Source organism: Lepidochelys kempii, chromosome 22, assembly GCF_965140285.1.
Source record: "Lepidochelys kempii isolate rLepKem1 chromosome 22, rLepKem1.hap1, whole genome shotgun sequence".
Classification (NCBI taxonomy): domain Eukaryota; kingdom Metazoa; phylum Chordata; order Testudines; family Cheloniidae; genus Lepidochelys; species Lepidochelys kempii.
Window position 1 is genome coordinate 14,630,232 of NC_136401.1, and position 72,047 is coordinate 14,702,278.

Sequence of the window (72,047 nt, forward strand, 5' to 3'; positions counted from 1 at the left end):
GCCAAAGGCATGTGCATGCGGCCTGGCAGCCACAGAGACAACCCCCTATGCAATGGTCCTTTTGGACCACCTGGGCTTACCAGTCACCCTTACATGCTGCCCTTCCCAGTCACCTAGAGATAGACCTGCCCTTTGGGGAGCTGAAACTGCCCTCTCCAAGTTGCCCCCTTAGACTGCAGAGGTGGGGCCGGAACCAGCTCAGGACCTGCCAAGAGTCCACGAGACAGCCACCCCTGCAGAGCCTCTTTCTTGAGTGGTAACAGGTAATTTAGACCTCCCTCATTTTATATGTATAGTTGGGATTGTTTTCCAATGTGCATTACTTTGCATTTATCAGCATTTAATTTCATCTGCCATTTTGTTGCCCAGTCACCCAGTTTTGAGAGATCCTTTTGTAGCTCTTCACAGTCTGCCTGAGACTTAACTATCTTGAGTAGTTTTGTATCATCTACAAATTTTGTCATCTCACGGTTTACCCCCTTTTCCAGATCATTTATGAATATGTTGATTAGGACTGATCCCAGTACAGACCCCTGGGGGACACCAGTATTAACCTCTCTTCATTCTGAAAACTGACTATTTATTCCTACACTTTGTTTCCTATCTTTTAAGCAGTTACCGATCCATGAGAGGACCTTCCCTCTTATCCCATGACAGCTTACTTTAATTAAGAGCCTTTGGTGAGAGACCTTGTCAAAGGCTTTCTGAAAATCTAAAGAAGTGCATCTGAAGAAGTGGGTTTTTTATCCTTGAAAGCTTATGCCCAAATAAATCTATTAGTCTTTATGATGCCACCAGACTCCTTGTTGTTTTTGAAAATCTAAGTACACTATATCCACTGGATCCCCCTTGTCCACATGCTTGTTGACCCCCCTCAAAGAATTCTAGTAGATTGATGAGGCATGATTTTCTTTTACAAAAACCATGTTGACTCATCCCCAACAAATTATGTTCATCTATGTGTCTGACAATTTTTTTCTATACTATATTTTCAACCAGTTTTCCTGGTACTGAAGTCAGGCTTACAGGCCTGTAATTGCTGGGATCACCTCTGGAGCCCGTTTTAAAAATTGGCATCACATTAGCTATCCTCCAGTCATTTGGTACACAAGCTGATTTAAATGACAGGTTACAGACTACTATTAGTAGTTCTTCAATTTCACATCTGAGTTCCTTCAGAACTCTTGGGTGAATACCATCTGGTCCTGGGGACTTATCACTGTTTGTTTATCAATTTGTTCCAAACCCTGCTCAAATGACACCTCAATCTGGGCCAATTCCTCAGATCTGTCACCTAAAAAAGAATGGCTCAGGTTTGGGAATCTCCCTCACATCCTCAGCCATGAAGACTGATGCAAAGAATTCATTTAGTTTCTCTGCAATGGCCTTATCGTCCTTGAGTGCTCCTTTAGCATTTCCATCGTCCAGTGGCCCCACTGGCTGTTTAGCAGGCTTCCTGTTTCTGATGTACTTAAAAAGTTTTTTTGCAATGACTTTTTGAGTCTTTGGCTCGCTGTTCAAGTTCTTTTTTGGCCTTCCTAATTATATTTTTATACTTAATTTGCCAGCTTTTATGCTGCTTTCTATTTTCCTCACTATGATTTTACTTCCACTTTTCAAAGGATGCCTTTTTGCCTCTCACTGCTTCTTTTACTTGGATGTTTAGCTTTTTTGGTTCTCTTACTATGTTTTTTTTTAATTTGGGGTAAACATTTAGGCTGAGCTCTATTATGGTGTCTTTAAAAAAATTCCATGCAGCTTGCAGGGATTTCACTTGTAGCACTGTACCTTTTAATTTCTGTTTAACTAACCTCCTCATTTTTGTGACCTATGGCAAGCCACTTGAACTCTGTGTTTTATTTTATCTTGCTATCTATCACTAACGCTACTTAAGGGTTGCTTTGCTCCTGCCAAGGGGACTGAATTCTCCATTGCAATGCATTATGCTGGCTTTGCCATAGGTATTGAGGCAAGGCAAATTGATTTAAGTGATCCTCGTGGTACATGGAAAACTAACCATATGGCATTACCTGCAGCTGCCCTCTCTGCACTTACAATCAGTGATTGCACGAGCTGTTGGGTAGTTTTATAGCATCTGCTGTATCCATGTTTTTGGCTCAGTTGTATTTCCATTCAAAACAGCCCTCTTCTGTAAGGCAAGCTTCTTTAACTCATTCTTGCCAGCTGTCATCAGTAGAGCTTCACTCTGTATATACTGTCCCTGTACACCACTCCGTGTTCACTGAAACCTCTTCTGTAGCCAAATCAACCAGCGTATCTCACCCTCTAGTGCACGTACTCATTTATTCTTGTGCCAGGAGTATTTAGGTTGAGTATTAGGAAATACTTCCCTCTGGTGATCCCATCTATTGCAGAATTTGTTTCCAAAGGGAAGTGGTGGAAGATTTTTAAGGCACTGGACCAAGTTTATCACTGGTATAACACCACTGACTAAGCCTGTAGCCACAGACCAATAAAGGCATTACTTTCTACTGGAGTTCACTTATTAAACTCAAGGGATAATGGTTTGCTTTGCTTTCTAAAAACCTCCAATCTGAGTCAAATCCATCCCTGGTGTAATTCCGTTCAAGATGCATGAATTTGTCCCCGTATGTTTCATTATTTCCTTGTGAAATTAATTTTCCTACTCTGCTGAGGTGTTTGTATTTTTGTCTCACCATCATGTGCAACGGTTGTGCAAGGAGGCCGCATTCAATTTGGATCTGTGTGCCAATTTTCAGATCTGACTAAGTATAACCATTAGGCCAAATTATTATTATTTATTATTTGTATTTGCATACAGCCTAGAAGCCCTAGTCATGGGCTTCCTTGCTGTAATTCCACTGAGTTCACTGGCAATCTGACAACTCCATTGAGCATGCCAGGGATGAATGTGGCTTTTAGATGGGAATTTGTAGAAAATAGAACAAACTTATTGTCCCTTTGGTTAAATACGTGATCTCCAGTGGTGAATAATGTCATTAGCATGTGGATTTATTTTTCAGGCACTTTTTCAGCTTCACAGCATAATATTTTTTGCCTACAACAATCAAACCTAACTGGGGGGGACACCCTCCCCCCCCCAAAAAAAGAGAGTTTTTGAGGGGTCTGAAAGACACCAAGAAAGGAAACAGTAGGAAGACTAATTCCATATAAGGGAATCCCAGATATTTATGCCCATATAACATTTGCATAAAACCAATTATATCGTCCAGAAATAAAAATAGATTTAATATATGTTCCTTTTTTGAGGGAAGTGAGATTCTTTAGATATCCTTAATGTAAATATCATTCAGGTATCCCCACCTCAGCAAGGTGACACCTACCACCTGGCCAAGAGTTATAGCTAGACACAAGCTGTTTCATTGCATGCTACTGACTTTACAACAATTAGGTCTGGCTCATGGAGGGAAAGGATCCAGCTCTGTGATGTATTCTAGAATGAAAGTAGCCAGGAGAAAGTTCCAGGGGAGGTATGCTGCTCTAACATTCCCCGCCACTACACTACAGAGCCCGAGGAGGCACAATCTCAGAGGCATGGTGGTTAATTGTCTGAAGGCCTGATTCTACCGCCCATACTCATGTGAGTAACACTTTACTCTATGCATTGCCATGTAGTTCCATTGATTTCGATAGGAGAGTAAGGGCCTGAGTCAACCTTAATGTGGTCCCGAATGCTTAATGCAAAATTCAAGCCAATTTCTTATTAAATTCTTTGTCTTTCTAATTTGAATTACATTAAGTTTTGGCCTTTGCTTTTAAGCAGATGGAGGCTCATCATTTACTTGTGCAGTCCCTTTTGTACCACTGTTATCTGTTTGGTGCAAAAAGAATTTGCATTACTATTAAAGCAGATCAGAAGACTTCCTTTGCGCGCACACTGAAAATAACCTCTTTTCAAATTTCACCTTGGGAAAATACAATCCTTTGCAAATGGTCTGCAAGATGATCGTGTTCATGGGACTATTTATGTATTTGCCATGGGGAAGCATCCTATTAATGACAGGACTTATTGATACAATTTTAATATTGGGGGTAAGGGGATATTGGTGGGTGCCCTTTAATGTTCCTTAAAAGGTCACTATTTAAAAAAAACACCCCCCCCCCGAGTTTACATGAGCTATAAAAGGTACTAGGATGACAAACAGTGAGGAAGGTGATCAATTAAGACATTAAGCATTTTGCAACACACGGACGCATCTGCATTTTAGCCTAATAATAAGGCCATCAGCTCATTTTCAGGGGGCTATTGCCTACTTCAACTCAATCCTGAGATCAAAGGGAAAATGTCTGCTTGCATTTTCTAATCAGAAAAGGGATGCTAATTTCGACTCCTTAATGTGTGGTGGTGAGAGACTCCTTCAATTAACTGAATTCTATAGCGCGGAGGGAAAAAAAGGATACAAAGGGAGACAGGCTAGAAAGGCAGAAGTTCTCATTAAATCAAAAGGTCCAGTATTCATTATCTCTAGCATCTGGGGCTAAGCACTAAACATGGAGATCATCAAAGAGGATTTAATGGGTTAAATTGAGAATATACTCTAATTAAAATATTAGATACACATAAATAGCTCTTTGATATTCATCTAAAAGTTCAATTAAAAATAGGTGCTTCGGGTTTGTATTAAAGGGGGATTATCACTTTAAAGCAGAGGCAACAAGTTTATGGCCTTCTCCAGAAATGCTTCAAAGTGTTACCATTTTATTTAAAAAATATAAGTAGGATAACAATTATAACTGGCCTGGTACGGAACTGTCTGTGTAACGTGAATCCTGAGGCTAAACAGAGCTGAAGGGCCAAGAGGTAAGAGAGAGCAAATCCAAAATCCAAGAAGGGATAATTTTGTCCTGGATCCACTGAAAGCTGCAAAACGGTTGCCCTGCTGCTGTACTTACTGCACGTAAGCTGAACCAAACCTCTATGCAGAGAATTTTCTCGTGCAAGTTTCCAGTGCTTCCATAATATTTATGGTAAATAGACCAAAATGATTGTAAGTCTCCCTGTTTTAAGGTAATCGTTCAGCAAAGCATTTAAGCACATGCTTAAGTACTTCGTTGAATCCAGGCCCAAGTAATCAAGGCCTCGTTTCAAATCGAGGGGAAGCAACCTTTCCAATGACATACGGCACTGATGCTTAACTCCTTGTCAATTCTAGGAGCCATTTGTTTCCTAGTGTTTGAGATCATGGATTGATTTCAATAATTTAGAGTGGGATTCAAAGCCCACAGACATCAACTGGAGTCTTTCAGTGGCCTGTCTTTATAAAGCAAAATGATCTTCCTGCTAACTTGTGACATTACCTTCAACTCCTAGCAGGAGTTTGCATCCAACTATCCAAAAGTCCAGAATTAGCCCATTATAAGACTAAAAATATTTCTTGGAACTCATTTCCATATTTACCTTTTACAGAAAACTCAGTGCAGGCACAGAGACTTAAGCTTTTCACGTTCACTCTCTCCGCTGTATTCCCCAATTAACCCTTCCACTGTACACCTTCTTCAGCAAGACCAAACTTTGCTCAGGCCAGAGGATTCCATGGACCTCGGCTCCCACACATACAGTATAATCATTTTGATTAGATACAGCTATTGTTAATGACTTGCCTTAATTACAACTTGTTTTCTTTTAAAGTGAACTCGCACATTTGTTTTCAAGGAGATTTAACTGCACAGAAAGGTTTGAACGGGTAGTAACTAGGCAGTTTGGGACTAGTAGGATCCAAAGAAACTTTAGATACTGGTCAAAATTTCAAATCCGGATGAATTTTGGATTTTTTTGTTGGTTTTGTTTTTGCTTCTCAAACTTGTCAGGAAAATTCTCCTTTGCCCTGAGAGTAAATCAGGGAATTTTCAGGCCAAATATTCATGGTTAAATATATTGGGGGTGGGGCTTATGATGGAACCTAGATGCAATCATAACTATGGAGCCAGGACCATGATTCTATATCTATTATGCAGACAACGTAGGGTGAGCAGACAAAGTGTGAAAAATTGGAACAGGGGGTGGGGGGTAATAGGAGCCTATATAAGAAAAAGCCCCAAATATCGGGACTGTCCCTATAAAATTGCAAAAAGAAAAGGAGTACTTGTGGCACCTTAGAGACTAACCAATTTATTAATAAACTAATAAATTGGTTAGTCTCTAAGGTGCCACAAGTACTCCTTTTCTTTTTGCGAATACAGACTAACACGGCTGTTACTCTGAAACCTATAAAATTGGGACATCTGGTCACCCTAAGACAACATATGATGAAAACAAACCCAAGAGTCAACAAGAACCTGCAGAAATTGCCTATTTTAAAAAGATTTTTAGTATGTGTTCTCCAAAACTCCTTTTCTGTGCGTTTCCTTATCACATTTCATCTGTGGATTTAATTCTTCATTTACCAAGTTAAAGAAACAGAACCATCATAAGAATCACATCTGTTTATTATCTTACACTTAATCTGTTAAAGGCTGTTTCCTATCAAAAGTGTAGTTCTTGATTATCCTCAGTGTTCTGCTCAGTTTCTCAGTGTATCTTCAACCTACTCCTATCTAATAACAGATTGTCTAGCTGAAGAGCCATTACTTGTCTGCATTTTCTTGCCCTAAATGAGGCTCTAAACTCTTGGGCTTGCTGTGATGTTGTGACAATGAATCACTAACCAATAATGAAGCAACAATTGCATAATTAATTATTGTATCCCTATTGATGGCCTGTGTTTGGTTCATGTTTTACTTTCTTCATTATTGGGAGTATTTTAGTTTGGCTTCGTTCCTGGATAACCTGCCAACAGCTTCCTCTTTGTTTTAAAGAAAGAGAAAATGTTGTAGATGTTAAGGTAATACAATGAGGTTGATGTCTTCCCCCCCCCCTTTTTTTTTAATTTAAGATGTGCCAGATTTAATTTAAAAGTAAACTGGTACAAGTATTTAAATTAAAAACTTGTTAAGGTCCCAAACCTGTAAGATTGTCTGTCTAAAAATGAGAGATTATTACATTATATAAAACATGTAAAAATCAGCTCTGGCTTAACTGCTGGGACTGGTTCAGAATTCTGTCTTTTCCTTACAGGAACTGATAACAGTTTCCTTTTCCATCATTCTGACCACATCTTTCCCTCCTTATATCTCATAACTAGTTTATTTTTATTATGTAGCATATAAGGACTCCAAAGAGATCAGACCCCACTGTACATGTATTTTGGGTATATATACACTGCAGCTGGGACTGTGCTTCCCAGCTCAAACAAGACAGGCACAGTCTAGCTTTGCTTGAGCTAGTGCACTAAAAATAGCAGGATAGCTGGGAACAGGCAGCAGCTTGGGCTAGCTATCTGAATACATACCCAGGGGATTGGGGTGGGGGAAGCAGGGGCTGTACCCATGTATAGAGAGGTGAAGTGACTTGTTCAAGATCACACAGCAGGTCCAGGGCAGAACTGGAAACAGAAATCAAGTAACCAACCCTAGTCCAGTGCCCTGGCCATGGGACGATGCTGAATCTGGCTTCTTTTCTTTTATCGCATGCAGTTCAAGCTCTCTGTCCTCACCTTCAAAAGTCTTCACAATTTTGCCTTGCTCTACATCTCAGCTCTCTTTCCTGCTACTCACTCTGTGCTCCTACAAATCCTCTCAGTTGTTTCCTTTGTCACCTTCTCCCACTCTCAGCTTTATGGCTGTATTCATGCCACTGCTATATTTGGAACGGCTTCCCCTTCCTGGGTCATGACTGAAAGCCCATAGAAGGCAGAGAGAGTGTTTCCATTGAGTTCAGGGGGGCTTTGGATCCAACTGCTGATGTATCAAGGCCAACTGCTCTCTCTTCCTTCTCTGTAAGTGAAGCCTCCTGTGCAGATCTTCCTCTGCCCTCTTGGGTGTCTCTTATTTTACCATTGTATCGTACTTGTCTGTCTACTAAAACCAGCTGGAAGCTGCTTTGGAGCAGGGTCTAAGGCTTATGTGTTTCGACGTACCATATACACATAAGGTACTCTTTAACCAAATACTGCTGTTAACCCTCTAACGCCTGTCGACCCCCAGTCATGGAAACCTGGGCCATAGCTAAAATATTTTATCATTAATTCATGTCTCTTGGGTCAATGGCTCAGTGAGCATTATGGAAATGTTCCTGTTTTCATTTCAGTTCAAGTTATATTAAGAGAAAAGCAATTACGATAGATACACACACACACACACAGAGTCACTGAGACTGTTTTTAGATTTGATGGAAATACTTTTAAAGGTTCATTATGTAAAATATAAAAAATGTTTTTGTAAGTAGCTGTAGGTTTATTTCACAGCATAAAAAGAATGAGCATTTTGGGAAAGACTAATAGGACACACAGATCTAGATTCACACATGTTTAGGCATCAAAGTCCCAGGTTTAGGTTCCACTACAATTCACAAAACTCCTGCTGAACCCTGCAGGCACCTAAATTCACTCCCTACTCTTTCTGGATAAACTGCTCAGAAAGAAGCAGCAGCTTAATCAGGATATTCCAAGGAAGGAAACAATAGAATAAAAAGAAGCACAATTCTAAAATAAAGATTACATTTAAAAAATAATTTGGCTATAATAATATTGGACTAAAATATGGGCAATTGATCTGAAAATATTTCACCTTTTGAAATCAATGTTTTTGATGGTAGAGGCTCTTATTTAAGTAGTGGAGTCCTGAAATACTGTATCTGGGAAACCTAAGTAATTTAATGCACCACATAAACAGTTCAGATATTGTCTACCCTCTACAGCTCCCTAATAATTTCAAATTTATTATAAAATGTGAAGGGTTTTGAAAGCAGCCACAACTTGCTTCTCTATTTCATGTCTGTTTTGCAGACTTTTCAGTGAAGAAATCTGAGGTAAATTCTGTGCTTTTAAACTATGTGCTAGAGTTCTTTCCTCTTTTGGTTCTTCATCTGATTGTTTTGCTGAGAAAGGTTTTGGTTTAGGAATCTTCTTAGCATATTCCAGAGCCTAAAAATATAAAGATTGAAATTGACAATAAAATCAGAACAACAATTTTAAAATGGCAGGAGAACATAAGAATTTTCATACTAGATCAGATTAAGAGTGTAATAATTCCATATATTGTAGTGACTAGTACCAGATGCTTTAGAGGAAGGTGCAAGAAACTCTGCAGTTATCGAATAATCTGCCCCAAGGAAAATTGCTTCCTGACCATCATTAGTTAGAGGTTGTCTTTATGCCCTGAAGCATGCAGGTTTATATCCCTTCCAAAACTTTTTAATAACAAAAATAGTATTATAATTTTGTATATTCTCACATGCCTTATAAATATCAAATCTGTTTTTCATTCCTGTTAAGCTCTTGATCTGAATGATATCTCGTGACAGTGAGTTCCATAGCCCCAGAAAACAGAGATTTGTTCTATAATAGACCCCCCCGTTGTTCCCCAAAAATTACATTACAAAAGACCTAAAATGATAAATAAGACGCTGAGATACTCTTGAAGACTTTCAAATCAAAGCTTAGACTAACTTTAATGGAGTCCCTTGGAAATTTCATTTCTGGTTAGTTTGAAGGCTGATAAATTTCTTGACAAGAGAAGGAATACAATGAGGATTGTACAAAAATAATTAATAGGTAACTGACCTTGAGCAACTTTCTGTATTAGGAGTGTCTGGGATTGTTTTAAAAGACAATAAAAACGGCAGTGGGAGACCCTCTATCTTTTGGCATCTAACCCAAAATTGTTCTAGGAGTTAACTTCCATGGTTCTCTGAGGCCCATGGACAAGCCCTCTCCCTCTCACTCTAATGAGAGTTCTAGCCCCATCTAATGAGATGCTTTCTAGTCTGACCTTATGTCTTGATAATGATGACTTGATCTGAGGTTTTGCTGGCGGTTTCTGCACAGTAGCAACATTCTTCATGTTGTGCTCCTTAACTTGCTTTGCATATTCCTTTTGCTTATTTAACTTTTCTGTCTGGCAAATGAAAAATGTAATGGTTATTTAAAGTTTTGAGGGACCAGTTAATAGACCCCTTTACTGCCGGACCTTCCCATTTACGCCTGTGAGGCTGTTTAAAATAGATATGCCACTAATCATTGCTCAGCAAGGTCGTCTTAAAAATCTAATTTTTCAAGGTTAGATAACTATAATTCTTTATTTTCTTTATTTAACCCATTTTCTGTCTCTGTTTCCAACCATTTGTTACTCTCAGGCTCAGCAAGGTATTTTAGTTTGCCCCAGTCAGGAGCTGGTGTCAACATTCAATTTTTTTCCCCCATTGCAATTTAATAACACTTTATGGGAGTGACAAGCTATATAAGTGTTGCCAAAGTGTTAAAAAGAGACAGAACCCTCTGCTGTATGGAGGAAGGCCATTTTGTAGCAATGCATCTCTCTCTCTATTGATATAGATTTGAGATGACCAATCTATCTCATTTACTGCAAGGCTGAAGAAATCACTGTAGCTTTTAAATTGCTCCAAAGGGCTGATGATTTTATCGTTTTAGCTATGCAATGCTCTGTGAAGGACACTATATAAATATAAAGAGTTATCTTATCAGTGAGGTTCAAGAGTACATGGGATATATTCTACAGCTCTTGAGATGTACAACTGCTTAATCTAACCAGTAAAGTCACTGGCAGTGAAGAGGTCAAATGATATTTTTCATTCAGAACTTTTTTCTGACAATCATCTCCTCTTTGGCACAGTAAGATCAGAGGTTTGCTTAACAGTGAGTGATGTGCATTCAGCTACTTCCCTGTTGCACTTACTCTACTGTATTTGCTTTCATTTTCTCTTCCAAGGTTCAAGGAGACTGTCTTCTGCACATGAATGACAGTGCAGCTCAATCATGTTAAAGTCATTCATGTACACTTCAACTACCACAGGGAGAACAAAGTAGTTTGGACTTGCCTTCAGCTGGATACTCACCTGCTGAAAATTCCTTTAATGGATACCTGCTTCTGGGAACTACAAAACTAGAGGGATGAGTCTATCAAAGATACAATTGTCTCTCCTTCTATTCGCAAAAAGAAAAGGAGTACTTGTGGCACCTTAGAGACTAACCAATTTATTTGAGCATGAGCTTTCGTGAGCTACAGAGTGAGCTGTAGCTCACGAAAGCTCATGCTCAAATAAATTGGTTAGTCTCTAAGGTGCCACAAGTACTCCTTTTCTTTTTGTGAATACAGACTAACACGGCTGTTACTCTGAAACCTCTCCTTCTATTATACACTTCTCCCTTTTTATGTGCATGCATGAGTTTTCTGGACAGATATCCATGATATCAAAGGAAATCTGGACTCTTAATGTTGGTAGTGAACAAGTCTTAGCACACTGGGGAATATCCAGAGGACCGGAAGAACGCTTGTGTTGTGCCAATATTTTTTTAAAAAGGTAAATTAGATGACCTTGGTAATGGTAGGCTGTCAGTCAGATATAGATCCTCGACAATGTAATGGAACGGCTGATATGGGACTCTAATAAAGAGTTTAGATGGATAATATAATTAATGCTACTCAGCACAGGCTTATGGAAAATAGATCATCTCAAACTGACTTGATTTTTTTTTATGAGACTGCAAATTGGGCTGATAAAAGCGTGTGATGGGGTGTAATTCCATCATCTGTAAAGCAAGGGAAAGAACCCCAAATAGAAGACAGGTCTCTCTCATGGAGAGAAGCCCTGGGATATGGTTTAATAGACAGGAAATAGAGAAACAAACTACCTTAGCAGTTCAGGCTCCTGCTGGGGGAGCCCTGAGGTAGAGTCAACAAGAGAACTACAGTGAAGCCCAAGAGGGGTGGAAGGGCTGTTAGTTTGAAGATTTGTCTGGACTTTTATTTGGACTTGCTCTTGCAGCCCTCGAAAGGGTTTAGACATTTTTGTGACTTAGGCTATGTCTACACTACCGCGGTATGTCGACCTACACTATGCAACTCCAGCTACGTAAATAACGTAGCTGGAGTCGATGTACCTTAGGTCAAGTTACTGTGGGGTCTATGCCATGTGGGGGGGGGTCAATGGGAGAAAATCTCCTGTCGACTTACCTTACTCTACCCCTGACGAGAAGAGTACAGGGATTGACTGGAGAGTGATCTGCAGTCGATTTGGCGGGTCTTTACTTGACCCGCTAAATTGACCACCGGTGGCTCAATCTCAGAGCGGCGATGCCAGTTGTAGAGTAGACCTGCCCTTGGTTGGAGGGTCAAGCCACAGAACACCCAGAGGGGAGTCAGAAGAAGACACAGACTGAGAAAGCTGCAGGTCCAAAGGAGAGCCCAGGTGGGGGAGACCGACAAAGACCCCATGCAACTCTGCTACCAGAGACACCGGGGCGCCCACGAGGTAAGGATGTGCTACTACAATACAGTGTTGATGTAATAAATGTAGATGTCTTGGTACCATGAGAAGTTTTGATTAAGAAACTAGAATGATACAAAATCAATGGCACCTACTGAAGTGGGGTTAGGTCTCAACCTACTGAAGTGGGGTTAGCTCTCTGATGATTCTCTATTTTACAATTAATTGGATGATTTCTGATGGGGTCCCTCAGAGATCTGTTCTTGGTTCTATGCTATTTAATATTTTTATAATGACTTGGAAGAAAACAGTCATTACTGATAAAGTTTTGAGATGACACAAAGATTGGGGGAGTGGTAAATAATGGAGGATGGGTCGCTGTTATAGAGTGATCTGGATCACTTGCCAAGCTAGGTGCAATCATATGTATTAATATGGCTGAATGAAAGGTCATATCTGGAAACAAAGAATGCAGGCCATATTTACAGGATGGAGGTCTCTATCTTGGGAAGCTGGGGCTCTGAAAAAAGACTTGGGGTTCATGAAAAGGAGTACTTGTGGCACCTTAGAGACTAACCAATTTATTTGAGCATGAGCTTTCGTGTAAAGAGTTGTCACTTTGGATGGGCTATCACCAGCAGGAGAGTGAATTTGTGTGGGGGGGTGGAGGGTGAGAAAACCTGGATTTGTGCTGGAAATGGCCCAACCTGATGATCACTTTAGATAAGCTATTACCAGCAGGACAGTGGGGTGGGAGGAGGTATTGTTTCATATTCTCTGTGTATATATAAAGTCTGCTGCAGTTTCCACGGTATGCATCCGATGAAGTGAGCTGTAGCTCACGAAAGCTCATGCTCAAATAAATTGGTTAGTCTCTAAGGTGCCACAAGTACTCCTTTTCTTTTTGCGAATACAGACTAACACGGCTGTTACTCTGAAACTTGGGGTTCATGGTGGCTCATCAGCTGAAGATCAGCTCCCAGTGCTACGCTGTGGCTGTAAAGGGCTAATGTGATTCTTGGATGTAAAAACAGGGGAATATTGAGTAGGAATATGGAGGTTACATGACATATGTGTTTGGCACTGGTGTAACAGCTGCTGGAATATAGTGTCCAGGTCTGGTATCCACAATTCAAGAAGGCTGTTGAAAAATTTGAGAGAGTTCAGAGAAGAGCCACAAGAATAATTAAAAGATTGGAAAACATGCCTTATAGTTAAGTTTGATAGTAAAGGGCTCTTTAATCTAGCAGACAAAGATATAACAAGCTCTAATGACTGGAAGTTGATCCAATTGTTGAAAGCTAGACAAATTCAGACTAGAAATAAAAAGTATATATTTAAATGAGGGTAATTAACCACTGAAACAACTTATCAATGGTTGTGATGGGTTTTCTAACAGACATATTCTAGGTCAACCACTTGAAGTAAGAATTAATTCAGGGAAATCCTATGGCCTATATTATGCATGACTTTGGACTAGATAATGACAATGGTCCCTTCTGACCTATGAAAATTAGCTGTGGATTTGTGCAAACCAAGTCTCAAAATCTAGCATATATTTATACCTAGTTTTGCAATGAACTGGCTAGTGTGAATGAGTGCTAATGGATGATCAGCTTTGTTCAACTGTATAACAAACTCTATATTGCTAAGGAGAGTCTCCTTTAGCACAGGTGGCTGGAAGTTTGAGTGTTCTATAAAAAAATTCCAAAGGGCAATGGAGTGCAGCCTAATGACAGGCATGATGTGCTAGGTGGCCATGGACCTGCATCAATATTGTTTATATGGATGAGAGAGGGCATCTGGCAAGAGAGATGCTCATAAAAAAAAAAAGGGGCTACTTCTTAGCCTAACTGGTAGAGGAGATCTTAGTGTTTTATTGTCTTAGTTGGACTCATGAATGGAGTGGTTAACAGATGCCTGACTAGAACATTATCTTTATCATTTATTTGATGGTAATGCCCACCTATGTACTAGTTGCTTTCCTAACACTCAGAAGGATGGTCCCCTTTGCATTTAATATTTAGCTTGAGTTAAGGGTATAACCTACCAGGCAGTTTTTAGTTACTTTATCAACTGTGCTTTCATCTCCATTGCATTCTACATCAGCTTACTTTGCATAACTTTGCAACATAAAAAGCAGACAAAATGCTATCTGTGACACTTACTTTCTCTCTGACTGCTTCATAGTCAGGCCCAAGGCCTCCGAGCTTCACATCCAGATTCATGTAGTTTCTTGGCCTAGAAGACTAAAGACAGAATCAAATACATCTTCCTTTAACTTGGTATGGAAGGCAAAAATCTCCCTCAGTAATGCAAAAGTCTTAAAGGTGTCTTTACCCTGAGCAGGTATGTCCTACTATAAATGAAAGTGAGTAAACGTAATTTGTTTCATGTGATAATATTCCTTTAGAAATTTCCCATATTATGTGGACATTTGAATGACTAACAGGCTAAACTCCATTTGTAATTTGTAATTTACATTTCATGAGCTGGATTCTGTTAAACAGCTTAAAATGACAATGCATTTGGCAGTTATTACATTAACAGAACTTTTGAACAGAGTCTTGTAGCAAAACTACAGAAAACACCCTGCTTTTGGTGATAAAAGAGAAGTTCATATGTATCCTCCTCCTCCTGGTAACTAATTAAAGACCTTGTGCCTGGGATAGCAAATTCAGTGATAGTGGGAGAGAAGGCACAAGGTGGAGTCCTGGACCTACTGAAATCAATGGCAAGAGTCAGTGGAGTCAGGATTTCACCCAGAATGGAAGGAAGGGGAGGAAGACCTGGGGACAAAGACAGAGGCTCTAGAAGATGGTTTGGGTAGACTGAGTGTAATTCTGATCTCAGTTACACAAGTTAAATTATTCCTGATTTACACTCAAGTCATCAGTGTTGCCCCTAATTTACATTGATGTAACTGAGAAAAATCTGGCCAAGTAGCTTTAAATTAACAAACTTCTTGGAAAAAATCCCTACCAAAACAAAACCCACAGCTCATAAATCCAATCAAGAAAGTGCTCTGTTGCCAGAGACTCCCTTAATCTTATGAAAACAATCTGTAATATTTTCTAAAATGACTCCCCTTTACAATATTATATTGTGATGCATGACAATTAGACACTGTTTTCCCATGAGGCTAGTCAAATTCTTCTTGCATCTTTTGAGTGCCCTTATACATTCTCAGAAATGCCATAAGTAACACAAGAACCTTCTAATTAGGTTGACTTTGAACCCAGTTCCCAATAACTAGGGATTGCAAAGTTTACTCTTTCCCAATAATACCGCTATATGGAACCTCATTTGGCAACATGACAGTGTTGTGAGCAGCACCCCTTGACCCTTTTTAGTTGGAAGCAACCATTCACCTAAAAAGGTGAAAAATTAACAGTACTAGCATGGAACAAAACCTTTACAAGTGAATTGGCTGCAGCAGGCAAAAAGGAAGGTCATTGCTAGTGGGATCACGTACTATGTTTTTGTTGCAATGGCCACAACTGAGCCCACACAAATGCACTGCACCCATCCTCCTGCTTGGGTGCTCTTTCACTTCTCTTCTGCCCCTGTGCTGATCCCCTGTGCAAAACCCTTTTCTTGGTTGTTTGTGTGGGGAGCCAGAACTTCATCTTAATCCGTTTCTAACCATCCATTATGTTCGCTCCAGGATAAGGTGCTTTTCTGGCTTGTCTGGGGAGGGCTGGGCATTCCTGGATCTCGTTACATCTGTTCCAAAGAGATTCAATTAATGTTCATAGCTGGGCTAAATTTTAAAAGCTTGCCAATGAAAACGCTTAATAATCCAGACTCTGGCTTGCTTTATTTTCTTTCTGGCCTTCTACTGCAGTAATTCCAATAATGGAGTGGCTACAGAAATGCCAAAAGAATTTCTACTAGCAAAAAAAGTACTTTCTTCAAATGATGAACATGTTTTAAGTCAGACCCAACTGGCAAACAAATAAAATCTATATTACATTAGAAATTATATTAGACTTTTTTTTGAGTCAAGAATCCAAACTCTTTTATGGAAAAATTATATAATCGTTTTTTAAACTGAAGCTAATACAGGGAGTTAACCATTTAGCTGTATGGAATAAAGCCAGGTTTTTCTCAAGCAGCTGAAGTAATTTCCAATATATTTTCAAAGCCAAAATATGTGTGTGAATTAAATTTGACCTTGGTGTGTTTGTATGGACTTCTGTTTAATGTGAGAAGCTGGGTTGTACCGCGCGACATAAACAATCCGATTCTCCACAAAATTCTTCAGATTTGTAAGTGTGAGAGTTATTGGGGAAAAAAGGACAAAAACAATGGCTGGAACACAGGGAATGGAAAAGGAAGGAAATCTGCCCTGTAGTTACTATCTTAATCCAGCTAACCCTTCTTAGAGGCAGTCAAGCAGTAATACACGAACTGCCTCCTAGATGAAGCACATGAGTAATTATTCCAGCTTAGCTGCATTTCTCAGTGCAGACAAGCTAACTTCTTAAACATTTAATTTGTCATGGGTGTACAAGGATATCTTTATACCGTTCCATTGCATCAGTGGTAAATGGTTACAGTATGAAATTCGGACACACAGAAGAGACAAAGAGCTCAGTTTTAATAAGTGATCACAATGGGATTGTCAGTAGACCTGGAATAATGTTTATAACATTAGCTTCACAAATCCTGTAACTTTTAATGTTGTTCAGTTTGAATTCCCTTGGAAACCAAGAGATTTGATCTGACTGGCAAATGGGCATGACAAGGATAATAACTTATTCAGACTTGCGGCCTGGCTACCTGCTGTCCTATACAAATGGCTTCTTTCTCAATCATTTTACCACAGGAATAACTTAAAGGATAAACAGTTCCCCATGTGTTCTAACAGGTGACCTTCTCTGAAAAGTGGAGTGGAAAGATGCAGTGGTGAATTGCTTCAACTCCTTGGAATATAAAGTGTGGGAGTGAGTTGGTCAGATCAGCTACTAGTTATTTTCTTTTTCCAAATCTGCTTCTGCCACTGACTTGTTTGATGTTGGGCAAGTCACTTAACCTCCCAGAGAATCAATTCCCCTTCTGTAAAATGGAAATAATACCCCTTTTAAAGTGCTTTGAGATCTATGGATAATGAGCACAAAGTACTAATTTAATCAGAGGAGGAAACAGGAATATAAAATTGGTTTCTAACTCACCCATATTTTCTTACCTTCCTAGTCCCTTTTTCTTTCAGCTGTTTTTGCTTTTCCATTTGTAGCAGGTACCCTTCTGAGTTGCTGCGACTAATTTTCACTTGGCTTCCTTCACTTCTTTCTGTGTTAATTTCCGAGTCACTTTCTACCCTTGGGATTACAGGTGGAAACAAGCCAGAGAACTGCCTTTCGGCAAGGTGAGTGTCTTCCAGTTGAGAGATTTCTTGATGATGTTGTTCCATTGTCTGTATAAGTTGTGTGGTTGGAGAAGGGCCTGCTAGCGGCTTCTGAGCAGACGACTGGGATGGCCTCAATTTAAAAAAAAACAAAATGCAAGAAGGAAATTGTGTTTACTCATACCTAGATTCAAAGCCCCAATAAGCAATCTGTAAACTGAAATTGTCATTGCTAATCAAACATATTTTAAAAACCGTTAGATATTGTTTGCTGGGTACATTTTCAACTCATTGAACTACTCACTGTGACAAAGTTCCTCCTCTACCTTGGTGGGTCTTGCGCTTATTGGCGGATTTGCTCGCCTTGGAGCTTCACAGCCGCCCTCTGCTTGGCCGTTTTTCTGAACCCACAGTCCAGGTCGATGACTCCTGTGTCTGACCAGGAGTTAGGAGGATTTGGGGGGAACCTGGGCCCGCCCTCTACTCCGGGTTCCAGCCCAGGGCCCTGTGGAATGCAGCTGTCTTGAGTGCCTCCTGGAACAGCTGTGCAACAGCTACAACTCCCTGGGCTACTTCCCCATGGCCTCTTCCCAACACCTTCTTTATCCTCTCCATAGGACCTTCCTCCTGGTGTCTGATAATGCTTGTACACCTCAGTCCTCCAACAGTCCACGTTCTCACTCTCAGCTCCTAGTGCCTCTTGCCCCCAGCTCCTCACACGCACACCACAAACTGAAGTGAGCTCCTTTTAAAAACCAAGGTGCCCTGATCAGCCTGCCTTAATTGATTCTAGCAGCTTCTTGATTGGCTGCAGGTGTTCTAATCAGCCTGTCTTAATTGTCTCCAGAAGGTTCCTGATTGTTCTGGAACCTTCCCTGTTACCTTACCCAGGGAAAAGGGAACTGCTTAGCCTGGGGCTAATATATCTGCCTTCTATTACTCTCCTGTAACTATCTGGCCCGGCCCCGTCACACCACGCAAACTTTCAAAACATCAGAAGTGAACATGACCATTTGTGACTGATTCTGATCTCAGTCACACACTCATGTATACCAGGAATAACTTCATGAAGTCAACTGTGGCAAACGCTGGGCCTGATCCAAAGTTCACTGAAGTCAATGAAGAGATATCCATTGATTTCAGTGGGCTTTGGATCAGTTCTTTTACGTAGGTGAAAATCAGGCCCTTTGTGTTCATTTAAAGTAGAATTTTCATTTATTACCATCAATCCACATACAAGCTCTATACAAATAGTTTTAACCTCTCATGCCTTTTTCATGATAGTGGTGTCATATTTTATTCTTCTAAGAACTTCTGCACACAAAACCGTTGACTTTGATGGGAATTTGATAAACAGAGCAAGTGCAGGATTGGTAAAAATGCGCCCAGCTGCTTGTACCTTATATACACGAGCACCACTTCTGGTGGACCTGCAATTGGGGAAGATTGTTAAGAAGAATACCAGTGAAACAAGTGTTGAAACATGAGTGGCAGCGCACTGAACTGCATTAGAGCAATTTGGGATTTTCATTCTGCATTGCCACAAGCTGGGTTTTGGTGTAACCAAGTTGAGTACAAATAGGCTTCTCTAGACTCAGTTTATGAATGATGCAACTAAACGTTTTTTTGTTTTGCTCTTTAATGCCAGCTTTTCAGTAACCATTCTTAAGCTTGATCTTGCAGTCCTTGCATGTACAAACACACTAAGATCAATGGGAATTTCATGTGTAGGAATGGCTAGGGTATTGAAAGCTTAAAAATAGTGTTAAACTGTTTATTAAATCAAACACTAATGAACAAACTAGAAGTTAAGAATAAATTACTGTGGTTGAATGTATCAGATTTTTCTGAACACTTCCTTGGCCTTCTCTAATATGACTTCCTTGGTATCATGTACCATTATGCTAATAACATTTTGAAACATGGGTCCTTACCACAAGCTATTGGTAGCATAGTTGTTGTGATGGCTCTTGTCTATATAAAATTGCTTTCTATGATTCGGAGTTGAAACTTGGTCTTTTACTGATTCTTGAAAATTAGCATTGTAAGTAGATGCGATGCTTTTCTGGTTTAGGAGCACGTGACCCTTGGCATACCCATCAGGTGGAAGAGGCTCCAAAACATAACTATTCTGCAAATGTTGCTGATTATACGGCGGTCTGTTTCCGGGGTTGTGCTGATATTTCTTGTTTTCTTCACTAGTATATGCTGAAGATAAATTCAACCCAGTAGGGTTTTTATGCATTGTTAGTTCAAGATGGTGCCTAGATAAAGCCAAGTTTGTGGAGATTTGCTTCTGATTCCAATTTACCAAATCTGAATTATTTTGTGAAGTATTTGAGTGTGTCCCCCAATCTGCTGCTGAACTAGTCTTAATGAAAGGAGTCATTGGACCAACAAAAGGATTTGTTTGTAACCAACTATGCAGTGAACTATTGTCATCTTGTTCAAGTTCTAGCACTTCAGAAGAGTTGGAATCCATATGAAAGTTCTCAAATTCTGAAACATTGCGATGTGTGTGATGCTGAGGTCTTGGTTCTGCTAGTCTTCCTGGTGGATGCTGGACATCATTTGCTGGTAAAGATCTCTCTCTTAGCACTCGATTTAATTTTGTTCTGTCTGCCTGTGGCTGTTTATTTCGGTGATCCTAAAAAGAGTATTGTGAAACTCTGAGGTGATCATTTTGCATGCATATTAAATGATATCTTGAAGAGACAAACATACTAAACTTACACATACTTTTTGCTGCTCGAACACCTTTCATTCAGGGATTTCTCTACATCCACAAACCTTAGGCTCCAATTCAGGACATATGCTTAAATTCCATAGAAGTCAGTGGGATTTAAGCATGTACTTAAGATTAACAATATGCAGAAGTACTGTCTTGTTTTTACTTCACTATACTTGTATGTATAATAGGCCAGATCTTCAGCTACTGTAATCTGTGGCAAAGTTGTTAACAGAAAAGGAGTACTTGTGGCACCTTAGAGACTAACCAATTTTGCGAATACAGACTAACACGGCTGTTACTCTGAAAGTTGTTAACGTCACTGAAGCTACATCAATTTATATCAATCGAGGATCTGGTCCAGTGTATAATGGAGAAATTTTGGAGTCAGATTTTCTTCTGGTGTAAATTGACACACTTTCATTGACTTCAATAGAGGAGTGCCAATTTACAACAGCAGAGAATTTGGCTCTGTTTACTGGTTGTTTTGTTGCTAGATTTGGAAATGGGAGGTGGACAGAAGGCATTCACTTCTGATTTGCTATTGCTGTTTATGATTTTAATTGTAGGTCGAAGTGTCGTGGTTTTTAGTAGAAATAAATAAAAATATAGGCAGCCAATTATTTCCCTCTCCCACATGGTAAAAATTAAAATACTGTAGAAGGAGCTAGTGGCAGAGCTTTGCTCTGACAAATTATTGGTCAAAAGCTCTCCAGCCTGATGAAATAAGTATTTTCCCAGTGTGATCTATTTAGTGTAAATATGTCCTTAGATGTCTTTGGAATTGCAAGTTAAAGCTCTCTCTCTATATAGTAAGAGATTTGCCTTGAGTCATTGTCTGCATGTAGTGGTCTCAATTCAAGTTATTCATCCCTTTCCTTATTGCTAATATCCACAGCACTAGTCACAGTCTAGATTACACAAGAGCTTTTCGAAGGGTGCATTTTTTAGACTTGTTTGCAGTGGACAAAGAAACAAGTCAATATGCACAGTTTAAGTTGTTTCAGTCGTTAAACCAAGTATTCATGTGCTTGTAAATCCTGCAACATGTCATCCCAGCAACAAACAAACAAACAATTCCGGAATTTAAATTCAGCAGGACTTCTCTCACTACCCAAAGCAACGTACTTGAAATCTGGGGTTTACTTAAGATTTATCATCTTCCCAATTAAGGCACCAGGTGTTGTTCCTTTTGAGGCAAGATATGGGTTCCCTTAGAGGTAATATACAAAGCCATTCTCAGTCCATTTAATCTTCATCAGAACTGAAATCCTCCATTTCATCCTCCAGTCTCACTAGGGTTCCTTTGTTACCAACACTTGCAATCACTACAGAGCATATGCACTCAGAGTAACTGCTTAATGGTAGGTATTAAGTCCACATGTAGAGCTGAATGTTTTGGTGAAAGCTTTAGCACTGGGGAATCCTGGCTCCTGGTGCCAAGATGATAATTTGTTAGCTAGACCTCTTCCATAATGATTAGTGCTTTTACCGATGGTGCCACCTATGAAAGGGTCCCAGGTCTCAGCATGAACCAGGGACAAACTGTGATTGAGCCATTGCTTTCCCACTTAGATGGATCAAGTAGCATTGTAAAATTCTTCCTCCACTAAGAAATTTGAAATCTACAGAACATCTTTTACCATGAATAATAGCATAAACTGCTGTTTGCTCTCTTAAGGAGCACAGCTTCTTGCCTCAAATGAACAGCAGCAAATTCAAACAATCTGTTTGAGCTACCTCAGAATAAACTTAATATAGAAACTAGGGCACAGATTTTTTGAAAGGAGGCTAGGCAATTTGGATGCCAAATTCCCATTAATTTTATGGGAACTAGGTGTCCAAATCCTTTAGGAGTTGACAAAATATTCTGGGCTTAGCCTGTGATTCATAGCCCCCTGTGTGTGAGGGGAAGTGTCTGAGGAGAAGGAAAACACAAAAACAAGAAGGAGAAGAAAAGCTTGCAAGAAAAATAAGTAGATTTGTTTACACTTCTCCTTTCGTAGTCACATAGACCCAGTTGGCCACTATCCTATGAGCCATCTGCAGAGCAATTTCTGCAATATCAGGATATCTTGTCACAATGTTTGATTTTACCTGTGTAGATGGGACATACCCATGTTATAACTATCTTAAACATACGAAAGATCTGTAAAAGCAGGTGGAAATGGACATGTAAAGACCAGGAGAGCCTGATCTTCCACTCAGTTACATCAGTTTTACACCAGCATAACTCGGTCAGCTTCAAGTGGCATTACCTTGGCACACAGTCCAATATTCTAGCACTTAATGCTTCCTCTTAGACTGGTTTCAACACCAAGAAGCAGATATAAACAGTGGAATGAGCAGAGCTGGAGCTGGTGCAGGGTCTCTATCTGGTGACATGTGCCAGCTGCCAAGGAAATGCTTGGGAACCTCTCTCCAAAGTGACAGAAGCGCCTCACTGGGGAATGCTGTAGCCTGGAACATGCAATGAATGGAGAAAAGCCCAGCTTTCCTATGGAAAAATATCTCCAGAGGGGACTGTTGATCTCCTGCATCACACAGGCTGGGAAGTCTCACCCACTAGCTCCTGCATCCACCTCACTGGCTACTGGCTGAGCTGGACCAGATCTTTCAAAAAAGATGTCCAGTCTCAACTTGAAGATTTCAAATCATGGAAAACTCCAGACCCTCCCCTCCACCTTTACCATGGCATTGCCTTGCTCTTGCCTCAAGCCAGAACTTCACACAGCATCTGACAAAACATGAACATGTTCCTGGAACATCTTGGTTTTTATAAGGTCAGTAAGAGATTTGATTCCAGGTTCAATTTAGCGGAGAACGGCACAATGAAAACCAATGACTGGAAGTTAAAGCCCAAAAAATTCAAGAGAGAAATAGAGCACAATTTAACAGTGAACATGAATAACCACTGGAACAAACTATCAAGGGAAGTACTGAATTCTCCATCTCTTAATTTTTCAACTTGAGACTGGATCTCTTTATGGACAACATGCATCGGTGAAAAACAGGCTGTTGGACTCAGTATGGGGGTGGATGTGTGGAATTCTGTGGCCTGTCTAGATAATCTAATGGTCTCTTCTGGCCTTAAAAACCTATGAAACATGGCGTAAAACTGGCACAGTGAGTGGAGAATTAGGCCACAGGGCTTTAGCACAGTACCATAAGACTGCTGCAGACTTGGTTTTGTCCCATCTACACAACAAGCGGTCAGTTCCATGGCAGAAATTGCTGCATAAGAAGGTCCTTCAGTTGCTGGTCCCTATTGTTTTGTCTCCAGCACCTCTTGAGAAAGTCACTGCTACACTGCTTCTAAATTCCCAAATAGAGACCTTCATTAACAAAATTAAGATTGTTTTTACAAGTGGGGAAAATTTTACCAACTGGGAAAAAACAAGATTGTTACAGAACTCAATCAAACGCAAATGGGAATTCTCAGCTAAGATTATCAATGAACATTAACACTTACCTTATACTCTGGTTATTATTTTTAGACTCTAAACTAACAATACAGTCTGCCCTGATAAGAAATAGGACATAACCTTGATGGCCCAGGAGCTGACCAATGAGTGAATTGTGATTTGAGTCCTTGGTTTCCCTCTTATTCCAACAGGGAAGTGATCTCTGCCAACCCTTAACTAGGGACAGATTTCTTTCCCCTTCTACTCTGTTTTAGGACTGCTTAACTCTTGTTTCTTTTTACTGCATGTTTATTTTCTTTAGGAGAACAATTTTCTGCTGATATAGAGAATCAAGTGCTGTTGGCCTTATATCTGTTTGAGACTATTTTTGGTCTTATTCAGAGCATAATCTGTTTATTCTTGCCCTAAACTGACTATTCCATTCCTTATTTATGCCTAATTAAATATCTTTCAAATACTGTACTCCACTTACAATCTTCCGCATTAAAGCTGCATTGCTCTTTATTCTAAGAGCAAAGGAACAAAATGAATCTCTTGATCCTTACAGTCTCCCAATTTCCTTCACCACTATAGTCTGAGCAGCAAACTAAATTAATTATTGATGCTACCATAAATAGTTTTCACATCTGTTCTAGCTGGATTCTACTTTCTCAGGTGCTTCTAAAGTGCATATGTCTTTGTCAGTGATGAAACCTCGTCTACTCTGGCCTTATTCCAAGAGGTAATTATTTCACTGCATTAGTGTGAAAGGCAGTCAGCCATCTACTAGATTTATCAATTTTAGGTAACTACCTAGCTTGACAGACCCTAAGGTGCATCTCCCTCCACCTGTAAACATTTTCTGTCTTAAAACATCGCCTTGATAGAGATCAGCACCCTCCCACCCCAAAGAACACAGAATGCAACAATGAAATTAAGAAGCCCTGGTAACTCACCAAAAACAGTGAGCACTGCATGTATTAGTTTTATGGGCCAGTAGCACCATATAATCCTAAAGAGACTTGACCTTTTAAATCTAGGATTCCTTGAAAATTGGAGGTATAATGTGGATTTAATCCATCATATGGATCGAGCAGCATAGTTTTTGTGCTTTCATAACTATCTTTCCAGCTCTATAAATCCCCCAGCTACCTATCTAGTTGGACAGTCAGTAGGTAGTCATGGGATTTACAGAGTAGGATAGATAGTTATGAAAGCAGATACTATATGCTACTTAATCATAGAAATGTAGGTCTGGAAAGGACCTCAAGAGGTCATCTAGTCCATTTCCTCCATGCTTAATGTATGTGATGGATTTTAGTGCACAAGATTTGTGGACTAAAAAGATATTTCGGTGTATTCTCGATAGCCTATTTTACTTTGGTAACTACTAATTTCTTTTGACATTGTATTAGAAAGCTATAATATTAAAACCACCTACCTATCTATTTCTCTTGCAAAAATATGGTCTATTAGTTAGAGCGTAGCGCTGGGAGCCAGGATTCCTAACACGTTATGTGGCCTTGGGCGAAAAACTTAATGTCTCTCTACACTTGGGTTTGTCCATCAGTAAAATGATTAATGCATTTACAAAGGTTTGAGGCATAACTGATGTGCAGTTTAGCACACTTCATGTGCAGTGTAAATGATTAACAGCAATGCTTTGAGAGCCTCAGATGAAAACCATTAAAAGAATTTCAAAATAGTAAGAAATATTAAGAAACAAATGTAACAAATCTGCCACAAGTTAAATTTAGAGGAGAAAAAAAATCAAGAACATGATTGTTTGTATTATAGATTCCAAAAACCACATTCATATGCCATCAGAAAGGAACCTTTAGTTGGTGTGACCTCTGGAGCCATTTGTCTTCAGGATCCATGCTGTGAAAGTCAATGGCATTCTGAATAAGCCTCTCATCAGCAGTTTTAACATCTGAAACCTAAAGAAGAAAAACCTGTATTAAGAGCCACAGTGGGTACACTGCGGTAGTTCAGTGGGTCCAGGAACAGCATAAAAGATCTATGGATGGGGTTGGGTGGGGAAAACAAGCAACAATCTGTATGCTAGTACAGATAAGCAGTAAAATGCAGCATTACATTATTCATGGCAGGACAAAGATGGGGCCAAATAGGAACATAGGCAAAGGGAGTGCACAAACAAACAATTGAGTATTATTAGAGACCATGGTAGCGTGTCCATTAATAAGAGAGGTTGTGGATGACATTCTGAGCACTTTCAGAGAGAATGAAAGTTGCATACCGTAGGGACTCCTACTCATGGCAGAAGCTAAATGATGACCAAGCTGCCCACTATACGTAAGGTAGAGGTAAGCAGACTACACATCCACCACTGCCATGCAGACAATGACCACTGCACTAGAAGAGTCATGAGAGGACATACACCATAGCAAAGCCTAGACCAATGAAGTTACTCATCCAGTACAGAAAGCACTATATATCAAAACTATGTGGGTAGAAAAGTAATGGGAGTAGCCACAGAGCACAAATAAAACTTCCACCACTTATAGCCAGGCAGTAACAGTAATCAGCCGGTAGTAGGCAGCAAACCACTTAGATGCAAATCGTCGTCTTCATGAGCAAAAGCATAGAACATAAACATCCCCCATAACAGTGGGCACAGTAGGTGCACATGGGAAATCAGACCTGAGGAGTTATTCAGGGGTGATCATAGTCTACTATAGATTTTAAGGCCACTATCAATATGGCCACATCAACCAGCAAAAATGCTATGGCCAGAATTTTTAGAAGGGCTCAGTACCCAAAACTGAGGCAAGATTTTCAAAGAATGCATCCAGATTGTCAAAGCAGGCAACAGGTGGAGAATAAGAAGCTATACAGGCCTGCCTGTCTGCACATAGTATAGCAGGAATCAGAGAAAGATCGACAGCTGAAGCAAGTATTAAGTGCGAGAGATAAGTAGCAGCCCCCATTAAGCACTGCAGAACTACAAGCCAAGTAACAGGCTCAGCCAAATATGTGATACAAAACTTGTATAGCAGGCAAACTACATAGAGCATGCCAAAGCATGCTCATCATGGTGCTGTTAAGGGTGCCATAAAAAGGAAATGAGACGTTTCAACAGTTAAGCTTTTTCTGACTGGAAAATGGAGTCAATGAAAATTTTCCAACCAGCTCTAACTGCTGTCTCCTATAAGAGGAAAACAGATGCTATGGCCAACACCAGGGTAACCGTGAGGTGCTAGCAAGGTGCCATTGCAGTATCATATTGGAAATGCACAGAGTGTGAGCTGGGAGCAATCCAGGCAACAGAACGAAACACATACCATATTAAAACAACTGATCTTGTCTGTCTCCTATTACCTTTCTTTCTGCCTCTTTACTTCTAGATATTGTCCTGGTTTGCTTTTACACAATGCTTTTGCCATGATCCATAGCTAAATATGACAGTACAGTACAGTACCCAAATAAGCGGACAATTAGCCAGTCCATCCATTGTTGTGACAACATACCCGGCTGCTCTACTAAGCCATTGCCTGCAGTAAGGATAACTAAGCACCACTGACGAGTGGGTATGGCTAATTTGGGAAAGGCCACGGGGAGAAGATGTCTGTGACCGGTGGAACTACTAACTGTGCAAACTTGAGCTCAGATCATCAATGACTGTCTCTTTTCCACACAACCAATCAGCATCCTAGCTGGTAGAAGAGCACAGATAGCAGTAGTGGCTGGGGCGCTTATAACAGCATGGCAATCCAAAGAGCATACTTAAGGGACAACTACACCAAGCTTGTTCAGGGTCCACCTGGAGTAGGCCATCTGGATTACACTGGAGCTGCCTAAGACCAATGACCCAACAGTGAAGTGAGTACTAGATATCCACAAACTGAGTACACAGGGCAAATCACTTGAAATTAGGAAGCATTCATATGGGTGGTGTTCTCAGGTAAAATACCCAACTGTTATATCAGGGTGCTGTGTACAAGTGAAATGCCTAGTTTAATGCTCTGGACTTAAATCTAAACCACGCACACACATGCGCTTCGGAAAGACTATGCAGTTCCCACAGATTGCAGAAGAATGCACAGCAGACACTTAGCACCTGAGGAAGCTCCATGAGTCAAGCTACAGTTTCTTAAGAACTGCATACTGACTTATTGCCATCAGGCCAGCCTCTCTCTGGACTAGCAGCAAGTGCTTTGTATCCCACCAATGATCCACAGAGCACAGTATGAGAACCACTGACTCAGGTAATATGCTGTAACCAGGTCTATGCAGGTACCTGCCTCAGCTAGTATGAACAGGAATGAGTTAACAGTAGTGGGGTTGGCTCTTATTGCTGATATTTCAGGTGAGGCATATTGCTGCAAATGGTAATGAAAGAATCTACCAGCTCTCCTTACAGGAAAGAAATTAACAAATTAGGAAGACTCTTCATAGGTTTCCTTCTCCACAGCAGACAGAGGAACACAGCTGTTTCATTGGTAAGATGTTTTTGGTGGAACCCACTGACTCACTGCATTGACAGTTTACTGGGCAGGTAAAGCATACTTCTACATTATCTCTTTGAAAGAGGAACCGGACACAACCTCTGCCAGCATTTTTTTGTGAACTATTCTATTAATACCAATCAAATTGAGAAAATGATCAAATGAAATTGCATTTTGAGCATCATAAGCTGTGTAATGTCTATTCTGTTAAATTGAGGCCCATAATTGCTTCTCTACTGAAAAGATACAACAAAGACAGCAATCATGGCATGTCATTATCCCAGACTAGAAAACCGGCCTTTGCAGTGAGGACTTCAAAGGCTTGTGGTTCTCGAATTGCATTTGGCTGCTATTGTTGAAGCGCAGGCAATCTTGATTAGGTGTTTACACTGAAGTAAGGCGCAGTGCACAGAGAGTCTGAGTGCCTTGGTCTAGAGCCATTAAAAAATTGTACATTATGTTCCTCGCTTTGAAGTAAGAGGTTTCTAGGGAGGAAAGCAACTCATATTGAGTACAGCTGAGCTAGATTGGGCAGCTACTTCTCTCTCTCAAAGAAACCCATCATCAGGTTCTTAGAGAATCAGGCAGCGCTGCAAAAAAGTTGATGCTTTATAAAATGCTATATGAATTAAGGAACATACATATCAGCCCATACACACGCATTTGTAGTATGTTTGGGTGTGTATATATAGCCCACAGATCTAATGGGCTGTGAATCTTACAGTAACTTGGAAAAAGGATCCTTCCGTATCAAACATTCAAATATCTTACTCCATAGTAAGTTTTTACAGAGATGATTTAGTAAAATTACATGAAAAGCACTCTGTATTTTAATGCAACATTTTATACCCACTATACCTCACTGTTAACTGTGTTGCTAACAATTATGACAGTTCTAACTTGCTGAAAAGTGGAAAATGATCCAGTTTATAAAGACAACATCCAAAGCATGTATTCTGGATGCTGACACAGATATCCGAGATGCTATTTTTTGTATACTTCTCATCATTCTCTAATGTCTATTATCCATTTCTTAACTATTCTCATTTAGTCACTTCAGTTAACTGATTAACTTACCTGCCTTGACTGTTCAATTCAGTTTCAAGAACTTTAAGATGAATTATGTTTCAGAGATCAGGTTTCAGAGTGGTAGCTGTGTTAGTCTGTATCAGCAAAAAGAACTAGGAGTACTTGTGGCACCTTAGAGACTAACAAATTTATTTGGGCATAAGCTTTTGTGGGCTAAACCCCCCTCATCAGATGCATGCAGCGGAATATACAGTAGGAAGATTATATATATACTGAGAACATGAAAAAATGGGGGTTGCCATACCAACTCTAACGAGAGTAATCAATTAAGGTGGTATGCCAACATTTTTATGGCTGATTTAGAACAACGCTTCCTCAGCTCTCGTCCCCTAAAGCCCCTACTCTACTTGCGCTATATTGATGACATCTTCATCATCTGGACCCATGGAAAAGAAGCCCTTGAGGAATTCCACCATGATTTCAACAATTTCCATCCCACCACCAACCTCAGCCTGGTCCAGTCCACACAAGAGATCCACTTCCTGGACACTACAGTGCTAATAAACAATGGTCACATAAACACCACCCTATACCGGAAACCTACTGACCGCTATTCCTACCTGCATGCCTCCAGCTTTCACCCTGACCACACCACACGATCCATCGTCTACAGCCAAGCTCTGCGATACAACCGCATTTGCTCCAACCCCTCAGACAGAGACAAACACCTACAAGATCTCTGTCAAGCTTTCTTACAACTACAATACCCACCTGCAGAAGTAAAGAAACAGATAGAGCCAGAAGAGTTCCCAGAAGTTACCTACTACAGGACAGGCCTAACAAAGAAAATAACAGAACGCCACTAGCCGTCACCTTCAGCCCCCAACTAAAACCCCTCCAACGCATTATTAAGGATCTACAACCTATCCTAAAGGATGACCCAACACTCTCACAAATCTTGGGAGACAGGCCAGTCCTTGCCTACAGACAGCCCCGCAACCTGAAGCAAATACTCACCAACAACCACATACCACACAACAGAACCACTAACCCAGGAACTTATCCTTGCAACAAAGCCCGTTGCCAATTGTGCCCACATATCTATTCGGGGACACCATCACAGGGCCTAATAACATCAGCCACACTATCAGAGGCTTGTTCACCTGCACATCCACCAATGTGATATATGCCATCATGTGCCAGCAATGCCCCTCTGCCATGTACATTGGTCAAACTGGACAGTCTCTACATAAAAGAATAAATGGACACAAATCAGATGTCAAGAATTATAACATTCATAAACCAGTCGGAGAACACTTCAATCTCTCTGGTCACGCAATCACAGACATGAAGGTCGCTATCTTAAAACAAAAAAACTTCAAATCCAGACTCCAGCGAGAAACTGCTGAATTGGAATTCATTTGCAAATTGGATACTATTAATTTAGGCTTAAATAGAGACTGGGAGTGGCTAAGTCATTATGCAAGGTAGCCTGTTTCCTCTTGTTTTTTCCAACCCCCCCCCCCCCAGATGTTCTGGTTTAACTTGGATTTAAACTTGAAGAGTGGTCAGTTTGGATGAGCTACTACCAGCAGGAGAGTGAGTTTGTGTGTGTATGGGGGTGGGGGGGATGTGAGAGAACCTGGATTTGTGCAGGAAATACCCCAACTTGATTGTCATGCACATTGTGTAAAGAGTTGTCACTTTGGATGGGCTATCACCAGCAGGAGAGTGAATTTGTGTGGGGGGGTGGAGGGTGAGAAAACCTGGATTTGTGCTGGAAATGGCCCACCTGATGATCACTTTAGATAAGCTATTACCAGCAGGACAGTGGGGTGGGAGGAGGTATTGTTTCATATTCTCTGTGTATATATAAAGTCTGCTGCAGTTTCCACGATATGCATCTGATGAAGTGAGCTGTAGCTCACGAAAGCTTATGCTCTAATAAATTGGTTAGTCTCTAAGGTGCCACAAGTATTCCTTTTCTTTTTGCAATTAAGGTGGGCTATTATCAGCAGGAGGAAAAAAAATTTGTAGTGATAATCAGGATGGCCCATTTCAAACAGTTGACAAGAAGGTGTGAGTAACAATAGGGGAAAAATTAGCATGAGGAAATAGTTTTTAGTTTGTGTAATGACTCATCCACTCCCAGTCTTTATTTAAGCCTAATTTAATGGTGTCCCATTTGCAAATTAATTCCAGTTCTGCAGTTTCTCACTGGAGTCTATTTTTGAAGTTTTGTTGTTGAAGAATTGCGACTTTTAGGTCTGAAATTGAGTGTCCAGAGAGGTTGAAGTGTTCTCCGACTGGTTTTTGAATGTTATAATTCTTGACGTCTGATTTGTGTCCATTTATTCTTTTGCGTACAGACTGTCTGGTTTGGCCAATGTACATGGCAGAGGGGCATTGCTGACACACGATGGCATACATCACATTGGTAGATGTGCAGGGGAATGAGCCGCTGATGGTGTGGCTGATGTGATTAGGTCCTAGGATGATTTCCCTTGAATAGATATGTGGACAGAGTTGGCAACGGGCTTTGTTGCAAGGATAGGTTCCTGGGTTAGTGTTTTTGTTGTGTGGTGTGTGGTTGCTGGGGAGTATTTTCTTCAGGTTGTGGGTCTGTCTGTAAGGGAGGACTGGCCTACCTCCCAAGGTCTATGAGAGTGAGGGATCGTCCTTCAGGATAGGTTGTAGATTCTTGATGATGTGCTGGAGAGGTTTTAGTTGGGGGCTGAAGGTGATGGCTAGTGGCGTTCTGTTACTTACTTTGTTGGGCCTGTCCTGTAGTAGGTGACTTCTGGGTACTCTTCTGGCTCTGTCAATCTGTTTCTTCACTACAGCAGGTGGGTATTGTAGTTTTTAGAATGCTTGATAGAGATCTTGTAGGTGTTTCAGAGAGGCACCTCTGATTCCTAGCCTGCTGACAATATTGATACTTATATTAAGGGCCTTATCATCTGTGGCTTTGGGCCCAATGTACACCACAGTAAATAAAGAGTAACTCCACTGTAGTCAACGTAGTTACGCTGTCGTAAAACAGGCATAAGTGAAGACCGAATCAAGGTTTTTGTTCCTTCTGTTATAAAAATAGACCTTAACTCACACGAACAATCTAACCAGTGGTTTTTCCCTTTTTTTTCCAGGGGTTTCCTTCCCATTGTTTTCAACCCTTCAAAGGCTCTGAGGTACAGCAAGGATGGCTGGATGCTACTCCTTTAGAGAATGTTAGACTTGTTCATTTATTTAGCCAGTGACGATCCACTGGAAAGTTATATGGCCCTCCCAGCTTGGCTAGAAATCATTGTAATTCATAATGGCTAATTCTCCTTCCACCTATTCTGAAATCTAAGATAATGAAAATCAGTATCTCTGCATCATCTCTTTGACCTTAAAACCACAAATGTACCTGAGTAGATATCTGATTATCTAAACTTTTAACTCCAGACTAAAACACAAAACAAAACTTGACACAAACTCCAGTCATTCAGTTCAAAGAGAGAATTTTTGAATCACTACCTCAGCTCAGATACATCAATACATTCTCATCCAGTACTTTTCAATCTACTGATCAACCTGAAGGGGTCTATCTTTTCCGCTCCTGATACTCCACTCTCTTCATCTCACATCCCCATAATAACCACACAAGCAGTGTTTAGGTTGCACACTCACCAGGGCAAGGGCTGTTTGGAAAGCCCCAGGCACATTTTGGACATTGCTGTTATAAAAACAACAACATTCCTTAAACTGACATGGCCTCACAAACTCAATCCATCTGGGATTCATTATTTTGACATTTTTGGACCTTTTGTTTTTCAGGTGGATGTGTTTTGCAGAACAGACTTTTTCTCTCTCTTGTTTTTTCCTGCATTTTAGGGTACTCAGTGATATTGTAAGGCACACAAAATGCCAGTTTCTGCTTTGTCACAACCATGTAAATCCAGAGTAATTCCACGGAATCACAATTTTAACTGTGGACAGAGCCTGGCCCACAATGTCTTGTCCCAAAAGTGGATATTTTTAACTACCTCTATCTTTCTAGTCCATGTATGTCCTAAAGAAAACGCCTAACATGACAATAAATAAAAGAATGATGACTGCTCATTAGCCTAATCATGGTGGGCACATTTACTTTGTGCCTACCTTGTTATCCCTAATCTGTTATTTAGGGGCTCCAATTCTGCACTGTATTGCTCATGCATGGAGCGCGACTAAAGTCAAAGGGAGTCTGCATAGGCACATGGCTCTGTACACATGTGGGCACACACACACGTTATTGCAGGATCAGGGCTTTAGATTGTAAACTCTTTGACATAACAAGACATAGTCCCTGCACCAATGTTCAGCCACTAGTATAATTAAATCCCAATCCCTGATTAGGACCTCCAGGTGCAACCACGATAACAACACTACTACTTACTACTAATATGTAATGCTAGGCATAGCCTACAAATATATTTTCAGAATCCCAAAATGGGAGATAAAAGATCAACATAACCTTTAATTAGCCTTAATCTAAATTAATAATTTTTGCCATCAACTGAATTATAGATGGAAAAACAAGTGCTCTTAATATCTCTTCTAGCAAAGAGCTTGTCCACTATTCCACTGTTGTAATACATTCAGCAGGTGCCCTCTAGTGTTTTCATCAGCTGTTCATTAGCCTCTTAGAACAGTACATAATTTACTATGGAAGGTCTCACTAGCCAGCTTTGTCAGAGAAATCTGTGGTATAACTCAACAGTGTAACTTTTTATGTTGTAACTTCCATTTTCGCATTAATCTATGCAGTGTAGTTGTAGCCGTGTCTGACCCAGGACATTAGAGAGACAAGGTGGGTGAGGTAATATCTTTTACTAGCTTTGTGTGGCTTTCAAGCTTGTCTCTCTCACCAACAGAAGTTGGTCCAATAAAAGATATTCCCTCACCCACCTTATCTTGCTAATCGTCACATTATGTAACATATGGATAGTGCTGTATTGCATTGTAGTCCAGTACGTTTAACCAACATTTTCAAAAGTATCCCCTAATGTTGGCTGTTTCAATTTTGAGAACAGAACTTGAGAAAACTAGGCCCTTCATTTCTAAGGGATTGGAGTACCAGCAGCTTCCAATGATTTAAAATAGAATTGTAAATGCTCAGGAAACCTGAAAATCAAGCTTGAGTTGTCTGTTTGGACACAAAAAGAAAAGGAGTACTTGTGGCACCTTAGAGACTAACCAATTTATTTGAGCATAAGCTATTCGTAAGCATGTAGCTCACGAAAGCTTATGCTCAAATAAATTGGTTAGTCTCTAAGGTGCCACAAGTCCTCCTTTTCTTTTTGCGAATACAGACTAACACGGCTGTTACTCTGAAACCTGTTTAGACTCACAAAATCTGGCCCCTCCACAGTTAGCAGATACTCTTGGAAAAATGTGGGCCTAAATGTCACTGAGTAAATGTGTGAATGCATCCACCCAGACTGCACCGTATCTATATTGTATGCAGCTTGAAAAATCAGAGAAAAGGATATAAATTGTATTTTTATTGTGATCAGAGCAATTGGAAAGTTGCAAATGCAAACTTTTTATACTGTTAATGGGATCAGTTTTTTTGATTCTCTCAAAACTATTGTATTATCAGCGTTCTACCATTAGGAGTCATTTTTCTTTCATGCTGCAACACTGCTGTTGTCCACCCATAAGGAGACAAGTGCATACATTATTAGAAGAGCACGCAATGGACAAAATCAGGTAAGCTAAGCCAAACATCTCCAGTGCAGAACAAAATGTATCAATTAATAAGATGTGATGAAGAATCGAATCAAGTAAGATGGATAACTTTATCACTTTATTACCAAGCAAAATCAAGAGTTATAAAAAATAAATTTCAACATTTTGCATGAAGCTTACAAATAGTTCTGGGCTCATTACCCAAGAGACCACCTCTCCCCTTCTGTTCTGTCAGAACAGTTGAGATTCTCCAGGGCAATGCGGTCACTGGTCCCCGGAACTTGCTTTTCAAGACTGACCGAAGGGCATTCTCAGCTGACAGCCCTTGCTACTGGGACCTTGCTCCCAAGACATATAATCCTGAGTCTGGTAACCATCAAAGAACAGGCTTTTAGCTAATGTACCTAATGTAATCAATTAGCATTGGCACAAAACATTTTTTTGTCCAAATCAGGGCATGGATTTGAGTCCTCCATTGGGATGTCTCTAAAATTCAAGTCCTGCCCTCTGCTGCATAGATGAGCTTGGAGAAAATGGCATGAGCAACCTCTTTCCTACCTACTGTTCAACTGAATACTAAGAGTGAGGCGTGGCTTCTGCACCAACAGCAGGTGACATAGCCAGCTTTCTAGAAGTCATAGCACAACTGGGGGCCATTGAAAAGCTACAGCTGGGAATATGAACACCACAGAACACTATCATCCTATCAAGGGCAAGGAAGATACACAGCCCAAATGGTTTCTTCCATCAGTTGTGCTATGGAGTATCATGTGATTGACAGAAAATCCAGGAATCACTCTGCAAAACCAAGAGATTTAGTAGGTGTGCCCCTTTAATCAGTGGCCCATCCATTTAGTTCATAACCTGTCAGGAGATGTTCTAAATACAGTGCATTACCCACCTGCCCTTGATGAACTTCCTCTCGCTTTCTACTGTGCCAATGAAGATAAGAATCCTGTTTCTGTGTAGCTAATCCCAAAGTAAGTTTATTTTTTTCCACAAAGTCTTTTTTTGCTCTCTGTTGCTGAACTTCTACAGATCGAGGAGAAAAAACATCACTGTATGTACTGGAACTGTGTTTGTATTGACAATCATCTGCTGATAGGTCTCCTTTTGTATGCAATCTAAAAGGTGCACTGCTTATCCCAACAGGTTGATCATCAAGGCTTAACAATTCTGTATCAAATGCAGAAGATACATTCAGTCTTTCTACCAGCTGGTTATTTTCCTCTAAGATGTGCTTGGAAGGGAAGTAAAATGAGTCCTGAGAGGAACCCTGTGGGATTTTCTCAGCAACGCGGTGTCTTCTATTCACTTCAGAAAATTTTGGTTCCTCTTTATTGCTCTTCCAGTTGGGATTGTATCTTAGGTTACAGTATCTGTCTGTAGGTTGCTGCTTGCTATGAAAACCAGCAAAGAAATATTAACATTTTAAAAAGAGAAACACCATTCAACACTTTGAATAAGTTATATCTAACCAATTTAATATTCCGGCCTTTGCCCACACTTGTGTATACCCTGACACATGTGAGAAGTTCTACTGAGTTTAATGAGACCATTTGTGTGTAAAGTTTCTCATGTATGAGACCATTTTTAGGATTAGGGCTCCAATAGTTACACTGAACATGAGCAAAAGATCCACGAAGAGCACCTTCTTAATCTTTAATTTTAATTGGCATTAAGTGCTAATTAGGCTTAAAACTATCAAATCTGACCAAGGAATACAACATTTTCCTAATATAAATTCATCATGGCACTTACAGGGGGGAGAGGGGAGGGGGAGGAACACCCAGAAAACGCAATTATAAAAATGCAACAACTACCTTTTTCAACTGTCCGGTAAAATTTCATTTAAGAGGGAATAAATTATAAAAGGCCATCATTACGGTTTATCTTCCACACAAAATTCCAGTCACTCCCCAGAGACTCTGCTCTCTGAGGAAAAGTGATATTCCAATTAACATTGGTCCCTCATGAGTACTGGTTACCTAAGAGGGAACAGCCAATAGATTTTTATGGTATTATCTCCATTCATTGCCATGCAATGCCAAGATATGTCCTTCGCTATTTTAATAGAGCTTTCCCAAAAGTCTTCTGTGTAGAATACAGATTGTAGCTGAGATGAAAGAGGAACACAACTATGTCATGCATCCATGTGAAAAAGCCCCAGACCAGAAAAGAAATTTAAAGAGAGAGAGAGGAGTAAAGGGTTGATCAGCAGTATCTTAACTGGCATATATGAACCACATTTTAGGAACAGTTGTCCACAAAGTGGGTTTTTCAACAGTGTCTTAAGAAGTCAGGCACCCAACTCTTACTGGCTTTCAAGCCATGGTTACAATCAACCTATTGGCCTGCTGAACTCTATAAAATCTGTAACAATTAACTTTTAAAGCATCTACTCAACATTTATTAACACTTTCTAAACTAGTTACAAATGTACTTTAATATAAAGTGTGATCTAAATAACAAATAGAATCTAGTTCTATATTGATGTTTTTTGTTTCAGAGAAGTGTCGGTGACCTGATATACTTTGTACTTGAGATAAGTGTTTCAATTCCTGATAATTTATACCAATGAAGTAACAGCAGTCTTAAAACATCATCATTATTCATAAATGTAAATCATATGCCAGAATAAATGCCTATTTTGAAACAACATAAGCACAGAAATATGTAATATTCTACTAAAAACAATCACTCAAATAACAAAATACGATTCCAAAGACGCCTATTGTGTTGAAATGTGTGCACAGCGGCTTGATTGTATTATGTTGTCCAGGTCACCACACTGGAACAAAATGAGTATGAAGAGCTCCTTCATCTCTAATCATCTGTAGACAAAACACACACCTCTTATTCCTCCCCCTGATTTGATATAAAGGTTAGATGGACTCTGTATTCAGCACTTCTGTTGATGAGCAGACAACAGATGCAGGGTTTCCTCTTCAAATTCCTAGGTTAGTAATGGATGTAGAGAGGAGGTTTCAAATGCATATACTATCATATTTGCTCCAGTTAATGGACTGTATTTGAGTACTTACTGTGACAACTTCAAACAAAATAAAATAAAATTTCCATTTAACGAAGAGCCTCATATTCAGCATAGTATTCAGTCAAAAAATTACTAAAATTAGAGCATGTTTCTAGCACAATTAACATCCTTTGCACTGGCAATAAAATGTTCAGTAACTGGCCATTTTGCGTGTTGAGGAGGTGAATAAAAGCACGCTATTAATCATTTAGCCTTCATTTGTTTGCCACTTTATTTTAAGTAGACAGTTAAATTGAAATGGCACATTATTATTGCTTCAGGTTTAATTTAATTCTCTTAAACACAACAATTATTCCCAATTTATACAGCATTAAACCTTTGATGCATATGACAGCATATTCAATTTTATTTTATGTATAAAGTTAATGCTTTTGTAAGAATGTGTGAGGATGACAGACAGTCTGCTGGAATTTTTAATTTTGCATTTATACAGTTACTGGATAAAAATGCATCTATTCAGCCCTCCAATTTTTTCAATATTGTTTTAAACATAAGTTTTCTAATATAAGTGCAGCAAACCAAAGTGATTAAAAATCACTATCTGAATGTAACAGTGAAACATGTATTTCTTAAATTATTTAGAAAGATGCCCCATCCTATCAAGTGCATAGAAAAGAACAACAGTCACCAACTATCAGTTTTGAACAAGTATCCAGTGCGTTATCATAAGTGCTTTAAGGCTTGATCCAAAGGCCATTCAAGTTAGTGGGACTCCTTCCACTGACTTAAGTGGGCTTTGGATAAAGCTCATAGAGAAGAATGGATGTCTATTTTTACTGGGCCTATACCAGCAGAAAATTGTATCACTCAGCTGTACTGGCTGGCACTGTGGGTGAACAGAGACAAGGCTCTGCTCATTTCCCCACACCTCCCTGCCCACCTACTTTGAGGGCAAGTGAGTGAGTATGAAGCACCCTCCTACTTTTGCACTCCCAGAACCAATGTCTAGGTAGCTTATATATGGGTGTAAGGCAGGTTCTGACTTGCCCTTACTTTCCTGAATGGGAGTGTAGTCAGCGCAAGCTACAACCTAGCCCTCAGTGAACAAAGAATGGCTGCTCTCCCTTCTTTTCTAAAGCAACAAAGTTGTACAGCACAGTACATTTCAAAACACATCGCCCTGAATTCACATTCGCATTAAGGCCTGGTCTAAATATAGTCTTTGTGCCAATGAACTATTTCTATTAGGTGTAAGTTACATTTATGCCCACTTTAATGCATTACCCAAATGGCTTAGAAAGGACTTAGGACAAGAACAGTCAGCTATCATAGCTAAAAATATATTCCTTACCTTTCATTATTATGGTTCTGTTTTCCATAATCTTTTCCATTTGAAAACTGTACTTTGTCATAATTTGCTCCTTCTGATTCATTCAGACTTTTCTCCTCCAGACTATCTTCATCTAAGCTGTCATTCTCCAGCTCATCAGAAGACTGGCCTACCAGTACTTCATTTTCACAAATCCATTTCTGAAGTTCTAACTGATATTGTATCTCTTGAGTAAGGCTTTCAGAATCAGACTCCTGAGAGTCATGCAGACTTGGATGCCAGTTGCCTTCACTTAAAGATGGTCCTTTTAAATTAGTATGATGATCATGTGGCTGGATTAATACTCTTTGAGATAAGCTATTATTCATGTTACAAACATGTAGAAAGGAAAGAGTGGAAAAATATGATTCAGATATGAAGAATTCATTCCGTATTTTCTGCTGCAGTGTAGATCAGACCTGTATTTAGGAAATATGAGACTAAATGTAAACAAACAATTTGTTCACTGAAATAGTCAATAACAGTTATGTTTGTTAAATATTTAGATAAGTCCTATCAAATTATTTACACAGTCAGTAGCATTGTGGACAGACTCAGAATTTGATCCGGCAAAGCTGATGCACTCCTTTATTTATAAATACTTCAGGGAGCGTGTCTGCCACTCACACTCAGTAGTATTTTGTACAATAAGAAATCAATGACACTAAGGCCCTAATAATGCCAACACTTAACCACATGTGGTTAACTTTACTATTACTAATTGTCCCATTTAAAATCCCGGGACTACCCCGGTAGTAAAGTTAAGCATGAGTCAAGTGTTCACAAGATTAGGGCCTAACTGTGTAGTAAATTACTACTCAGCATGAGTAAGCGTGGCAAAATAGGGCCTTTAATCATTATAAAAAATGGCAGTGACAATTTACTTAACCCTACAACAATAAATCTGTTTATACATATTATCAGAGAAATAAAGATAAGGCAACAGATTTTAGTTGCAAGATTCCAAGGGATGGTGTTCTATCATATGTTGGACATCAGTGATCTTATTTACACCCTGTTGAATAGCTATAGCTATATCCCTCTAGATATAAACCCAGGACAAAGAATATTTACTTACAAAAATATATTGACAAGTTTTTTTTCATATTTATGTTAACAGACAATCCATGTGCAATCACTTTATATACATAAGGAATCAAATGGCTGAGTTAAAACACAAGAGTGTCAGCATCTGAAAATAGGAAACTTTTGTTGACATTTTAGTGCCATTTTCTTTCGTAATAGGTTACAGCAGCAGGGGAGTGCTTGACGCAGCAGGAAGAAAGTCTGTTTGTGTTAAAAATGATTATTTATATAAGTTTAATTTTAATGTATGGGTATAGGAAGCCATGTGTCATGTATGTCACTGCATCAATTTTTAGTTTTCCAGAGGCAACACTTCTTATGGCATAAAATTGTTGCTCTTCATCATGCCTTTTATTAACACACTGATGGATATCTATGACTGTCCTTTCTCTGGCATGGATCATACTATATGTAACAGCAGATCTATGTTGGGAGATTATGCGTACATTGTGGGCTAAGAAGTAATGAATCAACTAGTCTGTATAGATTTTTAAACTGATAGCTATGCTTCAGTTTTAACATAAAGTGGGGCTTGAAATATCCATTCACCCACTCAGTGATGAGTAAGAAACTTTCTTTGATGAGCTGCAGGATTTAACCCATCAATTTCTACAGAAATTAAGCATTCATTTTTAAAGTTTCTAGCTCTTAACGGTTGTGAAGACAACCTTACAAATGCAAACTAATGAAAGCAAGGGTGGTCCAGTGGATAGGGCAAGTATTGGGAGACCTGGATTCTGCTGCTAGCTCTGCCACTGAATCGGTGTGTCACTGGGCAAATTATTTCACCTATCTGTGCCTTAGTTACCTCATCTGTGAAATGAGGATGACAGTGATCTACCTTTGTAAAGTATATTGCATATTCAAAGAGACAGCACTTTAATAATTAGCACTTTTGGACCATAGATTTCAGACAGCCATTTCCATTGTTTCTCTTGCTGTACCTATTTTCTCAAAGTAGCAGCAAAGTAAAATTTACAAATCTGGTCAGATATGTTGCTTCTGTTCAGAACATTGTGGGCAACAGTGAAACTTTCAAAAATCAGGTCAATTTCAATCTACTACCACTGTATAGAAAATCTACTAGTATCAGCAAAAGGAGACACTAGAGCTATTCATAGAGGAGGTGGTGACACAAAAAAAAGAAAGAAAAAAAGACACTGATTTAACTTAAGAAGTGAATTAAAATGATTTTAGTTAAATAGGTGCAAACCCTATGTGGACATGGTTATTTTGGTTTAAGAGTGGGGTTTTTTTTAGTTTATATTATGTCAGTTGAGAACCGGTTGAAGATAAAATAAAATAAACTGCTCTTAATAAGAATAATAAAGAATAATAAACTGCTCTGAAATAAGAATGGCCTCACAGGTATTTGCACCACTTTAGCTAAACTGATTTAAAACAAGGTTAAATTACACCAGTGAAACCTTGTGTAGTTCAGGTGTCAGATGCAAACAGCCAGAGGCTGAAACAAAAAGTGAAAGCTCTGAGCAGGGTTTGGTAACACTACCATAAAAGCACTTTGCTTCCTTCCCAGCAGCTAGGCATGAGCTGGAGGCGAGTCATATATCTATATTAATCTAGTTTGATTTTTTTAAAGTATTTTAAGGAAGTTTAGATGACCAGTTTAATGGGATTTGCCTAACACCTCAGGCTCTGTTGAAAATCCCAGCTCAAATTTTTCTAATGCACTCTGTTTAGGAGGTGTCAAGTACAGTGACAAAAATTCAGGTAAAAATTGAGGAAGAAGAAAACAAATATCATCTATCAAACTGGGTTTCTGACTCTGTTCTTTGTAAGTTTTCAGTGCAGAGACGATAATTTAAAAAAAAATCCTTCTTTAAACAGCCATAATTTCTACCTGCATTTTAGATTTTAAGGTCAAGGAGTTGTGTTATTATTTGGGCCTCAAGCTAAATATCCGTTACAATTAAGGAAACACCCATCCTTACAGGAATCTTGTCACTTGGGGTAGAGTGCAGGGACATTTTGCATGGAGACACCTGGACAGAGGTTATGTAAACTCCTGGCATGTTGGGAAAGGGAGTGCAATGGTTGTGGTGATGGTGGGAAGTGTACGAACAGTTGCAGCCCTTTGGATGGTGTTTTGCAACTCCTCTAAGGAGGGTCTGTAATCCTTCCTAAATCCCGCTCCGGGACAGTGGTGTTGCATTGTAAAACAGCACTCGCCACCCTTTCATTACTGGTTAATACACACTGTGAGGAGCAAATCTGAAAAGAACAAGAAACTGAACAGTAGATATGTGCTACCCTGCTACTCCCTCCTCCCATAATCTGCTCATTATCCCCCCAGTCCTCTCATCCCGTGCCCATCCTCTCCCAGACCTCTTCCCCCACCCTCCAAATCCTCTCGGCCCTCTCCCTTTTACCCCTCCCCCAGTCTTCTCAGTCACTCCCCAAATCCTCTCTGCCCCTCCATTTTACCCCTGCCCCAGTCTGCTCTCCCCCACCCCCCCAATCCTCTCTGCCCCTCCCTTCTACTCCTCCCCCAGTGCTCTCCTCCCACCCCCCCAATCCTCTCTGCCCCTCCCTTCTACTCCTCCCCCAGTGCTCTCCTCCCACCCCCCAAATCCTCTCCCCACCCCCCAAATCCTCTCTGCCCCTCTCATCCCACCCCTGCCCCTCTCCCCCTCCCAGTCCTCTCACTCCACCCTCCCAAATCTTCACTGCCCCTCCCTTCTATCCCTCCCCCAAAACGTCTCCTCCCCACCCCGCAAATCCTCCCTTCTACCCCTGCCCCAGTCCTCTCTGCCCCTCAGCCCGCCCCCATCCCTTCTACCCCTCCCCCAGTCCTTTCAACCCCCCCTCACTGACCCTGCAGAGCAGCCTCCCCACCAGCGACGGTGCGCCACGAGCTATTCCCGAACCTGCTCTCCGCAACCCCGGCTGCGCGGCTCGCGTCGTGTCACCATGGCGGCGGTACACAGACGCAAAACCCCGCCTCCAATTGCACCTACCAACCGGCTGAATGGGACAGTCCCTCCTCCAACGTCCCCCGCCAGTCTGTGTGGTACCTTCCAGCCTGGGTGAGCTCTCCCCTGGCCCAGTGCTGAGGATGGGGTGGTGGCTGCAGGGCAGAGGGAGATGGGGGCCAGGGAGGAGGAAAGAGGGAAGGGGAAAAGAGGAGTTGATGGGGGAGGAGGGGAGAGAAGAAGGAATAAGAAAGGAAGGAGAGAAAAAAGGGGAGAAGCCCATTTAAAATGTAAATCCCTTCAAGCCCTGCTCCAGCCTCTCTGCCCTTGTCCCCTGCTCCCGCCACCGGATCGGTGTCATTCTCCTGTCCAACCTACCTCTGTCAAACGGGGACAATGTGACTGAGCTCCCTGCTAGAACACTTTGAGATCTTGTCATGCAAAGCGCTATATAGGAGCGAGGTATCATTCAGTGACCTGGGGTGAAATAGACCTCAGATGTTAGGATCAACGTGACAATTTTTCTTGTTGCGGGTCCTCCGGTTGCCATTTTCTTCAAATGAATAGGAGACCACCAGGCCTGAAGTTGTTCTCACACCAGGTTTGAGCTGAGTTGCTCCTGACTTACAACAACTGCAACACCAGATTCAGGTGCATAGAACCTGATCTAATTCCTAGGAAGTCAGTGGAAAGACTCTCTTTGACTCTTAATGGAAGTTTTACTGGGCCAATAGTCCCCAAGCAAACCAGTTTTTTTCACATGGGATGAGAGCTGTTTCAGACCATTCCCTTAAATACAGTCCTGGGGTGAGTGGTTCAACTCATTCCCGTCCCCATTGACACCATGTGTTGGACTGTATTCTGCTGTTGGTCTGAGTTTAACCTCTGATGTCAAAACCAATATGGGACCATTTTCCTGACCCAAGAAACCATGTGATGCACTCTCAGAATGATTAAAATTAGTAGTTAAAGTTAGTATTCTTTGTGTGTAAAATATTTAGCAGGATCTAAAAGCATAACAGGCTATATATGCTTCTGCAGCCTTGGATTTTACAGAGTATAGGCTTACTATTTTCAAATGGAGGAACCCCCCCCACACACACACACACACAACACAGCAACAGGCCTAAGCATTAATGATAGCAAATTTGCACATGAATGGAATACAGGAAACAGGAGAAAAGGCTCCTCTCTTAGATGGTAAAGTATTGTAAAAATAGAATTACATTTCAATAAGATCAAAACCCCATTAAGAATATGGTAAATTACCATTACTTTAGATGTGATCTGTAATAGGAGATTATGTTGTTGGGTTAGATTAGTGGGCCCATTAGTTCAAATCTGCTGATACTTAGTTCATGTAATTAGAATGATGTGGTACTATATGCATACTATAATTTACTTTCACTGCATGGACCTAATGGTATTGTGGACAGCTAAGGTGTTGGTGCTATCAAAGTGATTTAGAGTCAAGCTTTTGGATGAATGATCTAGATTTAGTTTTGTTACATGTTACATTACTACACAACCCACCCTTTATAACAAAGACAAGAACAACGGCTCTGAAGTAGCACCATCCTCTGGGGTCCCCATGTTTGCTTTTTTAGGTCACGCACATGCTTAACTTCAGTTATGTAAATAGTTTCATTGAGTTAAATGGTTCTCATGTGAGTAAAGTTAAGTATGTGCATGAGTGTTTCCTAAACTTGTAAACTCTTTCAGTCAGGGGCCATGCCTTTTGTTGTTTTGTGCAGTGTTGGTGCTTAAAAATAATAAAAGCAGGGGAACAATTAAAATATGATAAAGTTCAAACAAGCCCCAATGTCATGGTTTATTAATACATCCATTGCTGGTTACTTGATTGGTTACTGCAACACACTGGAGTAGTCCAGAGCCTGCCTCCTTAAACAATTGGATTATTAAAGTGTGAGATGTCCGAGCCATTTTAAAGCTGATGAATGCTAAACATAACTGGTATGCCAGTTACATAGCTACTTGGCCCTTATTTGTTCAATATGTTGAAGATGATCCAGGGGTAAAGCAATCAAATACTTTTCATCTGAGGATAGTGCCAAATCAATATTTCTTGATGGATCTGACTTGGTTTATTTGTTGTAGGATGTGATACGGTAGCGTTCCCCTTATTTTTACTGAGTTTGTACTTTTAGCTTTTCTGTGTACTTATCACTGTACCTGTTTTATTGGTATGTATGTACTGAGGTACTACCAAACTATTCTTTAAAAAGAAGAAAGACATTAAGTTTGTACATTAACACTTAAGTTTGGTTTATTAAAAAAGTCACTCTGAATAGCCAACTGTTATCTTAAGAGAAGCAACCAAAAGGTTCACCAACAAAACCCATGAACTATTAAAATGGCAGCATTTGAGCACTACTATGAAGCATGCTATAAGCATGTCTGCTACAAGCCAGGGGGGAAAGTACAAAACTGATACACCAACAATTGCAGCTAGAAACAAAACTTCAATTAAAAGTATCCTTAATCTTCCAAGACAGAAGCATGGAATATCCATACTGTATCTATTTAGGCTCTCAGATGGTCTCCATCAGAACTGTGGTGTCTAAATGCCTAAAGTGCTACTCTGCTTTAAATAAAAGAAATAAACATTTTTACAATAATGACAAACCATATAGAGTTAAAGTGCATTCACTTGACATTTTAAAATGTAAAGGAACTAAGAATACTTAAAATAGACTGACAAATTTATTTGAGCATAAGCTTTCGTGAGCTACTCTGAAACCTAAAATAGACTGCTGTTTCAAGGCCTCGTACCAACACTGTCTGATCTTGCAGTCTTTTCTACACATAGAACTATCCTTGAAGTTAAAGGGGTACTGTGTGCCAATGGAACTGGAAGATCAGGATTTGAAATTTTATTAGTTATGACACATTTTTTCACAAACACCTGGCTTCACCATTACAGAGCATTTTACAAACTAAGTTTACAAAGAATCAGTTGTTTATGCTCTTTCACGGTTTTGTTTAAATATTAAACAATTCAAGTCTGATTGTTAAACCAATATTAAAACTTGCTGGAAACTGGTAGTCTTTTCCACTGGAGTCCACACACCTCGTGTCAAATGTGAAGTCATCTTCCAGTATTAAAATCATATTACTGCTAACAGTAATGGCAGTGACATCTACGGTTAGTCCAAAGTCTGTTTTTTCACCCCTTTCCTGTGATGAGAAGTGGTATCATCTGACATGAGCAAAATGGGTGCAATATCCTTTTAAGGATTACCTTAAATCTAATGTCATGGCCTGGACTTAATTCAGATCCGCAATTCTCACTGAAGCATGATTCTGTGCTAATAAGTTACTAACAGTGGTAGTGTGGGGTTCTGTCGTCATTGTGTGTCATTGGTTTTCATATCAGATTCACTCAGTCTGCAAGCGAAAATTGTTTTTTTTCGAACAGCCCCACAAACTCATCCTGGGCCCTGACAGCTCCACCAGAAATATAGATCTGAAGGCCAAATTATACCCTCGGCCATGCCTGTGTCACCCCATTGTCTTCAGATCATGCCCTTAGTAACATTTATGGAAGCCCTCAAAAGGCAAACGACTGTGGAGACAGGACTAGTAGCTGTAGGTTTCATTGTCAAGCACTTTATAAACAACTAGTTAATTCTCACAACTGCCTTGTGAGGCAGGGAAGTAGTATTATCCTGCTTTTACAGGTGGGTAACTGAGGCAGAAATGTTTGAAGTCAACAGGAACTGCAGGTTGCTCTGCACCTCTAAAATCATGATGTTTTTATTTCATTAACTAAATATTGATTTAGGTGAAATAGCATTAGATGCCTAACTTTGGGCACCCAAATTCAAAAATATTGGCTGTAAGTGCTTTCTCAGAAATTCCTGTCTCCCAGTCTCATCGTTAGACAATGCATCTCAGGAGGCTGCAGAACTGTTGCATGAACCTCTCAGTAATTTTGTATCTCATATAATGATGGCTGGTTGTGCATTCCATTATCAGGACCCTTGACTTGCTCTGGTATATGGCTGATCCATTTATGATACCCATGAATTAAATCTGCTGACTTAAATAGCTGATTAAATCTGCTGATTAAATAGCTAATTGAAAGCATGCATTGCTAATGGATTTCCATGAGCACCTCTTCCAGCTACGTCTTTTTAATGTTAACACGGTGATCCAAACTAGAATCCAGGTTGAGACCAGCCATTTTATCAGGCATTTCTTCCTCAGTTTGAAATCCTGCTGTGATGTTGATAAGTCACAGATTGACAGTTTTACATACCATCAGATTAGTCACACTATAAATATGAGAACACACCATATTGATTCTGTACATAGTACAATGTTGCCAACAAGTCCTGACTTCTATACATTAGTTTCTTTTCCATATGCCAGCTGTTTCTCAAATGCTGAAACATCTCTTTCTTCTGAATTCGACTTTTTTGTTCCTGCATATCCTTCAGTTACGTATTGCATGCTCGGCTTCTGATTGGCAACTGAAAGACAAATGCAAATTTGTCGATGTCTTCGTATAGACTGAGGGGTTTATTTTGATGGAAATTCATTCTTGCTACAACATTACTGATAAATCCAAAAGAGATGGTGTATAGATATTACAGTGACAGGAGCACTATCAATGTCTAAGAGCGATTGAGCTGGAGGATGTAAGCTAATGTAGGTTAATTTGTGGTCAAGAAAATAATTCGTTCTTTCTACTAAAGCTGGTTGAAATACTTTGATTTTTGAAATAAAATCTTTCCCCCCTTTTTTTTTTGACAAAAGTCTGATTTTTCCCCCCTCCCCCCCTCATTTTTCTACCAATTATAGAGCTGATCAAAATTTGTCCAGTGTAAGGTTATGGACATTTTTTATTTTAAAAAGTAAATTTTATTTCAAAAGTGTTTGCAAATTTCCCTCCCTTTTTTGACTCGTCTGACATTTTAGCCATAAAGCTGCATGTGTTTATATAGATTCCAATGGTACAGTAGGAATACGTTTTACACCCAGGTGTCCCACAGAGTTTGAAAATGCAGCCCACAGCTGGCTCTTTCTGTAACTACAGAGTGAGGACAAAGCTGATGAAGTGCAGGTGTTTTTTGCTGATGAAATCCACAAACAAGCAATTTCTGTTAATCTAACAAAGGTACAAGTCCCACCAAATATTACAGGTGTGCGTATTTATTTTTGATAAAAATCTTTCTGTAAGTATTCATAGATCTTGATGCCAGGAGGAGCATTACAATCATCTAGTCTCACTTCCTGCATAACATGAGACAAGGAATCTTATCCAATAATTTCTGCATTGAGCCCATGATTTCTGTTTGAGCTGTAGCATATTCTTTAGAAAGACACCAGTCTTGACTTAAAGACTGCAAGTCATGGGGTATCCACCACTTCCCTAGAGAAGGTGTGCCCCTTAGGTTCACAGCAAGTTGCCAAGGAAGTTCTTGGTGTCTTGAAATTTGGGTAGCCCCTGCTTTGCAGCATTTTGCCACCTGCAATGTTTTGGAAAATCTCCTTGCCCTCCCTTATCTTTCACATCTCGTCACCCCCAATAACTAATAATGAGTTTAGAGGTGAGCATTTGTCATTTATAATATTTGTGAACACGTAACTACCAAAACCAGCCAATAAAAACCAAATAAAGGCAGTGATTTTTAAAGACATTTATGGGAGTTGGGCACCCAGCTCTCTAAATTCCAATAGGATTTGTACAACTAACTGTTAGACTCATTTGAAAATCCCAGTCAAAAGCGTTAAGCATAAATGTAATCTGTAATGGGTTTCCCAGTTATTATGGTGAATGCGAGAGACTGTTAAAGTGGTCATGTATCTGCATTGGGCCTACTAAGAAGATCTGACTAAAATATATGACTGAAGTTTAAGATTTGCAGTTTGCAAATCTTTCCTAAACAATGAGGTTGGCTTGAACCTGGTCTGGCTGAAGTCAGTAGCAAAACTCTGATTTCAATGGGAGCTTCAATGGCCTGAGGTCATGGCGGTAGCTTACCTTGTCCATTGTCTTCATTAGACCTGGATTTGTAACTCTCCAATGTCTGTTCTGAAGTGTCATTTTCTGTGCCGATAACAAATGAAAATAGGAAGTTGCAGCTTTTTTCATACATTTGCCCACCCCTCCATCCCTGCATGACCAAATACTGAACTAGAAGAATATCCAGGGTTAAGAGGGCAATTCAGTCCTCATGTCCATTCAGTAGTTGGACTGCCAAAAAGGAGCTGATTAGAGACAGTCATTGGTGGTAGCTTTTGTGATAAAGACTCTTGTCCATTGAGGTTTGGCCTGAGACCACCAATCATTCCCCTTGGATCCTGAACAGCTATTTGTAATAACTTTCAGTCACCACTGACACAGGCTTGATTTTAACCAATGACCTAGACATGCAAGGATCCCATATCCTGTTACCAGTCCCCTTGACTATCCAGTCCCTCACACCCATCCTAAGACATTACTGGAGATTTAGACATTCCTGGAGATTTAGATTGTGTGATCACTCACCTCTCTTCCAAATCCCGTGTGCTTTTTGCAGCTTCCTCATGAAGAGCAGGACTATGATTAGCATCACAAAAATAAGGACAGCTACCAGGACTGGCAACAAAACACTTGTTTGCCTTTGTCTGATTCCTTCAGAATTAAGATTGGTTTCTATAAAAGAAATATTTTTAATATAGTTAGGTAGTTACTACCTGTGACATTTAGCTAATAAGATGAGGACTGTCTATTAGAGAGATTGCCCGGTGATAGGATAGCAATACTGAGGCCTCTTCATCAGAAATAAAGCAGCGGACAATGTAGATAGTGTGAGATCATTTTTAAGCCTAATGATTAGATTGTTCTTCAATTTTGTGTTTGAGAACATACTGGCCACAAAAGGGGCAAGTTGACAATACTAGAGACTGGTTTCAGGGTCTGAGCCAAAATCCATTGTAGTCTTTTCATTGAGTTTAGTGGTCTTTGGACCAGGATCTTAGAGAAGAAATACATAGGAAACAGCAATGTAAACTTCCCCATCATTGACCTGGAGGAACCAGGACACATTTTCTGCTTGTGTAAAAATGGGAAAAACTCCACTGAAGTCAGTGGACCAGCAGAGAATTTAGCCCAATGCCTCAAGATGCTAACATTGTTTTAGGTCTCCATGGGCCCACCTATGAGATTCTTAGCAAGGGCAGCCCTATAGTGTCCTTCATGGTGGGTTTGGTGATGTAGACACTTAGCTGCTGGGAACCAGGCTGACTTCAGGAAGGCCCATTTCATGTTTAGTATTAACAAGAACTTACTGATGGTGGCATTACAATTCAGAGTTGTTTCTTCATGGTTTGTTGATGGTTCTTCTGTCCCAGAGGTCATATTTAATGTCATTTCAGATCCTGTAGAATGAAAAGGGTTTATCTGATTAGCCCAATCACAGTCACCCAGATTATATAAATTTTGCAGTATTAATTCAACATTTAATGATTTTGAGGAATATATATGGGCCAGGTTCTCAGCTGGTGTAAACTGGGATAGCAACAGTGATTTCAATGGAGCTATGTTGATTTACATGAGTTGATGATCTGGCTCTGTATTCTTTAGGTGGTATTAATTATAAAACTTAGGGTTTCTAGCCTTGCCACAGTGTAGAAGGATCAAACAATTAAGCCTCAAAATAGCTCTAGTAGGTTTGCAAGTGTTGTTTCTGTTTTACGATTGAGGAAACTGAAAAACAGCAAGTTAAGTGAGTTGGCCAACATTACAGTGTGATCCAGTGTTACAAATTAGTTTAGAATTTGAGTTCCTGGCTCCTGCCCCGTGTTCAATTCATTAGATTACCATGTTATTCCATCATTAAGAAATTTACCAGTGGTGATGTTGGAGTTTTGAGTTGATTGTTCATTGCTTATTGCTGGTACATCTGTAACAGATGTTTCTTCTGAGGTGTTCAAAGTTATTTCTGGCTCTGTAGAAATAAAAGTAGAAAATATTTTGACTTCCTTATCCCTTTCAGCAGTCTGATCAGATTCCCAAACTATTGACAGGTCCAACAAAAATTCTGCCTTACTAAGGAAATATTTCAGGACTCTGACAATATGTTTTGTGGAAACTCTTAGCTACAGTTCTAATAAATGCTATTTAAGGCTGGAGTTTTCAAAAGTGCCTTAGGGTCAAACCTTGATGTCCTTACTCAGTTCTTCCTCACTTCTGACTCATGTAAAGTCCCACGGAAGACAAGATATCGTATTCTTTAGCTAATATTAATTATAACAATACTTAGACTTTTCCACCTTCAAAGCACTGTACAACACCCGCTGTAGCTGAGTCTCAAACACCCCCGACAGGCACCTGCATTAATGATCCCCATTTTACAGTATGGGAACCAGAATCAGAGGCTGATGTTTTCTAAATCTTGAGAGCATTTGGATTCCTGGTGGGAACTGGACATGGAAATTCCTGAAGCAGCTTTGAAAAGTCTCAGTGGAGCCTTTAGATGACTCGCCCAAGGTAATGAAATAAGGCAGTGGTAGACCCCGAATTAGGACTGGGGAGTCCCTGCCTCCCAGCCCTGTTCACTAAAGCACAGGGCCACTTGGCTTACAAGGACATTCAGTAGCACACGTACCAATGGTGCCGTTAGCATTCTGAGTGGCTAGTTCACTACTTGTTGCTGGTGCTTCTGTACTAGAAATTTCCTCATTTACTGTTAGTGCTACTTCTGACCCTGCAGAAATGAAAAGAGAAATATTTTCTTTTTCTTATACACAAATAACTATGTACATTCAGACTATAAATTAAACTCACTTTCGTAAAACTAAATTGCTCTATATGCTGCGTCTATCTATGACATTACATGTACAGTGGGAGATTTTCAAAGGCTGGGATTCTTTAAGATGTTTAGATGCCTAACTTCTATGAAATTAATGGGAGTTAGGCAGCTAAATACCTTTGAGGATCTGGGTATTTTACACAAATTGCATTGGTGTAAAAAAAAAAAAAGTTAATTGACTAATTTCCATTTCCAAATCTCTTCCATAAAATGTCTATGCACAACCAGAGAGATCCCTTTAAAGGTTGGAAAGTCTCTCACTGTCAAACAATTCATGTAGTGGTAATGCAGTTCCTCCCACCCTCTTTATATCTGGGGACAATCCTGCTGTTATCACTTGAATAACTTTACAGCTTAAGCCTTAAGGTGTGTTGACATGCTTATTTTCTGTCAGCCTGTGGCACAGTGCCACCTAGTGCCTCCATAGGGATAGGTATTAATAAAATCATAGCATGCATTGATGGAGCTATGACAATCGACACCACCTGAGGACCTGCCCCCACATGTCTCCATGTGTTTGTCTTCACAACAAAGAGAGAAGTAGAGAAGGGCAGTCTTTCTCTATGATGGATGCAATTCTAAAATGCTCACCTGTGTGAAACAACTATTGTGTTTTGTGTTTCAAGGATCTTGTAACAGCTGGAATATAAATTTGTTCTCAGCAGCATTTCCAGCTGCTCTGCATGTGACATTTTAACAAATTGCCTTAATGTCATTAAGAAAAAAAACTTTACTTACAAATAGTTGTGTTGGCTGGTAGTTTCCTCTGCTGGGTAGGTATTGCTGGTAAGCTGGTAGTAGATGGCTTCTCAGGTACAGTGGAAGGAAAGTTTGGTTGGGTGGATCCTAAAGGAATATCCACCAAACAAGACATGAAAATTGGAAGATGTATTTTAGAAATATACCCAATCCAGAAAGATGGAATCCAGATCTGAAATTTCCCAAGCTCCAGAGATATTTGGCTCTAGGTTTTGATATGGGGCCAACTATCCATTTTTTTTTTCAAAATGATATGGAATAAAGAAAAAGTGAATTTAAAATTCTTACCAGTAGAGTGCAGAGGATTTTGAGAGAAGATGGCGTTAATATTTGGATTGGACTCTGTAGCAATCACTGGAAAAGAAGAACCCAATTCTGACCACAATGCAAGTAGCATTCAGTACTATCCCCTAGTATTCTTTTGCAGCCCATATTCTGGGCAAAAGCACTTTACGAATAATTTTATATGATTTATTTCACAATGATGTGGACACATATAAATAATAAAAAATAACATTGGCCAAGCAGTTTGACCATGATATTGAACCTTTCCCCACTAAGCCCCAGATTGCCTTAATTCAGCACTACTCTATAATTTATATTGTTTAATTTACAACAGTAAAAAGTTTTTAAAACGTGGAACCCACCAACAGTCGTCTGAGAAGAAACAACTTCCTGTTGGGTACTTGTTGCTAGAGATATGCTCACAGGTGATGTCTGTATTATAGATTTTGGGGTAGCTTCTGTGGATTCTAATGGAACAACCAAGGTGTTAAAGGGAGAACCTTGATAAATGATATTAATAAAAAACTTTTTTTTGTTAAGTCAGTGGCTTTTTATTATTGTACTTACCCATATAATGCTGAGGATGCTCAGAGGTCCTCGTGCTTATTTCTAACACATTTGGAGCTGAGCCTGTAGTAGTCACTGGAAAACAATCATAATACTTTGAATTTCCCTAGTTTCTTTCATCCGAAGCTCTCCAAGCACTTTACAAGCATTAACTGAATCTAACAGTATGTATGGGTGGTAAATAAGTATCAGGCCCATTTTACAGATGCTTAAACGGAGGTACAAGGAGCAGAAGTCCAGTGGCACCTTCAAGACTAATAGATTGATTTAGGCATAAAGTTTTTACTCATGAAAGCTTATGAGCAAATAAATCTGTTAGTCTTTAAGGTGCCACCGGACTCCTCATTGTTTTGGGGGATACAGACTAACATGGCTACCCCTCTGATACGTAAGGAGCAGAAGTGAATGTTCCAATGTAACATGGGAACCCAGGACTCCCACTGACTTCAATGGGTTCTGGATCAGGTTCACTGTAAGTCAGAGGCAGAAATGGTAGTAGAACCTAGGAATCAAGCTCCAAGTCCCTTCTTTAACCACTGGAGAGTACGGTCTTCCAAAACCAGACACTGAAGAGACCTTGTTCTCTGAATGGTAGACCACACCTTCAGTTATGCATCTATATCTATGAAGAAACATAATAGGGTAATTCAATGTGACCTAGTGGATGGGGGCACTTTTTTAGGACTCAAGAGACCTAGGTTCAAGTCCCAGCTTTATCCCTGGTTTGTTGGGTGACTTTGCTACTCTGTGCCTCAGTTTCCCCATCAGTAAAAGGGGGATGATACTACTGTTATGTGTTGCAACAGGCTTTGAGATCTATTGATGAAAATCACTATACAAGAGAGCAGTATTATTCTTCAAGTTCAAACGTTAAAAAGGAATCACCACCGATCAACCAATGCTTCAATAAAAGCTGTTCTTACTGAAATGTTCAAACTGGAAAGATGCTGTCAGTCTTTCTCCACGGAGGGTTTCATGACGAATGACACAACTGGCTGTTGAATTTCGGTTGTATGCATGGACTATGAGAGTGCTGATTGTGTTGCATTTCTTTCCATCGTTTTCAAACTTGTGTTTGATGTCACCTACGTAACCATTTGAAGAAAACATTTAAGTGCTTTACCGTCAAAAGCAATTTAATGAAAAACCTTCCAGTCACAAATCTGCTTTACTTTTGGTCTGCTAAAGCAACACATGAATGCTGAGCAAAAGTGTTTCCATTGTGTAAATGGATCACAGCAGAGCCCATGCAGAGCAAAGTCATGTTTTTGACAGAATCGCTTAGTTGCAATCTACACCCTACCATGCATGGAAAAAAACCTAGGAGTTCTGTTCTACTTCACTATATCAGAGTTCACTATAAGCATATAAGCAAGTTCCACACTATTATGGGTACTGTGCCCACATGAGCACCTCTGATCTCATGGGTTGTGTGCCCACATGAGCACCTCTGATCTCTCCTGAATGGAATCAGCTGGGTCATAGCCCTATACTGCTAAAGGGCTTTAAGCTCAAGAGATAAGGGCCTATAACTTTAAAACAGGACAAGGATCTGAGTTTTGGTTCTGCAGTCAACTCGGAGATCTGAGTGCAACATTGTCACAACTAGGGTGACCAGACAGCAAATGTGAAAAATCGGGACAGGGGTGGGAGTTAATAGGAGCCCATATAAGAAAAGGACCCCAAAATCTGGACTGTCCCTATAAAACTGGGACATCTGGTCACCCTAGTCACATAGTGAAGTTCCCAGATAGCCCTAGATTTGTTACCATATTCACACAGATTGCAGCTGTTAAATCTGCAAATAAATATATATTATGCATGTGGCCCAATATTTGCACATACACTAACAATCCTTGATACAGCAGTTTTAATTTTTAAAGCACTATATTAATCCTCCCGCCAACGCTGTGATGTTGCTTTCACTATCCTTATTTTATAACAGGGGAAAGAGACACAAAAAGATTAAGTGACTTGCCTAAAGTCATCTAGTAAACTAATGGGACAGCCAGATTGAGGACACAAGCATTCCTGCCCTCCCAATTCCCTCCTCAGCCTATTAGATGATGTTACCTCTTTATTAACAATGCCACGTGGAAAAACAAGGATGTAGTTAATGATGACAAGGAATAAATGACTAAATTCTAAATGTGTGTGCTAAATCAGTTCTTTTCAAATTTTTCTTCGTGGCACAATAATCTCTAATGGCCAGGATGGACTCTAGGCACCAGCAAAGCAAGCACATGCTTGGAACAGCACAATTCCAGAGGCGGCATTTCGGCCATCTTCTTTTTTTTTTGTTTTGCTTGGGGCGGCAAAAAACCTAGAGCCGGCCCTGCTAATGGCATGTTCTACTGCAGGCATTAAGGTCTTGAAATCAATTCACAGTATCTGTCAATTGATAAGACAAATGATCATTAATACTTTTAGCCTAGAATCTCTTCCTAGAACTAGCCTTCTCTCTGTTAACTCTGGTAATATTTAGACTTTTCAGTCAGAGAAATTCCTTGGTTCTAGCCTTCTTTAAAGAAGGAGATAAAATTTATCACCCAACAAAATTAAAATTTTTCCATTCAAAACTATAATCCATTTAATTTGCATGTACTGCAAACAGATGAGAGAATTCATCATCACTCTTTAATATCAAAGCCTGCATCATAAAACTCTATTCAGGTATCAAACAAAAAAGCCTGGAACAATATGGATCCTTAGTTACACAACTACATTACTAGATGTCCATGTGACTTAAGGTCAAAGGGCACATTGCATCAGGAATAAAATGCTCCAGCTTGGGGCTGCACCCCTATTACATAAAGATCCAAACTGCCAAGAGAGCAGGTAGGTAAGCAGCAGTTTTTAAATTCTCCAGGCCTCAGTATTGCATGCACAATTGCATAATCAGACTAACAAACTAAGCAAGGCACACTGAAATAATGCAGCAGTTTATACAAGACATAGAAGACCTCTCTGGGTTGCATGGTGTAATATTGTCCATATAATCTACATCTTTATTACTTTCTAGATAGACTGCACAACTCTGAATCCCCCAAGCTTCCTTTAAAATAGGGAACTCTGAAAATATGTCTTTTACCAAGACTACAGGTGAAGACTTGCAAGCTTTGCTTCATGACCCAAAATACAAGTTTCACTTCATGATCCAAAACAGCAAGTAAAGTAAGAGAGGAAACCATTCACACCTATTCTTTCTGATCTATCCCCCACATGCTCAGAGTGACCTGCATTTCCTCTTAAGTGTATTGCTGCTCCTGCTAGCAAGGCAGTTATTATTAGATCACAATATTTAGAATGGTTGTTTAAACTGCACCGGTAGCTCCTTACTCTCCCTTTAGATGCCTGTGCTCAGAGCTCTACTGGGGAAGATGGATCTTCATTAACTGACATTGGGAGGCATCTGGTGGGTTGAGTGCCAGGAACCAGGATCTGAGTTCCAATGTTGGCTTTTATGGGCTTGCTGTTTGGGCTTGAGCAAGTCACTCAAGGACAAATAGTGCAACCTTCAGTAAGCAAGGGAACTACTGGCATGGGTAAGTGCTATATTCAGTGTGAAAAAGGGATTTAGAATGTGGCTCTTAACCTGTGTGTTCCTCAGCTCCTGCACATAGAAAATGGGGTTAGTCACAGAGGCAGATTAAGGATTAACTACTATGTCTGTGCTGTGAAAATTGAGCCACTGTTAGCTGTCCTGAGTCAACCCCCTCCCTTTAAAAAGAGGGCTCCCCAGAATTTAGCACTTGTATCCAGTTCTCAGGCCTCCTATCCCCAGGTGCTGAGACCTTTCCAAACGGGACCAATGCTGGTTCAGGGTATTTGTACAGAACATTAATGGCTGATAAAAATATTCCAACAAATGCACGCCACTCAGTGGCCATTTAAAACTCACCATAGACTTCCAGCCCATTATTTAGCAGCCATGTAATCTGAGGAGGGGGCTTACTTCCCTGGGTTAAGCAGCTCAGCACAATCTTTTCTTCTTTGCCATTGGTTCTAATATCTGATATTTCCAACAGTGGCTTGGAGGGAGCAGCTGTAACAAAGGGACACATGGTGAGATAGGCTCTTGCAGTCTTGTGCAATCAGTTTTATGATTGGTTGCATGTACTTCACCCTATATTATTATTTCTTTCAATTAAGGGTGCACCTTGAGGCCCCAGCCAGGATCAGGGCTCCCTGTTGCTTGGCACGATACAGATGCATATGAAGATGTAGCCCCTCTCCCAAAAAACTGGATATGTCTGCCTGATTCCTTCCCTGGCCCCATCACTGGTTAGAGCAGCATAGAGGCTGTCCTAACTTGCACCACCTGGCAACAGTTTCCAAGAGATTGTTCCCCAGCTGAGCATAGCCAGAGCACAGTGTGTTGTGACAACACCTCTATCTCCCCCAGACATTCCCTTTTCCGGGGATGAAGTGTAGCAGGGATGGTGCTATGCTGTCTCTGTACTCACTGGAAACATCTCCACACTCGAACCTCCCCAGCAAAGAGGCGAGGGCCAGATTCCATCCTGCACTGCCCAGGGATAGAGAGGGGGCAGAGAATTTGGCCTACCATCCACACTGAGCTGCATTTAGGGTACTTTATTTACTCACTGTACTTCAGACTTTAAAACTAATACTCTAGGCTCCCTATCCCTATCTTAGTGTTGACTTTCTCTGTTGGCCACTGTCATTCCCAGCTTCCCATTCAGTTCTGCAGCTCTAGCCTATGATGGAACGTAGGCTGCTCCACACAGCAGCTTTGCAGTCAATCACAGTATTAAGTAGGAGAAATCAGTGCCCCACTATTTTGTGAAGCACAAAGGCATTCTGGCAAGCTAGTTGAAGGGCCCAGAAAGCTTAAGAAGCACCAATCTCTTCTAATCAAGTAATGCAGTTATCTGTGAACCCCCAAAAGGAAGTATGTTTTCACACAACGCACAGTCAATCTGTGGTACTCTTTGCCAGAGGATGTTGTGAAGGCCAAGCCCTGGCTGGGATGATTTAATTGGGGATCGCTCCTGCTTTGAGCAGGGGATTGGACTAGATGACCTCCTGAGGTCCCTTCCAACCCCGATATTCTATGATTCTATGAAGGCTATAACAAGGTTAAAAAAAAGAACTAGATAAGTTCATGGAGGATAGGTCCATCAATGGCTATTAGCCAGGATGGGCAAGGATGGTGTCCCTAGCCTCTGTTTGCCAGAATCTGGGAATAGGCGACAGGGGATGGATCACTTGATGTTTACCTGTTCTGTTGATTCCCTCTGGGGCACATGGCATTGGCCACTGTTGGAAGACAGGATACTGGGCTAGATGGACCTTTGGTCTGACCCAGTATGGCCATTCTTATGTTCTTATATAAAGCAACAAAAAATAGCATTGAACTATGATTTGGCTAACAAACTAGAAAATGGGTTTCTATAACTATTTATGTTTGCAGAATCAAATTACATAACCACAATAGGGAATAACACTTACACTCATTCACTATCTTAGGAAAGTGACCTTGTTTAGATTTTGACTGAGTCCCTCAGAATAGGGCCTCACTTATGCCAATTGGTTATCAACTCCAGTGTTGTGAACACAACAGAAGAAAAACAATACAAAGCTAGATCACAAGGTAATTCGGTTGATTACTTACATACCAATTTACCAAAGTCCCCTTCCCAATGAATGGATCTATAGTAGTCAACGCTTATTTAATCTTTTTATTATTGACCTCGGCACAGAAAGTGGGAGTGTGCTAATAAAGTTTGCAGATGATACAAAGCTGGGAGGTATTGCCAATTTAGAGAAGGACTGGGATATCATACAGGAGGATCTGGATGACCTTGTAAACAGGAGTAATAGGATGAAATTTACTAGTGAGAAGCGTAAGGTCATGCATTTAGGGATTAATAACAAGAATTTTAGTTATAAGCTGAGGATGCATCAATTAGAAGTAATGGAGGAGGAGAAGGACCTTGAAGTATTGGTTGACCACAGGATGACTATGAGCCGCCAATGTGATGTGGCTGTGAGAAAAGCTCATGCGGTCTTGGGATGGATCAAGCGAGGTATTTCCAGTAGAGATAAGGAGGTGTTAGTACTGTTATACAAGACACTGGTGAGACCTCATCTGGAATACCGTGTGCAGTTCTGGTCTCCCATGTTTAAGAAGGATAATTCAAACTGGAACAGGTACACAGAAGGGCTACAAGGATGATCTGTGGAATGGAAAACCTGTCTTATGAAGGGAGACTCAAGGAGCTTGGCTTGTTTAGCCTAACCAAAAGAAGGCTGAGGGGAGATATGATTGCTCTCTATAAATATATCAGAGGGATAAATACCAGGGAGGGAGAGGAATTATTTAAGCTCACTACCAATGTGGACACAAGAACAAATGGATATAAACTGGCCATCGGGAAGTTTAGACTTGAAATTAGACAAAGGTTTCTAACCATCAGAGGACTGAAGTTCTCGAACAGCCTTCCAAGGGAAGCAGTGGTGGCAAAAGACCTATCTGGCTTCAAGATTAAACTCGATAAGTTTATGGAGGAGATGGTATGATGGGAGAACATGATTTTGGCAATTAATTGATCTTTAACTATTCATGGTAAATAAGCCCAATGGCCTGTGATGAGATGTTAGATGGGGTGGGATCTGAGTTACTACAGAGAATTCTTTCCTGGATATCTGGCTGGTGAATCTTGCCCACATGCTCAGGGTTCAGCTGATCTCCATATTTGGGGTCGGGAAGGAATTTTCCTCCAGGGCAGACTGGAAGAGGCCCTGGGGGTTTTTCGCCTTCCTCTGTAGCATGGGGCACGGGTCACTTGCTGGAGGATTCTTTGCACCTTCAAGTTTTTAAACCATGATTTGAGGATTTCAATAGCTCAGACATAGGTGAGAGGTTTCTTGCAGGAGTGGGTGGGTGAGATTCTGTGGCCTGCATTGTGCAGGAGGTCAGACTAGATGATCATAATGGTCCCTTCTGACCTTAGTATCTATGAATCTATTACAAAATAAGGACACACATTGCAACTCTCTGACCATCTTTAAAGCACGTGGGAACATATACACTTCTTGACTAGTTAGGTGTCCAGTTTCAGTAAGTGGTAAATTGACCGTTTTGCATTGTGACCCAAAAGAAAGTCTGTGTGTTGCTTATCACCAGATCTTTGCTCAGCTGTTAGCTTTCAGCTCAAATATCTCCACAGCAGGAGTTGACCATGTATAAATAGGTGGAGCAAAGGATGGACGTGACTATAGTCTTTTCCTGGTGTGCTAGGGGGTAACCTGAGTTGCTGGAAAATAGAAAGAGATAGGTGACATTGAAGAGGATTCCCAGGTGGCCAGCCTAGGAACTCAGTTCTTCCTCCTTCCAGATGTCTTTGGCTTTCAGGGAGCGATGTGCTGAAGGAGACAGGCTGTTTTATCCTATTTTTGCTGGGTGGTCCAACTTTGTCGCTCTTCTTGGAGGTTCTGGGTGTGGCTCAATCAGATGGTGACCCATACTTCTCAAGATTCTAAATGTCCAACCAAAATGAAAGTTGTCCTCTCTCACCATTCAATCAGAGAATGATATGTCAGCTGAATTCTTCCAGTGGACTTGAATTTTCTAGTCTCTTTGTGTAATACATGTGGTCACTCCAGCTTATCTGAAATAAGTTAGGTCATAACTGTTGGTGCAAACATTTTGGGACATACCTTGAGCACCAGCTGGTTTTACCAACTTATAAACCAAATCACTTTTCATGGGCCCCTTTGCGGTGTATGCCTTGGCCTTCTTTGCAGTTATGCTTACACAGGTAGGAGTTTCTCTATCAACACTTTGCTAGTTGCTGAAATGTTCAGTTTAAGGTTCATATAATGTATACAGAGTCCCTCCATAGTCTTTGATGCTTTTCAAACTTCTTTTAACAGCCCGTTATAGAATACAATGTCACTTCAAGAACTGTTGTTCTTCAACAGGCTGGTAGACCTGTGTAAATCTTCTGTTTTTGTTCTTTTTAACAAGAATGGTAGAACCTTGGTATGTTTGCTGAGCTGAGTCTTTGCATTATGAATCAAATAGTTACATTTCTGGTTATTCCTCTCTGTGGTCAAATGTCCTTATAAACATACTATTTGATTTCAGTTCCTTTTATTCACTGCCTCTTTTAGCACAAGCATATTTCACTGACTTGTTAGCATAAGCAGGTTTGATTGCAAGCATTAGCCTGACTTCCTCAGTTTATCACTTAAAGTAAAAACAAATCAATATGAGCACAGTCCCTTGCTTTCCTAAAAGCATTGCCCATGAGGTAAACCCTGTCATTAAAGTTGATAATATTTTGCCCAATACTGTACTACTTATAGCTGACTTCTCTCTTATACACATTTGAATAATAAAATTAGATTCCATTAAGTTCCCTAATTGACAGCTCTATTTGGCATATTATATAATATCTTCACTTTTGATATGCATTTAATGTTTAACTCATTGACAGACAAGGAACAGGGGAGCTCTTGTTAGCAGTACCAGCAGTACGCTCTTGTGAAAGGTTGCCGCAACTCTGCATTTCCTCAGCCTGTTGAAGAAATCTAGCTGTTAGACATTGGGTTTTTATTCTCTTAGCCCTCTGTTCTATCATTTCTAAAAGGTCTTGATACCTGGGCAATTCTTGAATAGTAATAACTCATAACTTTGAGGCCTTAGTTACTACAACACAGCCTCTTAAACATATCATTACAAAAGAATACAGTAAAATGGGATAGCCTTCATTCAGGAAAAAAAAGCATAGGAGGAGGTTGGATTTTCTTAGAAACCTATGCAAATTTAGCTTCTCTAATGGAACTCACCTAAGACAGTAACATTCACTTTCTTGGTTTTGACTGGTACGTCATAGTAGAAGCATGTGTATGTGCCTTCATCCTGTACTGTTACATTAGACAGGCTGATAGATAATTTATATTTTGAATAATGGATAAGTTTGTATCTCTGATCTTTTAAACCTGTAAGTGAAAAAAGAATGGCATAGTAAGTGCATTGGTCCATACGAGCGACATGGGTAACCAAAGTGATAAAAGGAGAGATTGGCTTTGTTCATCAGGTGTGAATGACCTTCTTTTTCATTCATTTGTTCTCAGTGTTTAATGAACAATTCTAGTGCTAATCATTCCTAGCTGGATCTGAGAAATAGAGATATATCAATAAATTAAAAATGCATATGAGGGGGAAGGGAGGTCATAACATTTCCTGTGTGTTTCAAAGCTCAGAAAGAAGTTTGGTTTGAGAGGCAGGTGGGTCTTGTGGGTAAAACATTCTTCTTGCACTCAGGAAACTACAGTTCATCCCCTGGCTCTGCCAAGGATTTCCTGTGTGACTTTATGCAAATCTCTTTGCCTCAGTTTCCCATCTGTCAAATGGGGCTAATGTTAATCATTTATATTACAGTAGTACTTAGAGGCCCCCAACCTAGACTGGGGCCTTATTGTACTACGTGCTGTATAGACATGCAGTAGGAGATGTCTCTGCTCCAATGAGTTTAAAGTTTAAAGAGATGACAGACAGTTTAAAGGGTGGAAGGGTAAACAGAGGCACAGAGAGATGAAGTGCTTTGCCCAAGGCCAGGCAGCAGGCAGAACTAGGAATAGAGCCAGGCTAGTGCACCATCCACTGAACCACCTGGCCTCCTCTTAGACTTCCTTGCCTCACAGGGGAGGGTTGTGAGACTAAATTGATTGATGTTGGTTTGTGGGGGCTCTCAAGATACTAATGGAATTTGGGTCCCGAGGCAGGGAAATGTCAGCAAATGTTTGGAGGATTATGAAGTGGCAACATGGAAGGGGCTGTACCATGATCCAGTGCACGTTAGGACTCCAGATCGTGGGGTTCTATTCCCCTCTCAGAGACAGACTCACTGTGTTACTTTATGCACCATCTCATGGTGACGGGCCTGTTTCCCCATCTGCAAAAGGGGGGTGGAATTATGTAATGCGCCACGTCCATAAATCTTGAAGCATTAATGAGTTGTCTGATCCTGGTTTTGCCTAATTAGTTGCCCTTTAATGAGACACCTTCCTGGAATATCCAGATCTCTCAGCAGATTAATCTCTTTGGGCTTTCAGGACACTCCTTCCCTCTTTCCCCCGTGTGACCCATGGGAATCTTGGGATTGAGTCCAGCAGGTCACATCAGCTATCCCGCCGGCGACTCATGGGAGGGACACAAAGGTGGGCACCAGCTAAAGGGGGGCACGTGACTCCTCTCCGTCCCCCAGCCTGGACCCCCGCGCTGTCCCTGTCCCCTCCCCATCCCATATTACGTGCAGCTGGGGCGGCTCTGTCCTCCCGCTGCACAGGATGCCAATTTCAGGCCAAAAGAGGCCAGCCCCATGTACCGCCCCCAGCCCTTCCACGCAGCTGTGTCTCCTGGGGTCTGTACGGCCGCTGGGCAGCCCCACGCCGGGAGTTCCTCTGGCGTGGCTGCACTGGTCGTGCCCCCAGCCCTGTCCTCTGGCACGGCTGTACAGACCCCAGGAGACCCAGCTGCGTGGAAAGGCTGGGATGCCGGAGGAGCTGCTGCCGTGGGGCTGCCGGGTAGCCCCACGTTCTGCTCCTTTCACCGCTGCGGTTGCTGCTGAACGTGCCCCCACCCCCAGTGGTCTGGGGAGGGGCATGTGACCCTTCCCCCCCCGCCCCTCCCCGGCCTCGCCTTTGCTCACCGCAATCACAACACAGAAAGTAACAGCCTGCCTTTAAAGTGAACTGAAATTGAGGAAATGGGTCATCCATTGGGAGAGACTAAAGGACCTCAGAAACTTCTTTTTTTAGTTGAGGCTTTTTAAGGCTTTAAAAATATTTAGGCGAGTGATGGACTCACAGGTGATTAAATTTCTGGAAAGAACTAAACATGAGAAAAAAAATTTCAAATCACTGTTGTGTGTAAGCTAGATGGTTCGTCATGTTTAATTTTTCACCATATGGAATAAGAAAATGATTTGTTAAGCTGTGTGTCTCATTGCTTCTTTGAGCAGAGGCTTATGATGATAGGACTGAGAATGCAAATGCCCACATAGGGCATAAAATTTGTTTCTCCACTAACATGGAAAATAAAAGCTAAAATACTGGTGCTTTAGACTTATCAATTACTTTGCAAACACTAATCCTCATGTTTAATATCACTTCAATATTATACGCCCGGAAAGGAGATTATCACATGCCTTTGCAGAGGAATAGACTGTGGGTCAAATCCTCAGCTGGTGCAATATCCCTAGGTGCTGGAGCAAGGGATAGTGCCACACTCCCTGGCTTGAAGTGGTTTCCATCAGATGCAGGGTTTACAGTTTGGTTCAATGGCTTTCAGCACCCCCACAATACAGATTGTTCCAGCACCCCTGGCAATATCAGTGTAGTTTCACGTACTTCAATGAAGTCATGCAGATTGACACCAGCTGAAGATCTGGGTTTATAGACTCTTTGTATGATCTTCCATCCTAACCTACTATTATACCTCTTTGAGATTGGTCAATTGAATTGGACAAAATTTTCAAAAGCATATACGTGATTTCGGAGCTGGGCAAATAATAATAATAGTATAATATAATATCAATATTTAAAAAGTTCACCATGTATTCCATTTGGAAATGTTTGCAAAATTTACTGAGTAAATTATCTGGCAAATGAATTTGTCAGATTATTTATTCAATAAATTTAGCAGTTATCCACTCAGCAATCATATCAATGATGATTTTAGCTGAAATTCTCAAAGGTACCCATTAGGTGTGGGGTACTCAGTTCATGCTGAATTTCAACGGGAGTTGGGTGCCGGATTCCCTTTGAAAAATCCCAGTAGTTTTTAGTGCACCTAAGAGTGATCAGGGTCCGCTATGCTATGCTCTGTACAAATAAGTAAGACACAGACAGTCGCTGCCCCACAGAGCTCACAATCTAGGAGTGACAAGATAGAATTAGGGGATGGACAGGTGTGGGGTGGAAGACAAGGTAGCAGTAAACATGGATGTGTTTGCATCAGTTAGCAGTCTCCATGGTTATAGCACTCACCAGCTTCTTATCAAAACAGTTACTTTTTTAATAAGTTAAAAAACAATGTGGATTCTAAGCAAGGAACACGTTGAACCTTCTTTCTCAGCTAGATAAGACACAATCTATAGCACGCGTAGGTCCTTTCAGTCGGTGGTGGGTTTTTGAGCTGGGATGATGGTGTTAGTGGTAAATACAGTTTATTGCTTGAGGCTCCATTTACAAACCACTCTGGTGGGGTTTCCATTTAATCAACTTCCTGTAGGAAAGAGACTGAATGTACAAGAGCTCTAAGTGGGCCTGTAGGTGAGTCAGATCTTACAGTAGGTGGGAGATAGGAAAGACCACCGGTGACTGACCCCTCTCCTATCAAATGGAAAGTAACCTGGAAGCAGGTTTTGACACTTACCTCGGTCGCTCTTTAGAAAAATGAGAAACCCCCGAGGGTCTGACCACGTGAAGACAGATTCATGGTCTCCAGTAAAATCACATTGTAGGCTTAAATCCTGCCCCTCCTCCACAGTTACACTTTCAGTGTGAACCTCTTGAAAATCCCCTGCCAGAGAAAAACAGTTGTGACATTTGATGTGAGGCAAACTGAGAGCATTCTGCACAGTGCAATACACCAGCCTGCTGCTTTTTTGAAAAAGGGTTGTCTGCAAGGGGAAATTTACCAGCATAACTCTACTGGTATAATTGTACATTTATACCAATAAAACTCCCCATTTAGACGCACTTGTTCTAGAATAGGAGTTATACTGGTAAATTTCCCCTTGTGGACAAGCCCCGAGAGTGAATCTCATGCCAACAAGAGGCGCTGGCTTGACAGATCTAGGGACTGAACTCCTCTATCCCCAGAACAGGGACAGGATGGACAATGGCATCTCATGCTTCCCTGTTTGTGAATGTGCCATTCTATTTAATGTAGGTATCTCTATGGTCTTCATCTGCCATAGGTATCTCTGCACCTCACAGTTATTAGTGTATTTATCCTCTCAGCATCACTCTAAGGCAGGGGAGTGCTATTATCCCCATTTTGAAGGTAGGACACTAAGGCACAAAGACACTCAGGTCCAGATTCAAAGGTATTTAGGCATCTAAGTTCCATTTAAATCAATTTCCTAAATACCTTTGAGGATCTTGGCCTCAATGTCTGTGGAAGAACTCAGAACCGAACTGAAGTCTCCAGAGTCTTAGCCTGCAGCCATAATCCCACAGACGTCTTTCCACAGCCCACAGACGTCTTTCCACAGCCCTCTATGGATTAGAAGAGGGTTCAGTGTTATGACCTGTTTGCTCTTTGGAAGCTCTGCTGAGACTCCCAACCCTTGTAGGGGGGTTTTGTGATATTGCGCACCTGCCCACCACAACGGGACCCCTCAATTTATTTTACACACGCCATCGAAGAGCCAGAAATAGGTGGATTCAATGAATACATGTTTCATGCATTTAAACACACAGTGGTTTTTAGTCACCAGCCTGGGCCAGATCTGAGCAAATGACTCAGAGCTCAAAGCACTGTCTTGCAATTACCCATCGTTGTGCCCGATTTTCAGAAATGGTGAGCTCTCCCAACTCCCGTTTAAATTAACAGTAATTGTGGGTGCTCAGCATCTTTGAAAAATCAACCCTTTTATATTCAAATGTCTAGATCTTCAGTTGCAGTAAATTGGTACGGCGCTCCATTAAAGTCAGGATCTGGCCTAACATATGTAACTGAAAAGAAATTCCATTCTCCTGGCTCATTTTACAGTGAAGCAATAACATACGTTCCTCTTCCCAGCCAGAATTGACCATGCTGAGATATATACTGCACTTTGTGAACATGTTTTATGGCCTTAAATGTTTTTTGGCGTCCTCCAAACAAACATGCGTTGGAGAAATTGCGAACAGCAGTAACTGTGTCAGAGCTAAGTAAATAGGCAGTTAAGGGAATTTGTTTTTCAATCAGTTTTTTTTTAAAGTAGCTGCCTACAGCAAATTGCTTGCCAGAGTGTGGGAGTGCTGGACCTTTGGGGCAATAAGTCTGCCTTGGTTGCACAAATAGGAAGCACTTTATTTTCTTAAAAGAACCAAAAATGGCAATGTTAGGTTCTTTGCTACTAAAGTCAACAGGAGGTTTTTTACTGACTTCAGTGACAGCAGGATTGGGCTGGCTGTAGGGAATGTGGTAGACATGCAGGTCTGTAGCCACGTCCCCCTCCATGTCCTTACTCATCTCCCACCCCGGGAGTGGCAGAGAGAAATGGTTAGCAGTGTAGCTGGGAGCTCCCATGGAAGGCAAACTTCATCCCCAGGGTAGGTCACTGTAAATTGAGCTGGATGCACACCCAAGGCTTCAGTTGTTTGTATCAATGTGGCCCTCACTGTCTGATCTATAGGGTCCATGAAGCTGCAGGACTAACTCTCATGGTACTTGAGTATTTTGCTGTCTACCTGGGCCAGAACCAGGAAGCACAGAGGGTGTCCTTTTGCATGAAGGAGTGACTCATCCAATACAAACCAATTGGTCATAAAAAGATACCGTGGGGCTGATTCTTCTCGTGCTTACATTATTCTACCCCAGTGAAATTCCATTGACTTCAGTGGAGTTACTCCTGATTCTCACCCAGTGTAAGTGAGGGGAGACCTGTGGTTATGCTCTAGTTCAAGCACAGCTACTGGACTTGAAGCCATAATAAATTCAGGGAAGTCCTATGACCTCTGTGCAGGAGGTCAGACTAGATGATCACAGTGGTCCCTTGTGGCCATAGAATCCATATATTGGGATGCGTTCGTAAATTCTAATTCTTTCTGATTCAGTGGTCAACCCATTATTCAGCACCATAATGACACGCTGGCAAATCGTTCAATTCATGTCATTCAACAGATGTGATTTTTTGCTGCCGAATTTATATACCTAATTATAATGACCAGGGCTGTTTTATGGATGCCTTTGTAGGAGACAAGCAGATAGTGACAACCATGAATATGTTGTGCTTTCAGTTAGCCATTTTAACACCTCTTCAGGGCACACAGACCAAAATTACCCCAATGAAAGTGACTTGAGAAATTATGATTGAGGAAGAAGTTGATTTGGTTGGTGTTTCTCCCATAGAAGATACTTTGGCGGCAGTCTGTGTTCTATTTAAGTGGCTCAGCCATATATTTGTTTACAGGGGATACCATTTCCATCTCCCAGTGTTAAATAGTTTTTGAAACAAAAAAGGGTCCATTATATGAGGGAAATAATAATAAGTTAGTTTTTCAGGTTTCATGGCACTTAGAAATGATTGCCACAGACCCAGTGGCAAAAGAAGACATTCCTCTTGTGAGCCCTCCGGAGTTCCATCTATGAAGAAGTGCGTTATCGGGTTCATCTTGTTAGTGTAGCTGAGGTAGCCTTGTCTGTGGTTTTCCACAGGGCCTTTCTGCATCTTTACTATTTCCTGTCACTAACATTGGCGTGGAGGGGTCTGTCAGATCACACTCTTTGAAGTGAGAGAAACCAGACTCTAAATAGGAAAGCATGTTTAAAAAAATAGACTAAAGCCCAGAACTGAACACACACAGACTTTCCATCTGAGGCAGTGGGATGTTCACCGGCCATGACTCATGGGCCGCATTTCCCTCCCTGTCTGGGGTCAATGTTGCCCTGTTCCCACAGCACAGCGGTTCTAAAGCCATTGTAGCTGGTCACAAAATGGTCATCCTAATATAGGGAGATATTCATCTTGCCCCACTCCCTATGGACAGTGTAGGGGATACAGTCAGGGTTATCTCTGTGCTCCATTGATCCCCAGTTGCTCTAATGACCCCATTGAGCCATTGGTACCTGGAGGAAATTAGAGCCACCTCTAGGCTGTGCTGAATTATTCCATGGGAGCAACCCAGTGCATAGCCACCTCAGGATTGCAGGGAGGAGTGGAGATTTGGCCAGCTTCCCTTCCTCGAGTTGTCCCAAGTGCTTCTCAACCACAGATGAGGACTGAGGCCTGTCTCTAAACTGAAGTGAACAATGGTATTGTTTGGGTTTTCAGATGACTGGGCATTGCAGATCATTCACATTCTGCACAGTATCTCCTCAGAGCATTACTTTGAGTAACCAGCGACCAGATCACGTCTCCTCCATCTCCATGAATGGGGCGAGGAGGACAGAAACCCCAGGGGCATAATGGAGAGAGCATTGTTCTCTCTTCACCCAGCCCCATGGAAACTCATTTGGATCTGCAGGTGGAAGAAAGTGGGACTGGTGGGGGGAAGGTAATGGTCATGTCTGCATGTTGTTCCGTCATCCTCTCCCATTTGCTGAGCCTGTGGAATATCTCAGCCTGTGTTAATGCTGCCTGAGGCAGTGTTATCTTAGTCGCGTCCACCTCTGAATGCCTGAACCCTTCTTTTCGGGTGGGCGTTCTTAATGCACTGGCTGGTGGGGAGTCCCTGACAACCCTTCCCCATCAGAATTGCGCCATGTTCCATAGAAGTGTTGGGAATCAAGTTACCTTATTAAAGTAAAATCTATAGGCACATTGGGACCAAATTTCACAACAGCTCCAGTGCTAGGGTAATGTGAATTAATTCAGGCACCGTGAAATACCCTTCATTCCCGTCCTTCTCCCAACCCTCACGCAAACACACTCAGCCCTGGCTCAGAATTGCCTATATTTATTGATGTAAAATTTGTTGATTACTTTTGAAGATGGCAAGGGGTGACTCTGGTAGCCAGTTTCAATGGCTCATCACTTCAGCCACCTGGGCCTTGGCAGCTACGCCGTTGGGAAGCCCAGTGTATATCCCTAGGCCAGCTCCCTGGCTGCAAGCTGGCCACAAGCGCTGTCTCCATGACCACCCTGTTTCCCAGTTCCATGGAACAACACAGAGAGTGTGAGCTGTAGTACAATCCATTACTCCTCCTGGGGAAAACTGGAGAGCACGAGGTAGCAGGACTGGGATGAATGGAGCAGTTCACATCTCTCAGAGCTATTGTCATAGGCTGTCTGCAGACTCGTACAGAGATCACTGCAGAGGTTTACACTCAGTTCATGTTTTCAGCATTATCTTTACAACCATCAGACTAGAAATATCATTAACAAAGAAATGAACGGTGAGATTCTGGAGAGCAATTCTGCAGCAAGGAGTGAATTTTGTGGCAAATTTAATGACTGCAGAATACATGGGGCCCTGCCTATGACTGGTTTGATTATATAGTAGAACCTCGCTAATTTACACTGATATCTGAGAAGCTTATGGTATGCACAACAGGATTTTTGCAAATTAGAGTACAGTGGTTGGCCCCAAAAGATGGTCAATTGCCTCAGATAATAACTTAATACTATGATCTCAGGGTTCACTGTATTCCCAGGGTATTCCTTAGAGTAAGTATATGGAACACTGTAAATACCAAAATAACCATATCAATTTAATTTAAGATTAAAATGACCAGTTTTAAAGGTGATCACTTAGTTAACAAACACAAGCAATAATGATATACCCCATCCCAGGGATGATGTAATGTAAAGTGTATTTTGTCTATTTTCTTTAATCTGGACTCAGATTCACAATACACTGGTATAGTAGTATATTTTGCACTATTATCAAAGTCTCAGGAAATGAGACCTTACTGCAATTTCTTCTCTTAAATCTTTGTCAAGAAGTGGGGAGAGACTATCCTTTTGGGGTTCTTACTGCAGGCAGTGCAAAAATCATGCAAGGATCAGGAATGGAAGCTGTAAGTGTCCTTCAGTGTGAATTATTGACTTGCATGGCCTTTGTTTGTTTAAATCTGGTCATTATTTGACATGTTCACAGGCAATCCTTGCACACATGATGATGCGTGTGAGTGATGAGGTGCAGGTTAGCAACATATGTAAACAGGGCTACATCCTGTAGCAGGAATAATAATACTGAGCATTTATATAGTGTTCTCTGTTTTCAAAGCACTCTCTAAACATTAACAAGGCTAGGTTACCTTTACAGCACACCTGCAAGGTAGCTGCCATTAGCCCTATTTTACAGATGGGCAAATGGAGGTAGAGAGATGTAAGTCATGTAAGGCTATTTTGTGAGTCAGGATCAGAACCAGGATGAGAATCCAGCAGTTCCTGGCTCTCTGTCCTCTACACTGTGTTTCCAAGGCTTATAAGGCAAATGATTGTCCTTGGGTTTAACAGTTAATTGGAACTGAGTGGCCCTTAGGTGGCAGAAGATCCTGCTGAAAAGCTTGGTGGTAATAGTGCAATGCAGTTAATAATAAAAAGCATTCTGGCGTGTGGTGCAGTGAAGTTCTATA

General features: G+C 40.7%; 2 protein-coding genes across 5 annotated transcripts in view; both read right to left on the minus strand.

The window, feature by feature from the left end:
• Nucleotides 1-8,216: 8,216 nt before the first annotated feature.
• JHY (junctional cadherin complex regulator) lies at nt 8,217-43,335 on the minus strand. 4 transcript variants are annotated; one of them, XM_073320899.1, is made up of 9 exons: nt 43,246-43,335; nt 39,307-39,743; nt 35,862-36,360; nt 25,583-25,687; nt 19,550-20,262; nt 17,457-17,748; nt 14,434-14,514; nt 9,811-9,936; nt 8,217-8,963 (listed from the first exon to the last, which is right to left on the minus strand). In XM_073320899.1, the coding sequence occupies exons 2-9, from the start codon at nt 39,651-39,653 to the stop codon at nt 8,760-8,762; spliced, it is 2,367 nt and encodes a 788-aa protein (XP_073177000.1). In that variant the 5' UTR covers nt 39,654-39,743; nt 43,246-43,335; the 3' UTR covers nt 8,217-8,759. The 4 variants fall into 4 exon arrangements, 2 of the variants coding, with proteins under 2 accessions (XP_073177000.1, XP_073177004.1); XM_073320903.1 differs by lacking the exon at nt 9,811-9,936; XR_012155921.1 differs by lacking the exon at nt 9,811-9,936 and having other exon boundaries at nt 8,876-8,963; nt 17,443-17,748.
• Nucleotides 43,336-47,431: 4,096 nt separating this feature from the next.
• CRTAM (cytotoxic and regulatory T cell molecule) overlaps nt 47,432-72,047 on the minus strand; it is a 24,859-nt gene continuing 243 nt past the window's right edge. The window contains exons 2-15 of the mRNA XM_073320935.1: nt 66,189-66,335; nt 62,597-62,749; nt 57,678-57,821; nt 54,700-54,861; nt 53,777-53,851; nt 53,572-53,676; nt 53,213-53,278; nt 52,904-53,011; nt 51,962-52,060; nt 51,203-51,301; nt 50,643-50,732; nt 49,861-50,007; nt 49,354-49,419; nt 47,432-47,839 (exon numbers count right to left, since the gene is read on the minus strand). Coding sequence (XP_073177036.1) covers nt 47,709-47,839; nt 49,354-49,419; nt 49,861-50,007; nt 50,643-50,732; nt 51,203-51,301; nt 51,962-52,060; nt 52,904-53,011; nt 53,213-53,278; nt 53,572-53,676; nt 53,777-53,851; nt 54,700-54,861; nt 57,678-57,821; nt 62,597-62,749; nt 66,189-66,335 — 1,592 coding nt within the window. The 3' untranslated portion in view covers nt 47,432-47,708. The remainder of the gene's footprint in view (nt 47,840-49,353; nt 49,420-49,860; nt 50,008-50,642; nt 50,733-51,202; nt 51,302-51,961; nt 52,061-52,903; nt 53,012-53,212; nt 53,279-53,571; nt 53,677-53,776; nt 53,852-54,699; nt 54,862-57,677; nt 57,822-62,596; nt 62,750-66,188; nt 66,336-72,047) is intronic.

Coding starts and splice junctions, on each gene's coding strand:
- JHY (XM_073320899.1), bottom strand. CDS start 39,653: ATGAATAATAGCTTATCTCAAAGAGTATTAATCCAGCCACATGATCAT. Junction 36,361..39,306: donor CAGAACCATAATAATGAAAG/GTAAGGAATATA, acceptor TGGTTTTCATAG/CAAGCAGCAACCTACAGACA. Junction 20,263..25,582: donor AGAGGTCACACCAACTAAAG/GTTCCTTTCTGA, acceptor TACTCTTTTTAG/GATCACCGAAATAAACAGCC.